The sequence below is a fragment of a genome, unplaced genomic scaffold (assembly GCF_019419815.1).
Source record: "Pyrus x bretschneideri cultivar Hongxiangsu unplaced genomic scaffold, Pyrus_bretschneideri_v1 Contig10, whole genome shotgun sequence".
In the NCBI taxonomy this organism is placed as follows: domain Eukaryota; kingdom Viridiplantae; phylum Streptophyta; class Magnoliopsida; order Rosales; family Rosaceae; genus Pyrus; species Pyrus x bretschneideri.
In genome coordinates this window covers 2,497,323-2,569,411 of record NW_025999391.1, presented here as the reverse complement: position 1 = coordinate 2,569,411, position 72,089 = coordinate 2,497,323, and the positions used below count along the sequence as shown (strand labels likewise).

Sequence of the window (72,089 nt, the reverse complement as noted above, 5' to 3'; positions counted from 1 at the left end):
GGATATGTGCGAGCTTTGAACAAGTGGCTTTTAAAATGTCTTCTGTATGAACCGGAAGAAACACCAGATGGAATAGTTCCCTTTTCACCCGGTAGAATAGGTGCACCCCCAATTTTTGTAATATGTAACCAGTGGTCACAGGCTTTGGAAAATATATCTGAAAGAGAGGTGGTTGAGTCGATGCGTATTTTCACCACAAGTGTGCTTCAGATTTGGGAACAAGATAAGATTGAAATGCGCCAGAGGATGGTGGCAAACAAGGATCAAGAGAAACAAGTTAAGAAATTGGATAGAAAGGACCAAAAAATACAGAAAGAAATTCAGGCATTAGACAAGAAAATTGTGCTAGCATCAGGGGATGGTGACGGACTCTCGGTTGCTGGGCAGATTGTATATCAGAGTGACACTAGAAATAGTACTTTACAGGGTTGTCTGCAACGCATTTTTGAGGCCATGGAAAGGTTCACCGATAGCTCTACAAAAGTTTATGAGGAGCTTTTGCAACGTAATGAAGAAGAAAGGCTTGCTAGAGCAGCCGAGAGGGTTTCATAGGGCTCTTCGGTTAGATGGAGTTATGACCATCCCTTTTCAGCCATCTAAGTGAAGAATTTGAAAGCTCAAGATCTTTGAGAAAATTGTATTCCTTGGTGAAACCTTCTTCACCACTCTTCGCCATTTGATGGACTGCTCTGGCTAGTGAATGTTGCTGGCATAAGACTTGGTTATGATCAGGATCATCTGTAATAGCTCAGCAAGAAGCCATTGCTTGCGGCTTTACATCGACGGTGCAAGATGTTTATCTAGGTCGACTCTACAGTTTTAATTTAATGAGACGACCAACACCGTTGATTCACTATTTACACAAGCAAAGACGAAGGGCAAGCACAAGATAAGTTATTACGGATTATATATCCGCTTTGTCCACTGACCGATAGCAGAAATGATTCCAAAGCCGGTTCAGGCCAAAGTGTGCTGAAGCGATGGTTGCTTGTGCAATCAATCGCAGTACGAGAGACTCCCTCTGCTCTATGAATCAGCCAAGTCTACTTTCTGTGGAGGTCCTTGACATAAAAGTTGCAATTTGCAGCGTACGAGCGACATGGAAACAAAAACAAGGGTCGGAGCTGCATTCGCCAATGAAAAGGGCAAAAGTTTGCACGACTGGGGCCAAAATAATTCAAGTAAGCGGATGTCCTTTTCGGTTTTGTGATGGCGATGAGTTTCAGTGCAGTAGTGGTCTGTGTATGGGCTGCTTTGAGTGACGCAAGTCCCGTATGTGCCCATAACATAATATTAGATGAATTTGTATAAATAAATTTAATATTCTTTCCTCTGTCGTTCGTTTTCAGCATTTCATTTATATCAAATTGTTCAGACGACCTTTGGCAAAATTCAGCAAAGTGACAGCAACATTTTATAAGAAAACGAACCGAATCAATTTTTTTCGCATCACGACCGGTGTTCGCCGAGCCATCGGCTGTCGAGACAATGTGTAAATCAGTGATTATGAAGTGAGAAATGTGATTAGGCCATTTTTGTTGTTGTTGACGTATGCTTCCCAGCAGCCACAGTTGCGTAATTTAGAATAAAAAAAAAAAAAAAAAAAAAAAGAGATTATTTGGAAAGTGATAAAATTTTTTTTTGAACAAACGATATTGGAAGGAGGTGGCGGGTTTAGTCTCACAATAAGCTAGTAATAATATGGTTCAAATTCGTCTTTGGCGACAATCGAAGCTAACATCTTTCATTTATATGTGAGAAGGAATACCACTAGACTTTAGTACTAAATGTCTTGAAAAGTGATTAAATTAATTAAAGATTAAAGATTAAGAGCGATGGGAAGTCCAAAGATGCAATGTAAAAGCACACCTTTAATTAGACAGGTTCGTGCTAATCTTTGAATGGGACTACATTAATAAAGCTTATGACCCATCCGGCTTCATCCAATACAGATTGACTTTCTGCCGAAAGTCGTACGGACTATTCTACGATCCCCATAACAGAGGCAGCCATCTTGGGTTTGGCTTTTGACATTTTTTGGTTTTTTTTTTTTTTTTGGTAAATTTGACATTTTATAGTTAGAAGGGCGACAAGGGATTAATTTTGGCCGTTGATGCATATGGAACGTTCCTATGCATGATGTGTGTAGATTATTATTGACGACATGTATTATTGTGAGAACAATTTTACACATGATATAATTGATTATGTTGTGTCAAATAATAATATCGGTCTACACGCGCATGATTGACTTTGACTTGACGTTTTGAATTTGTTTTGTGAGAGGAATTCTTACGTTCATCTGGACACATTAGTCGTCTGACAATCCTAACAACGGAGTGGGTCTCCTCATACTTGGTCATTGGTCTCACACGATTAAATTTACAGATCTATACGAGCATCCGCACACATGAACTCAGCAATCCGGATTAGCATATAAATAAAAATGAAAACTAATGAAATAGGCTTGAAAATTTTGAGTTTTAATGATAAAGGCAAAATAAATGGTAAAGTGAATAGTACCAGGATTGACTTTTTAGTGTAAAAATATGGTTTTTCGTTACAGTAAATAATACCATGAATTTTTCGTTAAAACTCTCTTGGGTTTTCTCAACAGTCTCTATGTAGTTTGTACAACTACAAAATGAGAATAAAAGCTTGTGATTAACATGGTAATTAGCAATTATTAATAGCTCTTCGATTGCCTAAACTTATTCTCTTTTTGTGAGTGGAATTAAATTTAAATGCAATGGAGGAACCAACAAAACTATGCCACACCCAAGCACTCCTTTTTCTCAATTTCACCACTGTGTGTTGAAATGTCTTTTTACTAGATCTATTGTTGTTTTCTCATTTGGCAACTGTGCAGAATCCGCAGATGGATATGATTCCGGGTACAGAACCTTGCTGGCAGTCTTGAGTTTTCACCCAATCATTTCAAATTATGTGCATTATAATTACCGTATTTATGATAACCCAGGATCCAATATTTCTGGGGGTAACATAAGCATATAGAAATGTTCTGAACTTTAAATCAAATATAAGACTAATGCTAAGAGACTCTCTTAGACTCTTTATTAGCATACATTTTAACGTTAATTTCCGTGCTAATATTATTAAAATGTTGGGCCAAAAACATAAGATGACAGTTTGTTCATAGAGAATCTTACTTTTGAGAGTCTGCTTAACATTTCTGGAAATACAAAATTGAAGGAATGCAAAACAAATAATAAAAGAGTATGAAATCGTAATGGTTTACATAAAATATTTCAAATTTTTTGTTTTTGTGGTAATATGAACGACTTCTTATCTATTTTGTATCTTTATTTTTAGTTATACCCTTTATAACTCTACTTTAATCTCACTTTACCTTGTAACTTAAAAGTCACTACTTTACTCCCTAAAACTCAAAATTTGTTCCACTTTAACTTGTGTACTGTAACGACCCATCCCCAAATATTATGATTTTTATAATTTTAAAAAGCGAATTTACGAAAATGCCGTTCGAGGAAAAACGTTGACCGTCTTGTCGTGTCATGTAAGATCCATTTCCTTGGCGTATCCTTGTTCGACTTGTCGATACAAACGCGTGGGCGCAAGTGGAATCGAATTTGGAGCTAAAACGAAGATTTTAAGGGATTCAGGACGATAAGGGTATTTTGGTAAATTTACAATTGGAGATATTTCTCCACCATGGACCATTAGGGTGGTGACATGTGGCGATTTTTTTCCTTCTCGTGATCTCTCTGTCTCTTTCTAGAACTCTCCATCTCTCTCTTTTTCCCTCTCTTCTTTCTATTCTTTCCCTGGGAAACTTTCCCCCTCACCATTTTCTCCCTCCCTCCGAGCACACCACCACCCACCCCCTCGCCTCTTTGGTGAGCCCTCAGACCACCTGAACCCTCTAGATCACCACCATCTTCTCTCCCTATTTCTTTCTCTCTCAGGTTTGTGATCACTATCCAAAAATAGTAGAGGTTCTCGACAACTTCGACGTAGGTAAGACTCAGGATACCTTTGATCCTTTCTCTTTTTGATACAGAAATGCCTCGGGGAATTGTTTTCTAGTTTTCGACGAGAAACCTAGAGGCTTGTGAGCCATTTTTCGGCCAACGCCGATGATAACTTGGCCCTGCTTTGGTATAGACTTGTTCTCCATGTTTCCAGCTTCAATATGGCTTTTGAATCATCAATTTTGGTTAAGTTTTGACCCCAAAATGGAGCCGGGGAAGTTTTCTGGCCAAAACCCCTAGAAACCGATGTTCTTCTTCGTTGGGTCTGGCAACCCATGAACCTAATCGGGTCGACCCGACCTGTAACCCAAAACCGGCTCAAATCTTTAGGCCATGTAAACCAGGCCCAAATCCATAAACCAATAACCTTAACCCAGGCCTAACCTAGAAAATGGCCAAACCCAGCAAATCCGACTCAGACCCAAACCCAGCTTTTTAGGCCAGCGTGTGGGTGCGTGTCATGGCCGACGCGTGGAGCACACGGGCCTTCGCTTGGGGTACTGTGCTTCGCCGACGTCCACCGCGGAGCACAGTACCTCTGGTGGAGTCACCGGTGCCACATGTCACCACCCTAATGGTCCATGATGGAGAAATATCTCTAATTGTAAAATTACCAAAATACCTTTATCATTTCAAGTCCCGTAAAATCTTCGATTTAGCTCCAAATTCAATTTCGCTTGCACCCTGCGTTTATAGCAATGAGTACTACAAGAATACGCTAAAAGAATTGACCTTATGTGACACGACAAAGTGGTCCACAAAAGTCAACTTTTTTTCCTCGAAGGACATTTTCGTAATATCACACTATAAAAATTATAAAAACCCAAAATATTAGGGATGGGTCGTTACAAATATTTGATTTTGAGTTATGTTTTCGGTGCTTATTTAGTGGGTTATCATACAACACATTCACACAACACAAGTATGTAGACGTCTATGGACATAGGACACAGCCATGGCTAGTGTCAGTGTGTGATATATGTATATGTTTATTCTCTAGTGTAAGCCAAATTCGTACAACTTCACCTTCAGGTGATGGACCCTCTGTTTCTTTTATGGCATAACCCAGAGTTGTACAGCTTCACCTTCGAGTGATGGACCCACTGCATATACATATATTATATATATATATATATATCTCTTCTCTGGCATAACCCGGAGTCGTACAGCTTCACCTTTGGGTGATGAACCCATTGCATATACATATATATATATATATATTATATGTATATTCTCTGGTGTAACCTGGAGTTGTACAGCTTCACCTTCAGGTGATGGACCATGATTTCTTCACTGGCGTAACCTAGTGTCGTACATCTTCACCTTTGGTGGTGGTTATGCCTTCAGGCCACTATGATACCTCTAATGGGTATAGCATTGATAAGATTTATGAATTTGCCTTCAAGCGGCAATAACACCATTATCGAGCATTGTTTTACACATACATGTTTTACAAACATTTTTCATGACATGCTAGAGTTTTCAAAAAACCTATTATGTAGTATTATATGTGTTTTTAAAATAGGGGGTTAGTATGTTCATAAAGAAAATGATTTCCTTATTATTAGTACTATTATTATAAACCTTGGTCCACTCACTTTTTTGGTTTTACGCCCCTTAAGGATCTAGATTTGAGGCACACGATCCCAACATCAGGGCATTTCTATGTAGGGATCTTCGAGTCTTCTCAGGGTAAGACTCATTCCTTTGTTTGTGCCTTTTTATAATAATCCTTTCACATTATTCTTGATTAGTTGTATGCTCTGAACACGTTTCCGCATTTGCGTATTTCATTATATTTACATATTTTGTTGCATGCATGTTAAAATGGCTTCGTCACCCTCGGGTGTCGGCTAGCACGTGCCTATCTTGTTATTTGGAGATATTGGGATCGGGGCGTGTCATGGACTCTCTCTTCTCCTTGAAACTTATAGATCTCCTCTTAAAACATATATGAGACCCAACACCTAATAAGACTATGCAACATGTGCAATGAATTTGATTATAAATCTCTAGCAGGCGTCAACATTCAACATTTAGAGAATATTAAGTTTAAAAGAAATTGAAGAGATGAAAAAAATAATAATAAATTAGCCCTGCTCACCCAAATCAAACCCACATAAGAAACTAATAGATCTAAGACAATGTGAAGTGAATTTTGAGTTTTATAAAGTTGACTTTCAAGTTTGTTGTTGGGGGGGGGTGGGGGGGGGATTGGGATCAAAATCGAGTTTCAAGGGGCAAAGTGAAGCAAATTGAGTTTCATGCAATAAGGTGGCAACTTTTGAGTTACAGGAAGCAAAATGAGATTAAAATCGAGTTATAGAGGGCATAGCCAAAAATAATTCTTTTTATTTTTTATTTTTTATTTTTTATTTTTTTAATTGTACAAACATCTATCTTCCAAATACTCTAGAATAGGCATTTACAGTATTTTGTTGGCTAAAAACTCTCCAATGACAAGCTGTAAAATACTTATTTTAGTCGGAAAATGTAAATTTATAGTTTTCTACATCTTTAGAAAGTGGATTCCACTAGTTAACAAAGTAATCCTGAAACTACATGCCACGTAAAGCTCTAATATTGTTTTTACATCTTAAATTTGCATACTTCTATTACATATACTCTAATATTGATTAAGAGTGTCAATATTACTATTTGTGTGTATTGAAATTTTTTAGTACTTTCTACCAACTTATGGAAAAGGTATTGGATGCACCTAGACCATGGAATCGTTGTCAAACACGCGTTTTACGTTTTTCTTTTTGGTTGGAAAACTCTTTAATGGACATAATGTAAATATCTCTATCTAGGTTGAAAAGTGTAAGTGAAGGTGTAAATTTAGAGGTGAGTCCCGTCTGTTAAAAAGCAAGAAATAAATAGATCTCAAAGTTACATTTTCACCATTGAACAAGAGGATTTACTGAAAACGTAAAATGAGATGTAAACATGACTTTTGCATCTCAAAATATTCTAATTTAGAAATAGAGAATCAACCATGAATGCAAAAAACGACTTTATTGTTTTGTCCAACAGAGTTAACCCAAATCTACAAGGAATGAATGATGCCCTAGATTGAATCAAACTGTTAAACACATTAAGTGGCATATCATGATTTGTCTCCACAAAGAAACATTCGAGCTTTATGTGAAAGAATATATATATGCTTCCAATTGGATATTATTGCACATAATACACATTAAGATACACATACATACACACACACACAGAGTAATGATGAAAAATCAAATCCAACAAGCGAACAAGTTCTGATACATATCCATCAACGGTGAAGCAGTACTATAGGAAAAGCCAAACAAGAAAAAGCAATAGAGGACAACTTAAAGTACTGCAAAAGAAAACAGTTGAATTTTGTTTAGGAAATTATTATTGGTATTCTAAATTTCTCATTCTACATTATAAATTTTTTATATTTAAAAATAATAATATAGTTGTGAGGAGTGTATAATAAGATTTTTGGAATGCCAATAACACTTCTTTTTTTTTTTAGATTTGGGAAAATGAAGCTTTTTTAGTCATAATAGTCATTGAGATTAATTATCATTGGATGGTTCAGCGATTAGGGATGACTTTGGCCTATATTTTATACGGCATGTCCTGAGTTTGATTCCTAACACTGATGAATCACACGATGTGGTCGAGGAAGCTGAAATGCCTATGTGAATCTTCTTGGCTTCGAAAGGGTGGACTGTCATGGCGAGCCACTAACTAATCCCTTTAAAAAAAAAAAGAAAAAAAAGAAAAAAAGGAAACATGAGATTTGAAATCAATAAAAGTGTTCTTTGAGTTTGTCTATTATCAATTATTTTGGTTACTCCATAAAAAAAATTATGTGAAATAAGAATCTAAATAACAAAAATACTCTCAATTTAATAAACATCATGCCAAAATAATATGACAAAAATTGAAGGTATTTTTGTTATTCTATGCTTATTTAATAAAGATTTTTTCACAGAATGATCAAAATGATTGATGATGAACAAAAAGAATAAAGTTACGCAATCCAATTTGGCAATTTTGGCTAAAAATGCCGAAAACGAAATAAGAGGGGTGTATGCTTGATTCTGCAATTTGCCTTTTAGTGTGTCTGTTTTATTTATTTATTTTGTGGTCAACTATTCCAGGAAAATTGGTATTTGTTTAAACATGTTTTCTCCAGTTTTTCCTTTGTAATAATATGATAATAAACTACCCCAGTTCAGGATAGTTTAAATGACAGCATAAAATTATAAATCTAATTTAAAAAGGGAAAATCTTGTGGGGTTTTAAGGAAAATTATAAATAAGTAAATAAAAAAAGATGAAAGTAGATAAAAACCTTGTACAATCTTGCGAACCTAATACAATTTCTCATTTTGAATCATATTGATCATGGATGTGGTAAAAATGATAAGTAAGATTATAAGAAAATTGCATTATATTTTAATAAAACTTCATAATTGAGCCATGTTTATACAAAATTAGCATTAAAATGGTGAAGGTTCACGTATGAATACACTCATGTTGCATTCCTATGTTTTTTCGCACGAAAAATATAGTGAAGCTTTTTTTTTTTGGCAATTTGAAAGAAACAAATCGTTAAAAATGATAAGTAAAAATTTGCAACAGATCTCATAAAAAATTCATTATTAAGTCTTTCAATACCCTCCTCCTCTTTTTCCTTCTAATTCCCATACACATCAACATTCCTCTTTTGAGCTGCAGTAGCAAATCCATAGGAACCTAGTGGACCAAGTTTCTTTGGTGTGGTTCAACCACGTGGCCTCAAACCTAAAAGGTTTGTTTAAGGGGGAAGCAAATCACTCTTCAGAATAAAATTTCAGTTGGCATAGGTCGAGGTAGAAATTTGCTTGCGTTCAAAAGAGGAAATCTTAAAAAGTTTATTATTATTATTTTTTATTTCTGAAAATTTGAAAAAAAAAAATCATTATAGGAGATTAATGCTGATTGTGGAGCCTAAAATAATCTCAAAAATTCTAAAGGCGACACATGAACTTTTATTCAAGAAAGACAAGATTGCCCTCAATAAATGGGCAGACTTCTCAGATACTTCCACGCGTAGCTCACACCCCTGAAGGTCCCCACAGTTGAATACGACCGCCTACAGCTCACTTGCCCTTGGTAATAAATTAAAGATAAGTATTAATTATCCAAATCATATCTTTAATACATTCCCAATTGAAGATTGACTTCAATCAAGTAAGTAATCCCAATTTAAATAAATTAAGGATAATCACACCATTATCTCAAGTTATTATTTCCTATTTAATAACTTAAGAATATTTTGAGAATATTTCTCCAAAACACCTTGGCCAATAGGATATTGCCCCGTGTAGGGTAAAACCCTAATATTGTGGCCGACCCTATCCCTATAAATACCCCATATTCTACCAAATTTTTAGAGCTTTTAATACCCTTAAAAAAGCCCTAAACACTTTACTCTCTCAGAAAAACTGACTTAGGCATCAAAGATCCATTGATTGTTTTGCACATGCATTTTCGTCAAAACTAAAGACGACGGAAATTTACATCAACAAATTGGTGCTTTCATTGAGAGCTGATTCAAATACTCGAAGAAGCCTCTTGCATTGGTTTCTTGAATTTTGTATTACGTTGAATTTCCCACACGTCGTATCAATTAATTTTTCCTAGAAAAATTTATTGATCAATCCCTAGGGAAATGATACAATGGTAGGAAATTCGAAAACCATGATGAACAGAACCTTGTACGTACAAGGATTTAGACCGGAGAGTGGAGACCAGGACATAGCCCCACGACGACAATCCTCAAGTCTTAACGCGACGGCAGGAAGAGCCCCACCGCCTCGAAGTTGCGCCACCACCATTGTAGTGACCCAGCAGTTGCGGTAAAGCCACCAGGCCACGACATTAATCCCATCACCACTGCACTTGCAGCGCCGCATCTAACCAAACCCTGGGCAGGAAGCCCAAAACTTGGCAGCTGCCACAGAAGGTCCGGGGCAGGAGGTACAACCCACTACAGTAACAGGCCCAAACTTTAACCTAAAATACGGTAGCCGCTGCTAGCCAGGCAGTTCAACGAGGCCCAACGCAAGCCACCCAGTTAGCAGGCCACGATGTGATAGCCCTACGGCCATACAGGCCCAAGGCGAGCATGAGTCAGTTCAACGCGCCTCGCGACCTGCTCCGACGATCTAGATTCCGACCACCGATCATGCGATCGACCTAGGGTTATTTTCACCCCACTTACTTACAAGAATGCCCACTTTGGGCTCAAGTTTTGTACCTGCAGTCCTCTATACTTCCACCACACTTGGAGACGCCCATTATCCAAACTTTCCAATCCAAATGGCGAGCACCACATGCCCCTGCAGGTCGCTAATTTGACAAATGCCCTCACGCAAGAAACCACCTTAGTGAATCAGCTCCTCAAGCGCATTGAGATGCAGTGCACCCCAAATGAGGTGTCCCGACGCAGGACAAGAGCGGAAGAACGTAACTCATTTCAGCGACGTCCCGACAAAAAGCAGCTTAGCCCACCACTAATTGTGCGTTCGGGTAGTGTGCACTCTCATTTGGGCCCTCAGGGAAACGTCTTCTCCTACCTAGATAAGCAGAGAAGCTTTCATTCTCATTTAGGCTCACGAGTTAGTATGCATTCGAGGTTGGGTCCACATTCCGAAGAGCACTCAGGACATAACAGAAAAAGCGTCCATACGAGGGTAGGCCCATAAGGAGATCTTCTTACGTGGTAACGGAGTAGGCAGCCGTATGACGCCCAGGGAAGAGCACGAGAGCAATCCAGCTTAAATTCCACTGGCTGCCCCTGCCAAGAACGATGACGAGCATTACAGAATGGACCACGTGCACCGCAATTGTGGCACAGACAAGCAGGACATACCGAATAACAACTTGGACTAGTAGGTTAGCACCGGGGCAGCTGGAGGCTTCGCTAACCTACCAGGCGCAAATCTAAGAAGAAGTACAAAGACTCGTAGTCGAGCTGTGTGGATTCCAACGCATTGGTACCACCAACGATGCCTTCAGTAGAGATGTGGCCAACCTAAGTGGGTCACCGTTCACAGAGAAGATCGAGTAGACGGAGCCCCGACGGAAGTTTAGCCCGCTACACTTTACTTTGTTCAAAGGAGACGAAGATTCGGACAAGCACTTGATGCACTACCGAAATGCCATGACCCTCTACGCTAATGATAACGCTCTTATATACAAGATCTTTGCCACGACACTCCAAGGTGAAGCGCAAGACTGGTTCCACACCTTGCCGCCACGTTCAATCTGGAACTTCAATGAACTTTCCTTAGTTTTCACTATGGAATATTCGTCTTACCGCTCAATAAAAAAGAAGTTCAACTGCCTTTTCAACATGAAGAATGACCCGAATGAAACACTCCGCACATACGTCAAGAGGTTTAAGGCGGAGAAGGTGAAGGAAGGCTGGTGTAACGAATACCTCGATAAGCTAGCTGCATGACTTATGTAATTAGCAGAAGTTAACACTAAACGCCCATTAAAGACAATGCAGATTAATGGCATCTTTGCCAGGTCAGAGCACTCTCGGTCCACATTTAGCAATGTGAAGGAATGCTTGAGGAAATCTCCCATCATCTCCTGAACTCTGTTTAGGCTTATCCAAATAAGTTCGAGGTCTCAAGCAGTTCGTCGAACAAGACCTCACAGGTCGATGATTATCCCAGTTGTTATGTAGTTTCTACCTTTGCCAGGTAAACTAATTCACCGACAACTGTTTAGGTAAGCTCTCCAGCGCAAGAGGGTAAACTAATTCCTCAACCACCCATGTGACAAGCAAAGGACGTCTTCTACCCTGCAGACATGGAGTGTGCTTTCCAATAAGAAGAAGGTAAACTAATCTGAAATATCCAGACTTCGATGAATGGTACGACTGCTCAGTATCCCCTGAATACAGCGACTACCTGAGCCGAACAACTCCCAGAATTGGCCAAGATAGTCCTTCCCTTGGAATAAACTTAGCCAACTGAAGGATTTAATTTCGCGGGATCCCGGGTCTTTAACCGGAAGATACGCTAAGTGCAGGACACCTACCTATGAAAAAGTTCGTGTGACAAGATGGTCCATCCTCGACATGTAAGTCTTTATGAACATAGCTTGGTTTTAAAGTGTTGCAATACTAGTTAAGTGACTTGCGGAATCAAGTTGCAACTCGGAAGGATGTGGCTTCTGAGGCGCGATTCTGCATACACCTCACGCCTAAAATGCCTCTAAAAGCCAGGGACGACGCCTGAAGTGGTCACGCGGGTCATCTGCTTCTATAAGTAAGAAGTCCGGCCGACGACTCAACGATTGGCAGTCCAAGATAATTCGTAAGCCGAGACTTACACCTGCTATGATTATGCGGACCCGTCTTCTTAATTAAAAATAGCACTTCTGGCCGATGGTTTATGGTTTAAGTTTTGCTGGGACAAGGTTGAGTGTCACAACTATAACAGCTACGCAAACCTCATCTACTTCATACGAGAAGCATGAGTCTAGTCGACGACTCTATAAGTTAAAAATCTCACAACATGCCCCAGCAAGGCTAAGGCTTAAAAAGCCACTAAAGTCGAGTGTCATGACTATAGCAGCTACGTGGACCTCCTCTGCTTCCTACGAGAAGCATGAGTCCGGCCGACGGCTCTATAAGTTAAAAATCTCGAACATGCCCCGTGAAGGCCAAAGCTCAAGAAGCCACTAAAGTCGAGTGTCACGACTATAACAACTACGCGGCCTCCTCTGCTTTCTACGAGAAGCATGAGTTTTGTTGACGACTTTATAAGTTAAAAATCTCGCATTTTTCCTCTTACAGGTAAAGCTCTAGAAGCCCCGAAGACAAAACTAAAACCTAAGTGGCGATGTGAGATCGGCTGTTTCCTTAAGGCAGCTAACCCAGCCGACCGTCCTAGACGGCAAAATAGAAAGATGAAGCAAAATAAGGAAAACTGTTTATTAAATTTCTAGCAAATTGATAAATCAGCTCAAAGGCCAACAAAGTTCAAATAAAGCATAACCAAAAGGAAGTGAAGAAAATTCCTAAGTCTAAGCAAAAAGACAATTCCTTGGTAGCCTACGGAACCACTGGTTCTTTGACTACCAAGCCTTCAGCAGCCGCACCGTTCCTAGTAGCCAAAGCTTCCATCAGCCCATTCTCAGCCACCCCTGCCTAGACTGTCTGACCTTCAGCTATTCCACCAAAGGTAACCTTAAACGAGAAATCAAGCATGTTAATTGGAGAAATGAAGAAAGTCTCGAAGTTCTTCTCGGAAAATTCACAATCTGATGCCTTGCCCTGAAGATAGTCTACATAGCCAAGCTTGTAGAAATTGGCCTAACAAGAAGCAAACGCCGCTTCGTGACCATCTTTCTCATTCTTCAGTTGCACATTCTCCTCAACAAGCCTAGTGTGAGTACCCTACAGCTCATCCAGTTCCTTTCTTAAGTTCTCGCTAGCAGATAGCGCACCTTGTAAATCCATTTCATTGGACTCAAGCTTACTAGCAAACCCTTGAGACGAGACACTTTAGCATGCATAAAGATAAGCTCATCGTCCTTGGAAAAACAAGCAGACTATAGCTCTAAATTAACATGCTCAAGGTCCTCAACCACTGAAGAAACACGACTGACTTCCTTCTTTACAACCTCCAACATCGTTTAAGTTGCACTAAGCATAGTCTTCAAGTTGACAACCTTTTGATGAGTGATTTCTAGCTGCACAGAAGTGGGGGCAAAGACATCATACCCCTTTAAAAAGACGAGTTCAGATTTGAGCTTTTCGATTTTTTCAGCAGCCGAGCAAAGCTGAGCCATCAATGCCATTTCAACCTCTTTAGCACACTCAACAACATCCTAAGCAACGTGCATAGACTCATCTGCTAAGATTAAAGTCTTATGCATTGTAGCAATTAGGGATGGCCTTCTTCAACAGACAAGACGTTTCGCAAAAGAGTTTGAGCGGACTACAACTTTCCTAACACTATCAACAAACTTGGTGCATGCGTTGACATCCTCAAACAGGTTAGCCTTTAGCAGCGTGCAAATCGCAGGAAACTCATCAGCCCAGACTCGGTGGATCTCTCACAACTGCTTGTGCAAGCAGATTTCCCGTTCTTAGCAGATGAGTCAGTCACGGTAGAAGGAGAAACAGGCCCAGGCGCCACCTTAGCAGCAGAAATCCACCTTCCTGCTCTTCATAATGGCGAGCCTTTCAGAAGCCGAACCAAGCTTAGATCCCGACAGGCACTTTGATACAAACCCGGACATCGGGGGCACCATCGAACCCTTATGCCGGGCAAGCCTCTCAGTAATGAATGTGGTCACCTTCAGAGCAGCAAATTTTATAGGCTCAGGCTCAACGGTTTTCTTCGCCCCCTTGGGGGAAGTTAGATCAATGACAAGCTTCTCGGTAGCAGACGAGCTCCCACGAGCAGCAAAAGAAGTCATTGGCTTCTTCTCGACCGAATGCTCGCAAGCAGGTGAGGAAGATATTTTCTTTCCACCCTCATTGGTAGCAGGCTCTACCACAGCGATCAGACGAGCCATCGCCTCATCCTTTATCCGCTTTATCTGTTCCTTCGGAGGCAGACCACCTTTCTCCCGACGAAGAGGGCTGAGCAACTAGCACTACTCACGGTACTCAGCAAGAATGCCTAAGGCGATGTGAACTTTCTTCATATTCGCCGAAGTCCTTGTAGTTGAGCTAAACTCCGAATCTACGCAAAGTTAGAAGGACGATCAATAAATTGAAGTCATGGAGCAGCTCAACAAAAATTCAAGCAGGACAAGAATTAAGCAATTCACTTACCACTAATAAATGTAGTCGGGACACACAACTCAGGAAAAGAGTTAGACTCTCACTCCCCGCTCACTTCTAAGGTGTTTCTTGCCCACTCATGATCACCTTTGCAAGAAGCATCGATCAGTTTATAGCGAGGCCTCAATTGCCTTACACTTTCCTCGTGGCCAATCTCGAAAAAGTACCATAACTCATTTATGATCAAGCCAAGATCAAAGAACTTGCTCAAGTTTGAGAATCCCACCATTGCAAGATTGCATTTAGGGAACACTGAGCAGGTACGCATTTCATGAAGCAGATCACCTCCTAGAAAAGACACAACATAGGAAAAGTAAATCCTAACACAAAGTAATATTGATGGAATTTGATAGCCTTCTTCCTAGCAGTGGCGCCTTCGCCGCATGGCTTATGGCAGCTGTCATCTTTCACCCACTTCACGCGAACCCCTGACGGAATCGCATGCTTGTACACCTCAAGAAAATCTTGAAACAGCTCATCGGAATTGATCTTCACATGCGCAGCCTTGAAATAGCCCACCTTGACGGTACAAGGGTGGAGGATATTCGTCACTCTTGCGATCGGAGGAAGACATCTCAAAATCTCTGCAAAAAGTATGAGAAAAAAATATTTAGAAGGCAACTCGTGAGAATAGAATTCAAAGTGAGAGCTGCCAGCACCTCGGCCCAAGTCGAGCCAACCCGTGCTGCTCCACCAAGCAGCCTCTAGGTTCCCTTGCTGTGTGTCATCCACATTCATGGCCCCTGCCGATCCAATTTTTCCAGTCCCAAGACTTCCAAAAAATTCAAAGAAAATTCAATTTTTTATTACCTTGGTACGGCTTGGAAAAGAAGAACAACAACGAGAGACAACTCTTTACAAGGGCAAGAAAAGAAGAAAGCTAGGGGAGGGGGAAGAAAAATTTCCTCTGGTTTCTCTTCCTTGTTGGAATAATGATTGCTCTTCATATTTATTTAATCCTCTGCTTAAGGCAGAATTAAATAGGTATTGGGGGCAATTAGTTTCCTTTTCCTAGAAGAAGTCTATCTTCAAAACAAGAAAGGAGATCAAGTTCAAATTGGAAAATAACTCTACAAGTCCAAACAGCTTGGGATTTCTACACCTACTATCCTTTCCTACATGCAGCACAGTAGGTGTGGGCATTTGTGGAGCCTAAAATAATCCCAAAAATTCTAGAGGCGACAAATGGACTTTGATTCTAGAAAGACAAGATTGACCTCAATAAATGGGCAGACTTCTCAGATATACTCCCACACATAACTCACACCCCTGAAGGTCCCAAAAGCTGAATACAACTGCCCACAGCTTATCTGCCCTTGACAAGGAATTAAAGATAAGGATTAATTACCCAAATCCTATCTTTAATACATTCTCAATTGAATATTGACTTCAATCAAGTAAGTAATCCCAATTAAATAAATTAGGGATAATTACACCATTATCTCAAGATATTATTTCCTATTTAATATCTTGAGAATATTTTGAGAATATTTTGAGAATATTTCTCCATAAACACCTTGGCCAATAAGATGCCGCCACGTGTAGGTTAAAACCCTAATATTGTGGCAGACCCTATCCCTATAAATACCCTATATTCTAGCAAATTTTCAGAGCTTTTGCTACCCCAAAAAAAAGCTATAAACACTTTACTCTCTCAAAGAAACTGACTTAAGCATCGGAGATCTATTGGCCTAATCCTCTTCCCCACTTCGTGGGCACGTGAGGCTTAGATCTTTGATCAAAAGTGTTGATTGTTTTGCAGGTGCATTTTCATTAAGACTGAAAACGGCGGAAATTTGTATTGACACTGATTATGAATAAAAAACATAAAACTATTACTAAAAATTTGCATAATATCTCACCAAAACTTTGTAAAACATGATTAATTAATATAATTAGAGTGTTGAACCTTGAATCAAAAGGTGGTTGTCCTGCGTCCATTTTATTTTGCACAAGGAAATATAATAAAAGCTTTATCTTTTTAGGGAAAATTAAAATAAAAAAAAAATCAAATTACCAAAGTGATTAGTGGAAATAATAGAAGGGTAGTAACTAATTAAACTGTAGCAACTAGAAAATGCTTTAAATACCATAACCTCTAACATTAAACTGCCAGGAACCCCTCTCTCTCTCTCTCTCTCTCTCTCTCTCCTTCTAACCCACTAGGCACTCAAAGCAGAGGCAGCAAGGAACCAGCTCATGGTTGTCTTCTAAAAAGCTTCCATCTTTCCGATTCCAAGAAGCTCAAATACTCACTGAATTTTCAAACCCCCACAAAAAACCAAGTCATGGGTTGCTGTGAATCCAAAGTTTCAGAGAACCAACAACCAGAGAAAATCCAAACCCAGCATCTAGCTCACAACAGCCAGACCCCGACCCACCACACGAATCCCACCTCCGGATCCGACCCGGAAACCGGCGGAACCCCACCCTTCTCCGAATTCTCCTTCGCCGACCTCAAAGCCGCCACCAACAACTTCAGCTCTGACTACATAGTTTCGGAGAGCGGCGAGAAGGCCCCTAATCTTGTTTACAAGGGCCGGCTGCAGAACCGCCGTTGGATCGCCGTCAAGAAGTTTACCAAGATGGCGTGGCCTGATCCCAAGCAGTTTGCAGTGAGCTTGGCTTTTGTGCTTTTGCTTCATTTGGGTTTTTGAGTTTTTGGTATTTTTTGGTGGGTTTTCAATCGTTTTGTGAATTGGGTCTATGAATGATTTGTGGGTTTTGGTTTTGCAGGAGGAAGCTTGGGGTGTGGGGAAGCTGCGGCATCGGCGGCTTGCAAATTTGATTGGGTATTGCTGTGATGGGGATGAGAGGCTGCTTGTTGCTGAGTACATGCCTACTGATACTTTGGCTAAGCATTTGTTCCACTGTATGCCAAACAAAATCTATCTTTATTTACTATTCGTCTTTCGACTTCACCTGGTTTATTTAGAATGCTATTTTTAGCTCAGCTTCTAAGATTTCTCAGTGACCCTTTTGTGAAGTACCTCTAAATATATAGCTTTTTAACAACAAACATTGAAATGCAAGATGGTATTGACATTAGTTTTCTACAACACGAAACGTTCCATTAATCATTTTTTTTTTGTTTTTTTTTGTTTTTTTTTGTTTTTTTTTGTTTTTTTTTTTGGTTAATGGTTCGGTCATTGATCTTAGTTGGCCATGTTAATCCCAGATGATGTTAAACATTCTTTTCATTTGGAGAAGTCGTGGGGAGGTGGTTTTTAGTGTGCCAGTACCGTGCTTGTCTTTGTACTGCTAATTTACTAAGTTTGCATAAGCAATCAATTCAATGTTTTGAGTTTTGTTCCTCCAAATTTAGAATTAGTTGCTGTGTTTGTCAAAAATTAATTTTTGGGCTCCGCTTGTTCATACAGGGGAGAATCAAACCATTGAGTGGGCCATGCGTTTAAGAGTGGCTCTTTATATTGCTGAAGCTTTAGATTATTGCAGTACCGAGGGCCGCCCGTTATACCACGATTTGAATGCTTATAGGGTTCTCTTTGACGAGGTATTCAATTCTCAAATTCAATCATCTTTGTTTAAAATGTGTTTTCAGTCACTTTAGTGTTCATTAGATTTTAGGGTGATAATGTAGTATTTGATGGACTTGTAGGATGGTGATCCTCGTCTTTCGTGTTTTGGCTTGATGAGAAATAGTAGGGATGGGAAGAGTTACAGTACAAATCTTGCTTACACGCCACCTGAATATTTAAGAAATGGTAATAACTTCTCTAGCCTAGATATCACCTATCTGTTTGATCATATTTCTTGTCACTATTCTAGTTTTCCTATCTAAACAACTTCTCCTGCTTGAGATATGCCGACTTTACCTGGTTGTTTATTTACTTTGTAGGAAGGGTCACTCCAGAAAGTGTTGTTTATAGCTTTGGCACCGTCCTTCTAGATCTGCTTAGTGGGAAGCACATCCCTCCAAGTCATGTAAGTGGACTGCTATAAATGTGGCATGCACATTTTACAGCTAGTGTGTCCTATTCCTTTTCTTACTTATTCTAACTAGAGTCTTTAGTGCTATACTATAGTCATGTTGGAGTGCGTCAACTTATAATTGTTCGCTCAAAGTGATTACAAATAATCTGTATTGGATCTGTTTATACTAAGCTTGATTGTTGGAGTAAGATATGCAGAAAAATCTTTGAGTATTCAATCTCTCCTGAATGTTGGATTTGAGCATCAGTTGTCTTCAAACCACTGGATGTTATAGGAAACAAATAATCAACGAACAAAATCCCTGTTTTATATAACTTGATTCCCTCTCCATATCATTCGCCCATCTCTTGATACTTGATGAACACTCCTTTTTACCTAATTGCAAAACTGGTATCATAGTTTTTATTAATTTGCATAATTATAAATTTTTATTTTTTTTCCGTTTCGTCACATTAGAATTTTTTTCATCATCATCATCATGGTATCTGGATTATGAATTTCAACAATAATTCATTATGCTGGGTGTGTCCATCATGCTCTTTGAGTTGTTTACCAGTTTCTGTTATTATCTAGAGTTAACCCTCTTGTAAGATGATCATACTTCACAATGTTTACATTGTTGAAAAAATATCATGTAAACAGGCACTTGACATGATACGAGGGAAAAATATCATTCTGTTAATGGATTCACATTTGGAGGGGAAATTTTCTACAGAGGAAGCAACTGTAGTTGTTAATCTTGCCTCTCAATGTCTCCAATATGAACCTAGAGAGCGGCCTAATACAAAGGACCTTGTTGCAACACTCGCTCCACTGCAGACCAAACCTGATGTAAGAGACTTTCCCTTATAGGATTATTAAATTGTCTGGTTTATGGACGAAGCTGTTATTCTTTTATGGACGAAGCTGTTATGCTTTGTACTAGTGACTTTGTATGTCCGTGGCATAAGCTGTTTTATGATGGCTTAATATGGCTGGGTGCAAAAGGAATTACTTCACACTATATTTGAAATAGTGGAGCCTCATGGACTGGAAAATGATGCATGCACAGTGCATATATGGGTTGTGGTTGGCATCCTCGCTGTAGCCGATGCCTTTAACCTCTTTTCGGGCATTCCTCTGTGGTGCATCCATATATTCTTATATGGCCAAAACTATGTTTATCTGATGACCTAATATTGGATCATATGTGTTCTATACTCGGCTGTGCTCGTAAGTTGATAAAGGAGGGCTACTTCACAATAAAAATCTAATTACCAAGGTTCTGGATTGTAGGTTCCATCTTATGTCATGCTTGGAATTCCAAAGCATGAAGAAGCGCCTTCAACCCCACAACGTCCCCTTTCTGCTATGGGTGACGCCTGCTCTCGGATGGACCTCACAGCAATCCATCAGATCTTGGTTATGACGCACTACAGAGATGATGAAGGAACCAATGAGGTACGTTTGGTGGTACTAGAGCGTCTTGCATATCCTTGCTCATTCAATTTATACTGAGATATCTTTTTTGAATTTATATGGATTCAGTTATCTTTCCAAGAGTGGACTCAACAGATGAGAGACATGTTGGAGGCAAGGAAACGAGGGGATTATGCATTTCGGGACAAAGATTTTAAAGCAGCCATTGAGTGTTACTCCCAGGTATAACTTTGTTGTTTGTTCATGTGTATATGTTTTATTTATATATTTTTGATCTTGTGGGCTGGAATTACGCCAATAAATTGACTGAACTTTTGATTAGGAACCTTTCGTTGATTGGCATAGCTCTTTGAGACATTTTGTTTCATATCTGTGTTAGTTATGGGCTCATCGAGTTATAATCTTGAACTAAGGCCTTGAGAAGTGAGTCATTCCTTTTGTTCTTTTTGGGCGCAGTTCATAGATGTTGGAACTATGGTTTCGCCAACTGTTTTTGCCCGACGCAGTTTATGCTACCTGTTAATGGAGCAACCAGATGCTGCCCTTCGAGATGCAATGCAAGCGCAATGTGTCTATCCGGAATGGCCCACAGCCTTCTACATGCAGTCAGTTGCTCTAGCCAAGCTGGACATGCACAAGGATGCTGCTGACATGTTAAATGAAGCGACTGCGCTAGAAGAAAAGAAGCAGCGAGGAGGCCGGGGATCATGAGGATCAACTCTGTAATAACTAATGAGTGATAGTCCATTATTTACCATTACCGGTTGACAATTGTTGTTGAGGCTACACGTAATTTGTATAAAATCTGAGCTGGGAATCCAAATTGTCTTTACCGTTGAGAATGTATGTACACAGAAACGCCTTTTGTTGCACTAGTGAATCAGTGAATGTCTGCCTCTCTCTCTCTCTCTCTGTCTCTCTCTCTGTCTCTGTCTCTGGTCTTCTGCAAGTACCCATGGAAAAATCTTTCCCAGGCAATTTGTTCAAGTTAGTTATTTGTCGCTCGACGAATGAAATCTGAATGAAATCTAAAAATTCACAAACTATTTGTGTTTTTTTCTTCCTCTAGAGCTTCACAAATGATGTGCTAGTGACAGTTAAAACACGAACGTGCCCTTGAGTATATTTGTTAATGCCATTACTTAACGCTGTCACGTAATACTAGTATTCTTATGGTGCGTTTGTTGCACCAGACTATCTCGGATTGCACTAGATTTAGGGACTAACCTGGACTGGTTTAGACTAGACTAAGTTGGACTAACTTAGAGAAGCGTTTGATGTAGTGTTGGACTAAAAAGGTGGACTAACACACCTTAAGAATGTTTAGTGAGCCCGTTAGTCTAGGAAGCAAGGGAACAGTCTTAGCAATCCCATGTTTCTTGGGCGGTCTCACTAAGACTGTTTAGTGAGCCCGTTAGTCTAGGCGAGTGAGACTTTATCCTATTAAAGTTAGTCCTGGTGAGAAACAAACACTGGACTACCGTACCCTTCAATCCAGTCTAATCTAGTGAGAGCTAAAGAAGCCAAACAAACACACCCTTAGAGTAATGCTAGGTAGACTAAATTTGCAAACTAAATAATGTGTGACCAATAAGAAATAAGTACGTTAATCAACATTTAAGTAATAATCTAATCATCAACTTCCATGTCATTTAGTTTACAAAATTTAGTTTACCAAATTTGGTATCCGCATTACCCAGTATCCTAATGGATATTCCTATTTTCAAACTTATATATGGAATTTCAGATTCCATAACCACTTCAAAGGTCTCATTTGTATATAACGTATGAAAAATCATAGGTATACTCTAAGGTAACACCTTGGGGGTGTAGTTCGACTGGTAGACCAAAGTATCGTCAAAACAACACTTAAACTTTAGGTCAAGGCATAAATGAGTTTTCCTAAGATCTTTCATCTTGAATTTCATCTTCAAGTATGAGACAGTTTTCTCAAACTCTTCCAGAGTTTTAGTGAGATGCATGTCATTAACATAAACTGTAACTCTAGCAATTCAGATTAAGACTTCATAGTTTAACACACAAAGACATACTTTATATCCTTAACTGATCAAATAATCTCTTGGATGGGTATACCACATCCATCGGATTAGTTTAATCCATAAGTGAACGCCTCAAACAAGTTGAGAGGGTGTTCCGTGGTTTGGAACTATTTGAACCAGTCCATGTAATTCTTCAGGAACTTACATGCAAATCTCTATATCTCTATTCCCATGGGGAAAACACTAACCACATTTCATAATGCTGCTATCAGTCACATGACGTTTGAGAGAAACCTTATGCCGTAAGATGTGCATCATATCGCACTATTTCATTCATCTCATTATGCTTCCTTTCCCATTTGTAACACAACGGGGTTATTTTAGGAAGTGTAGGAACAATAGATCCAAAACACACTTTGGTAAGAAATTCGACCTGGATTGTAATTTAGGTTGTCCAATCAGTTCTACATTGTCACTTAATCAACGGAACACGATTTGATATCGTCGCTTTTCATTTATGTCGATAGCTACCATATAAGTGAAAAATCCTCGGTGGTAATCTCATTTCAATTCCCTTTTCGCATCCAAACTAGTATACTGGACCAAGAACTTCAAGTCTCGGGAATAATCCAGATTAATCTCATGAGATGGAAATGATTTGAGACAGTGATCAAGTATAGATTCATTGTTGTGCCGTGATCTTCCTCTTTTAGGGAAGTGAATCCTATGAACTGAGTGATATGTTGTGCTCCAAGTCAAGACAGATTGATTGGCTATCCGTCGGTATACCGGACCTTCCAACCAAGGCGGCACACCCTTCAGGAATGTTGACTTGACGTCTGTTAAGTACGTCTATCCTTGTAGGCATGTTTGCAGCTGGTATATGATCTCGCCACTTTAGCTAGATCAGAGAACGCATCTAGAGCAACATTCTGAAAGCTAGAATTCATTGTACTTACTTATCACACTTGTATGGTATGAGGATCGAGATGATACATAGTGGGCAACATCCACGCAAATTCGCACCGTTCTACAGGAACATTGACGTTCAAATCTCCCCCTAACAACGGGAAGACTATCTTATTAAAGTAAGAATGCATAAATGAGCGGTAAGCGATCGATAGCAAGGGCTCTAAGAGAGCTAAGGTGAAGAAGAATCATAATCGACAAAGATTCACATCCTTGAGGACCCATTTTGGTATGTTACGGCGGTGCAACTTGGCATATGGAATGTACACCCAAATACGTAAATACGAAGCGTCAAATTCATACCCAGTAACCACTGTAACGTCGAATAGATTGGGTGGCAATGGGCCTCAAGGTGGACCAACATAACTGCGTACAAGATTACATAGCCCTAGGCAGAAACCAAAAACTTGGTACATTCACTAAGGTCCGAGCGATAATTTAAATTGCGCTTTATGATCATTATGTGAGGCTATTTGGGGTGAACATGGGAATTCAATGTTCAATTATAAACCCAAAAAATGTGTAATACTTTATCAAAAACCATCGATATAAACTCTCCGGCATTATCTAGTCTCCCAGACTTTAAGGGATAAGTAGGGTAGTGAACCCTTAATTGGCCATGAGGTTTAGCAGCAATGTGTGTGGACAAACATGTGACCAGTTTGTCGATTCATCAACCAAAACTATAAGTATTTATATGGTCCGCATTTTGGTTAGATTAGTCCACATATATTCCCTTGAATTCACTGTGAAAAGAAGGTCATTTCGTATTTTGTTAGGAATGATTTTGAAAATCAATTTCCCACAACGAGCAGGCTTGGGAAAGTGTGCTTATAGGCACAAAATCCTTACTTCGGGTAAGGAGCTATGTTGTAGCAACATTGTTTGACCTAAATGTCCCAAATGATCATGCCAAAGCAAGTAAACTGCTCGAATCACCTGGCTCTAGGCCAAGCACATGTGGTGTGTCCCCAGTTGGGAGATAACCTATTGACCCCAAATCAAAGCTTCAGGCTACTTTTTGGAGGTGGTGCAAAGATATTTCACTTTATTTTCTTCATTGGTTTCATTTATGATCATTGTCATCTCGAATATCCTTAAAAATCCAGAACAGTGAGAATATAAGGTCTCTTAAATGGTAATGTAGTACCATTTATACAACGAGGAGTGTGCCGATGCTTTTAATCAAGTTGGATAGACCTAAAGTCATTGCTAGATAAGTGATTTAGGTGTAAAGTTAGTGTGCGTAGTATAGCATTCATCCAAACAACTAACCGTCCTACATTCATACCTAATCACGTGTTTAATTAAATTCGGTCACATGTATACAAGAAACATGATTCAATTAACTCGTATTCGAGGACAATATCAATAAGATTATCCATAACGAAAAACAAACACCAAACTTGAATCCAAGAACATGGAAAAATGTTCACAAAGTAAATGGTTTACTGAGGGGATTCGGCCAACAAGGCCACTCATGTCAAAATTTTACTATTCCAACGGTGTTTAGTGGAGCAAAATTTGTCTCACATATTGACTATGAGAATGGTACTCCTCAACAACATTGGTAGGGGCACGAACAAGTGCATAACCAACGATCTATTCCATCAAGAAGTAAGTAGATTATGCAGGGTTAAGGTTTGAAAATATTATCCCTTATTCTTGAAGTTTTAGGTTTTAGGTACCAAGGATCATGCTTCGGGCATAATTCCACACCTTGGCAAGCCTTGATTCTACCATATGTTTTAAAACACAAACTTGTAATTGGATTGTGAGAGAGAGACCTAGAACCTAGAATTGGGTTCGGTAGGCTCTAGCCGAAGCTGGAGTGGTTTGTTCGGTAAGCCTTTGTTGAAGCAAAGCAATACCGTTTAGTGCACCTCTGCTGAAGCAAAACATGCCCTTCAGTGCATCCCTGCTGAAGCAGGGCACCACCATTCTGTAGGCTCTGATCGAACTAGGTTAAGCCATTTTGTAGACTTTAGCCGAACTGGGTCTATACCGTTCAGTAGACTCTAACCGAACTGAGTCCATACCTTTCGGTAAACTCCAGCCAAAGTTGGGTCTATACTTTTCTCTCACATTTGTGGTAGTAATCAGATTTGAGAATTTGGTAAACTTCCACTTTCTACATTGCTGCTTTAGGAGCGAATTAGAAACATGGAAGGACGAGAAAAGTATTCTCCAGTCAAAATTCGATCGAATTTATAAACTTTAGAATCGTACTTGTTCATGGACGTAATCATGGTATATTTCAGGCAATGTCTGTCATGATTAAACGGTCCATAGAAGCGAGCCAAAGAGCCATGGAATCCTTATTTGGGAGGTACTTCCATGTGTAATGTTTCGGGCATAAGTCTTCGAATGAAGATTATGGCGGAGGCTTATTCAGCTCTTCCATGCCATTGTTGGATTCAATGGTTCCTTAGCTTCTTGATAGTCAAGTAGAGATTCACGTCTTATACCCCACATAAAGTGGTTTATATTAGAAACGTTTAAATCAGTAAAATCGAACTTGTTACAATTTGAAAATCCATGGAATTGGAGCGAACAAGATTGTCATTGGTGCTATGGGAATGAATCATCCATAAGCATCAAAGTTTGAACATTCGAGTTCTAAGACATGGTTTTCATGAAAAACGTCGGGTTTTCATGGGTGTATTTGTTTTATGAAAACTTCGGGTTTCAAAGGCACTAAATTTGAAACTACAGGTTCAATTTAGTTTATGAACGTTTAGTTCATAAAAGAGACATTCATGCAAGAACACATAATACAATATGTTGATTTAAGTGTATTGGATTTTAGATGCTTCAGGAACTCAAGTGTGAGTGCTTTGGGACTACGAAAGGATGTCAACGGTTCAAAGAAGAGAAATAAATTATTGAATTGTTAATGTCCAAAAGTGGGCTTGAGGCCAATAATTTTAGATTAATTGTCAGATTATTGGATTGTAGGTCACTTTTAATTAATTCAATAGATCGAGACCAAACCGGGTCGATCGTAGAAGCAAAAAATAATAATAACATTCGGGTTAAAATTATTTTAAAATGCCAATTCGAAAAAACATAGCCCAAAAGAGTTTGGGCTTGGGTGTCGTGAGTAAGGCAAAGCCCTAGAGGCTATTGGGCCTTGAGTTTGGCTGCAAAAGCAGCCCACATGTGGCTATAGGCCATGGGCCGAGGTTAGGGAGCCTAGCAGTAGCAGCTGCTGGCGTTTAGGTTAAATGGGTGGACATAGGGCAGGCTCAGCAAAAGCTGGCCTTAGGTTGAGTCTAGGAAGCCCAGCCAAAGATGGGTTTCACTGTTATTGGGTCGGGGCGAGCTAAGCCCAGCAGACAGGGTTGTAGGTAAGCAAGCCAGGGCATATGACAAGGCCCAACAACCAATTGCTGCTGGTATTTTAGGCCAAGGACACTTGGACAAATCTAAGGAAGGTTGTGGGCTTCCTTAAGCGGTAGGTTGGGCTTCAAGCTCGAGGTAGCTAACTATGACAAAGACCTGGTGTGTCCGTGTGGTTGCAGCAAGGCCTAAAAGGGCTGCTGCCATGGTTTAGAAGTCGAAACGACGTCGTCCTGGTGGTGTGCTCGACATGGATAGGCTGCAGGCTAACGCGGAGGACTACGGTGGTGCCATGGTGATGGTGTGGTGGCTGTGCTGCATCGTGCCCAATAATTTTTTTTTTTTCGATTGAATTAGGGTTTGAAAACCCTAGAATTGCTTCTAATTTATTTATATGCTCTGACTCACAAATTCCACATAGCCAAAATTGTGATATCCCGTCCCCAAAATTATTATTTTATTTTATTCTTGACGTATTTCGAAGATTTGATTGGAACTAGTTCTTTATTTCTCCAAATTTAAGAAAACGATGTGAGGGGTACTTTAGTCATTTCTAATTTTCTCGACCTTTTCGGTCAACTCTTGAATTGGTTAGGTAGAGTTCGATTCCCTGAGCGCCTAGGCGCAAACAGATCTTATTTCCGAGTCCGAACGGGGAAGTTAGAGTCGTTTGAAGTTGATGGCATTTTGGTAATATTACCAAAATGCTATAAATTGGGGGGAAACCTTCAGAAAGGGAGGGGGATTTCAGAAAATGGGAAATGGAAACCGCCCAAAACCGTTTTAGGGGGAAATTTGACCCATAAACCCACCAAACTTGACCCGCTTGTATCTTTTTCATCCGAGCTCCGTTTTGGATGATCTTGGTGTCCCTAGAAAGCTCTTGACGAGCTCTACATCTCTGTGATTTTATATTTTCCCATTTCTTTTTCCATCCGTGCAGTTCAAGGTCGCAAAGTCCACAACCTTGCCGGCGGATTTATCATCTTTCCGGCGATTCCGGCAACGATTTCCTTCGAGTGAGGTATGAAACTTCATCTACTCTTCATAATCTTCAAGTGGGTATGCTTAGTTTGTGCTTTCGTATTCATTTTAGAGTTGGGTGTTTAGAACACCTAGAAATTCGGTTTTCTCCGGTGAAATTGGACTGTTTCCGGTTAGAATTTATCGTCGGCCTAGTTGTGAAAAGTGTTTCCCTTGTTGAGCTCTAGCTACCACGTAAAATTGAGCTCATCTAGTTAATGTTGAAATTCGGGGTTTGTAAACCCTCCATCTTGACTTCCACCGCGTGTGGTGGTGCGTGGGATCGTTCACGAGTGTTATCTAGGTTTCAAATACCTTCTAGTGATCATGTGAACCTATGTCTAGCTTGGTTGCCAAAGATTCAATTGTTGGGTGTGGTGATCAATTTGGACCGCCACTTGTTTGTGTGATTGACGACAATTCGACCTTTGGATCATAATGAAACTTTAGTATGTTATCCTCGAAGCATAATGTGGACTTTGGGAAGTTATGGATCATAAATCTGAATTGCGGATTGTTGTGGACCCCATCGTTGACCGAGAGTTGAATTATGGTCAACATGTCTCGGAACGTTCTAAATAATAAAATTAGTACCATGGGAGACTTAAGTGAAGTCTAGTGGGCCTACATTGGTTAGAGAGTGACTGGAACAGGTGTGATACGGTTATTACCTTGATTTCTTATCTTGGCATCATATGTGAATTTGACTTGGTCTGATATTGTAATTCTATTGAAATGTGATTATATATATATACATTTAGCAATAGACCTAAGTTTATTAAACATGATTTGGCTTGTGTACTAATGATGATCGTGATATGTGAATTGACGTGCATATTCGAAAGGTGTTTGAATTACATAAATGGTATGTTATGATGAAATGTGAGTGACTTTAAGATATGTGAATATGAAATGGTTTTATAATCATTTTTTCTTATAAATTGTTAATTTTCATATTTAGCCAATGATATAGTTATATGAAGTGGGATTTGACGTGCATATTGGAAATATGGTCTGTTTTGTATGATTGGCTTGATATGATGTGGTGAGGGCTAGTGGTGGACCGTTAACCCATTGTCATGAGGTTTGTTGTTTTGAAACATGTGTCAATGCTCGTTTCATTATTTCATATCTTGTTTCGTTGAGCCTTTATAATTGGAGTAACTTGAGTCATGTGTTGTTTCATTGGTTGGTGGTTACGCAATGTACTCCGCGATTCCGTTGAGTGATGGTCCGGAATCGTATCCTGGTTTTGGTTCCGTTGAGTGATGGTCCGGAATCCTTCCTACTCCACTCCGCGATTCCGTTGAGTGATGGTCAGGAATCGTATCTTGGTTTGGGTTCCGTTGAGTGATGGTCCGGAATCCCTCTTACTCCGTGATCCCGTTGAGTGATGGTCCGGGATTGTATCCACCTTAGTTCATTGAGTTTAGTTTGAGATGGTTGCAAAGGTGTAGGCTTTGGATGAACAGTGTTGCCCTAATTCTACTTTCATTGTGTGTATGTGAATATGGGTGTGAGATGTTATGGTTGTTTGGGATGAATTTTTGGATGTCTAGGTGACTCCCTCGGAGTTTTCAAAGGTTTGGTATTGATTTCTTATGAAGGATTTATAGTCAATGTTTATAAATTTTGATTGATGGCTGGGTTTATTATTGTATCGTATGCTTATTTTATTGTCCCTCACCCGAGCCTCTCAGCTTATCTGAGTGCCTGAATTGCCAGTGCATCAATTCCATAGTATTGACATTGACTTTACATATGACAGGTTTGGGTAGATTATGAGAAACCGCTTGATATTTTGGTTCCGTTGAGTGGTCCGGAACCCAATGTTGTTGGATTCCGTGGAGTGGTCCAGAATCCTTGCTCTTGTTCATTCCGTAAGGTAATTTAGAATCCTAAATTCGAGTAGATGGGAATTACTCACAATAGATATTGTGAAAATAAATTAGAATTACCATGTTATTATTCTTAACCCAAATTGGGAATTATGTAGAGTTCTTTAATTAAATTCGTGAAATGATATGTTATCTCATTGATTGATTAACGTAATTAAATGTTAATATTGTACTTCGTGATTCCTTGATATGTTACCAGCTATGTATTGAAATATAATGTTGGAAGTATAGTGATTAGTATGATGAAGTGAAATGTGATGTAACTTGGGTATTGGAAATGGTTATGACACATGATTGTAATGCATATTGAATTTCTTGGGAGATGTGAGGTCTAGTAAATGACCGATGACCCATTGTGATGTGGATTTTACTCAAATATTGCTTCGTTTCGTTGAGTTTCATGAATTGGGTAACTTGAATCATGTCTTGTTCCTTCGAGCCGTTGTTATGTTTCTTGGACTTCCGTTCAATTCGGTTGGGTGGATTGGAACTGAGTTCTGTTTGGATTCCGTTGAGTGATGGTCCGGAATCCCCTTTGGAGCCTCGGTCCGTTGTGCGGTCCAAAAATCCCCTTTTTCAAAGATGTAGTCTTCAACTGAATTGTGTTGCTCTAGCCTTGCGTTTCGACTTGTTGTATGTGTTATTGATGATGTGATGGTTGACATTATTGATTGATGTGATTGTGGAATGACGTTGGATATGAGTGGAGTTATCATGAGTATTTTAGTTGCTTAATGTTTCTAGAGATTAATATGTTCTTTGTTAATTCTTAAATATGTTACTCGCTAAGAAATGCGAATTTATGTGGGAAACGTGAGGAATTTATGGGAGGGATGAAGTGGATATGTTAATCGTCATGTGGGATTGTTATGTTGGATACCATGGTTATTGTTATGACTAGACTTGTTGATAAATGTGGCTAGAGAATGGTATTATACATCGTTGGTGCTTTGAAATAAGATATGTTGTGAATTGCGGTATCATGTTGCGACATAATGGCCTATATATTGATGGAGGGGAAATCATGATTTCAGATGGGTTGTTATGTAACCTTGAGTCTAGTATTTTCATGCTTGTCAAGTTCTATTGATTGATTGAGAAATGTTACACCTTTCGACTTAATCGGACTGTGTTATATGTCAATTTTTGTGCATGACGAACTACGAATGGCTTGATCCCTGTCTAGGGTACGTAGGCAGTCTAACAGGGAGGTTAGATGCAGCCATAAAGCATACGAAAATAACTATATGATTCGATTATTGAGTTGTGCTTGGCCATATCCCGGAGGTGGGATATGATAGATACGGATTTCTTATGACGCCACGTGTCAATTCTGGACGTATGTCGGGATTGGGGCGTGACAAAAATAATTGCGTAATGCATGAAACGTGTATATATATATGGACAAATATATGAAACATATACAATATATAGATATATATTGGAAGGTAAATATAAATGTAGGGGGTTCATGCATCATGGGGAATGTTTTCATGCTTCATGGTCGTTTCAAATATCATCCTTTATTTTAAGCGTACCTGATTGTCAGAAAACAATAAAAGCCTTTGAATTTTGTAGAAGATTCTTCTCGGAAAGCCGGAATTGCATCTTCAATGCGTTGTACCACGTTCATCAAAGAAAAATTAAATTGAATCAATAGCATGTAGATCAATTCAATAAAATAATAAATTAATCATAAGAAGAATGATTAAAGCGTAATACTTCCCTGATTGAAGATCAAACTCTCTTTAGCGCAACGTCAAGAGCATGCTGATAATTCCTAACCCTTTTAGGATTACAACTCTAATAGAATAATATCTAGTTTAAGAGATATGGTAGAATCCCATAAGGATATCCTAGATATGTTAGGATTTACACAATCACATTCCTATTCCAATAGGACTGCAACACTTCAGAAATTATAGAAAAAAAAATAGAATTTTTAATTTTTTTTTCAAATTTTGTTAAAAAAAAAAATTCATATATAACGGCTAGCTAACGTTAACATGATGTCAGCAGCTAGTTGTTGCATTCAAATCTGGCCCCACTTAGGGCTGACTGAGTTATGCCAGCCGGTTGGCCCTTTTCCCTTTTTTGGCCCGATGGGGCCCACGAGCCCTTTGGCCTAACCCTTGGTTGGAGACGGTTTTCATGTCATTTCTGGCTATTTTCGGCCTTCTAGCCCTCTGGCCAGATTCGGCTCCCTTTAGCCCTTTAGCCCTCTAAGAAATTATATTTTAATGAACAATGCCATACCATATTTTATGCCAAGGGGCCATAGGCCAAACATAGTCTTGTGACAAAAAATCATCTCCAACTGAAGGGGCCAAAGGGCCATATGCTAAACATAATTTATTATTTTAATTGAATTAATATGGTTACTTAAATTAAACTACCATATTAAAATAAGGTTTTCGGACATATTTTGAGTGCCACTTGTTGCCAAATGAATAAGCTTCCGAATTTCTTATTGTTCTATAATCTCAATAATTTAAAGATTCAACAACTTCAATTTAAAGATTCAACTACTTCATTTTAAAAGCTCCAACTTAAATTTAAAGACTACAACTTCAATTTAAAGACTACAACAACTTAAATTTAAAAACTACAACAACTTCAATTTAAAGACTATAATTATCATCTTCGTCCGCCATTGTAGGAGTATAGTTGGGTGTAAACAATTCTCGTCGAGCCATAATTTCCTTTTTTTTTCCAATCAAAATATGCCTTACTCATTGGAGTGTAATCCGAAGTGTTCCTTTGCATGTTCTTGTTGAAAGGCTAAATCATCCTTTACCTTGCCATTTTCCTTCAATTTTTGGGCCTTATTTCGCCCTATAGCCCTAGGTATGAAAGATTCACCCAGAGACAGATTTTCTACCCTTGTTTTTTGAATGGTAGGAGATCCTTGTTCATCCCCAACTGCATTTGTCAAAACATTTCTGAACACCGGCGTATGACCAAATCTTTCTTGAGGTGGATCTTGAAATAACACCCATCCCTTACAAATTTCCCAACAACTATGATGACTAAAGGGTTTCGAGTTGTCCTCCATATACGATTCCTCTACTTTACGTACCTAGAAAATATAATTACAAAAATTAAGGGAAATTAATTTATGAAATTAAATGTAATATAATTAAATATTTAAAATAACTTGTGAAAACACTTACTTTATCATAGTAATTGGCTCCGCTTTCATGTCTGCTTTTGGCCTTTACCACTACTTGATGTCATTTATACAAACTTGGATGAAGATGTTTTTTTCCATCTTGAAAAACAACTGACGTGGTTTCAGAATTTGGTGGAGTGGTGGCTTTGTAGAACTCATTGTACTTTTTGGATGTACGAGTCCAAACGCCTTCACTTGTTTGAGAACTCCCTTTCACACTAACTTCCGAGACCCATCTATATGCCCTCCAAAGAGCTTCATCTTTTTTTCGGGTCCAAGCCCTACCTTTCATTGCAGATGTGGCCATTTGAAAATTATTGAAAAAATTGAAGGAAAGATTATTGGAAGAGGTAAGAGAATAGAATGTGAAGAATTGAAATAAAATGAGGTAAGATAGTATGGAATGGTGAAATTTATGTGAGAAATGGTGTAGGAATGGCTTAGGTATTTATAAGAAACAAAAATTAGATTTTATTTTAAAAAACTTTGTCCGAAAAAAAAAAAATTCAAATGCAACGGGAACTTGGCGTCATGCTAACGTCAGGTAGCCGTTGCATTCAAACATTTGGGCTGGCCCGGATCTGGCTAGCTGGCTGCTCTTGGCCAACCAGTTGGCCTGTTTCCCATTTTTGGCCCGGTGGGGCCCACGAGCTCTTTGGCCTAGGCCTCGGTTGGAGACGGTTTTTGTGTCATTTCGAGCTATTTTTAACCCTATAACCTTTTGGCCGGGTCGGTTGAAGATGGCCTAACAATTCACAAAACCACTTCCATTCCAAACCCTAATCACAACTTCTGCAATTCACATTCTCTTTCGAGGACATATCCTTGTTGCTTCCACACATTCTACAAGTTAGGAGTGCTTTCAATTCAAAAAACCAAATACCAGCTGCTTGGCCATTGTTGTGCTTTTTGACGCTGATGAAAAAGAAACGAGGATTTAAACACTTTGAAAGTTTGAGGATGTGAAGTCCCACATCAAAAACTTAAAAAACCTTGCAAGGCCCTATGAAAAAGTAGTTTTGGAGTGGAATCTCAACATTTTCAAGGTGACTCCTTTGACCGGTCTTAATATGCAGACATGACCATGTATCATCGTCACTTCCTATGATGAACGTAGGGGAGAAGGCGCATTACTCAGGCTCATTGACCGGTGGACAACACAAGTGGATTGACGTCTTTCCCTGACCAGCTACAAGGAAAGGATATTCATATTCTTGAATTCGTGTCTTTCCCATGTGCATTCTTAGGAGTTCTCTGGGTTTCTGAATGATCTTGTTGCAAGAAGCTAGGAACGCCATATCATAGACTTGAACACCTTCTCTTAGTCTCTATCTGTCCCTCTAACAGCAAGACAGTCAACATATTTTACTGCCTAAAACGTGCGAATCCTCCCTTAAATGCCATTGGTTTGTTGATTAATTATTCTCTCTCTTGAAGACGGTTGGAATCTTGACAGCCTTGACATTTCATATAATCGATCTGTTGAAACAAATCCCATGTGATCTGCTGACTTCAATTATAATTTCAAATGCTGCTGTTAAATTTACCTTCTTAGATTTGACTTTAGAAAATTACAGTTCATTCATTTGTCACCTTGTAAATACACAATAAGGATAAGTTACCGTTCTTTTGAATTTTGGATTCGAGTCCACGAACAAGTTGATAATTGGCATATATAGAGAACAAAAATGGTTGAATTTTAGTATTTAAGTACTAGCAAGAGTTTATGATCAGTTCCAAAAATGGAAGCTTTTGATCAAAGAACAAGAGTTGTTGAAATTGAGTATATCATTAATGTTGTATAATTGATTTGATGTCGTAAGATTTATACAAGTAAGTTTTTGATGTACAAAATTGAAAAACATAAACATCTAGTGATTTAGGATGTTAAGCAGGGAGACTCTTGTTTTGATCAATTGCCTAAATAGGCTCTCAAGTCCTTCTTCCTGATCTTGAATGCATGACTTCAGCTTCTCAAGCTGATTCTGCACGTTCTCAGATTTGCTTGTCTTATGTAGTGCAGCATCGACTTGTGCAAATTCATTTGCCTCGGTTTCTTCCTCACATATGACCTTTTTGGTGGGAACCATCTTGGATACTAATGACCAGCTGCCTGGCTTTGACTTTGGCCCAGAGATGAAGGACAGAAGTGATTCAAACACTGCAAGAGTGTTTGCTTCAACCTCTCTCAACCTGCTAAAAATGGTGGCACTCTCGACATTATTGCTAAGAGAAAAGAACGTGGATTTGCTTTCGATTCCCTTAAGATTCTTCATGGCCTTTTGGATTGCCTTTTTAACTATCTTTCTTGAGCTCAAGTATTTGTTAACCTCTCTTGTGAGAGCTCCAGATTCACCTCCTCGAGTTTGTCTTATGATCGATTGAAGATCCTGTATGTATGCCTTTGTTTGCAAGACGGCATCCTTAGCAGTGCTGCAAACGTCCAATAGTCTCAGAGAGCCATCTAATAGCTCATTGGTCCATTTCTCATTCTCCTCCTGGGCCAAGGCTTGTTGTGTGATGGGTAACAGAAGCAACCTATCAACACAACCATAAAAATCTCTGAGGCTACTTAGGTTGTGGTTGATGGATAAGGAAGATTTTGAGGGGGCTTCAGAAGACCCCAATCTAGACAAGTGTTCATCAACTTCTTGAACGATTGGGTGTGGCCTTGAGGGGAAGCTGTTAGAACGAGTGTGGAAAGCCATTGCTTCTTAATGATTTGAGAGAAAATAGAAGAGAAGACTGAGTAGTTAATGTACGATTAAGATTGATGAGTTTCTTTCATATGCATCTGCTTAATATATAGTGTTGGTTGAGGAAGGAGACATGGAATCTTATCCACTTCAATCACCAGCCAAAGGTAACATGATTTCGATTTCGATCTATATGTTCCCTAGGCAATGTTTACGCTATGTCTCTTCCTACACCAGCATACCACTTCATGATTTCCATTTCGATTTACTTAAATTGTTAAATCAAATATATCAAGGCTGTCAAGATTCCAATTGTCTTAAGGAAGAAAGTCAACATTAATGATCTCATTCAAAAGGAGGGTTTGGTTCCCTTGTTTAGAATTATTTTTATATGCAAATTAATAAACATGTACAAATAATGAATAACAAACTAATTAATGACTCCTAGGATGTCCAAGTAATTTAGTTCTCTAACCAGCAAACTTATATTTTTCTACATTATGGAAACACATTGTATGGTAAAAAATTAATGTATTATGCAGATCATGCCTCCTCCTTGGCAAACAATCATGTGAAGGACCTGCAATAAAATGAATAATGAAGTAATCACAAGTTCATCAGCATCGTTCAGTTCATTTTTGTTTGCCTCTCAGTGCCACTCGTGTTATCGCGTTTTTAGCATATGGATCGTTGTTACATTATGGTAGAGCCCTCCGAGATTTTATATGCAATATGAATTAGCTGATGAGTTGGTATTGATAGTCTGAGAAGAGACATTGGATAGACCTTTGATAGGGAACATATAGATCCAAATCGAAATCATGTTACCGCTGGTGATTGGGGTACCTCAACTTTCATTTGTCACATTGTGCTATCTACCTGGGATACTAAAAATTCAGAGTGCATGGTAGCAGCAGTTTTCAATCCGCATAATTTGGTTATGTGCAGAACTGGAGCGTCATGAGGAATTATTGTTTTGTAGTACTGGTAAAGTTATACTCGTTGGTAATTAATAAAATTAGGAATGGACTCATCCAACCTTGCACCATAAAAATTGGAGACAAGGAAGTGGAATTGTTCTTGGTCTATCCTAACTTCGAACAGACTGAGAACCCTTGCGTATCACAATAACTACTCAATAGATTCCCTGGGGATTGCAGCTTATTCTTGTTGGAATCGACCAACAACGAAGTCTTGGTAATCCATCAACTAAATGATGTTTTTTTTCGAATTAGAAGAAGCGCGGATGATGAGAACGATCAAGAAGTGGAAGGAATTCTTGTTGATGGCGATGAGGAAGAGGCCCAGAACATGCAAGCAAGTGATCATGAGGATGAAAGCGAAGGTGGTGAGGGCTACGTTGATGATTACAACAATGACAATGATGATGACGAGGAAGCCCAGAACATGCAAGAAACAAGTGATCATGATGAAGGAGAGGTTAACCAGGCTTATGATCATTAAGGGGAGGAGGAAGCCCAAAACATGCCAGAAGCAATTGTTGATGATGAGGAATTGGATGATGATGAATGATGATAAATTGATAATGACGATTTAAGTACAAATGATTTTAGAGTATGCAAGATTGATGTTGAGGCTGGTAACTTTCTCAAGCTACAAAGTTTGGGGGACAAAATTGAGGCGGTATATCCATATTTCAAACATTAATTCACTTGCATACAATGCAGTTCGACACAATAATATGTGGCTGATTATGTTTTGTTTTGTTGTGTCAATGTCAAATTGTTTAGGGTCATTAGCTTAGTTTCATCTATTTTTTGGTACAGTAGGTTTGCATTCACTTTTAGTTTTCCACATGATGCAGATCTTGTGAATGGGACATCATGTTACCTTACAAGCAACAAATGACAAGGTCTTGTACATTTGTCACAATGGATCTGAATTTTACACTTCTACAAACATTTATATTTTGTTCCTTATTAAACAAAAGGATGTAAATGGATTTTGGTATGGATGTAAATATATTTTAATATATTTCACACGTTTAACAAAGTTTTAAAACATGCGATATAGCACGGGCTCAATTACTAATCTTTCCCATTTTTGAGGAGTTTTTTTTATGTTCAGATGATAATGATCTATATCGTGGGAAGCAATGGGCATCTTTTACCGCCACAGAGAACCCTGGTAAATAGCCAAAACCCCCAATTGGCGAAGGCTCTCTCTATCTCTACAATGAGTTCCTTGGAAACCATACACCAACACTCTCTTTAACCTTCAAATTAGAGAAACCCAAAGCTCGGAAAGAGCAAAGTTCAAAAACTCAACAAAAAAAGGGTTACGTATCCCAAAGCGCCAACAGGCTGATTCTTGCTATCAAGGAATCTCGGATTTCCGGTCTGGAATCCATCTCTTCTTTATGAATAATGCTAGAAAGATTAAATTTGTAGATAAAATTTACAAATCAAATTATATGGCACAAATAGAAAATGACCACGTTTATCAACGGTTAAATTTCAATCATTAAGAGAAAGGAACTCCTTCTTTATAGTCTAGTAGCTTGACTAATGGGGCCGTTCAATAAGGCAGCTATAAGAAGGAAGAGCAACCTTGGAGCAGAGAAGGAATTGGGCTGTTGAGAAAAGGTGCTAAAATTTCCGGAGGGAGAAATAATTTCAGATTATGTTGGTTCGGAAGATGTGTTGAAGAAATTTTGAAGTCAACAAAACAGTCCTCCAGAAACCTGATTCTACCAAAACTGGACTCATCATGTATATATTGTTTATACTGAATATCTCCACTCGGCATTTGCTAGTTGCTACTCAAATTAATAAAGTTGGTCTTAGTACGTAATTAGTGCATCTAATTAGCAAGGGGAAGGGAAAGAATGAATTTCGATCTGCTATGCGAATGAACGAACTAACAAATGAATGAACGAAAATACGGTCTAACATGGCAGGCTAATTAGAACTGTACAGCCAGAACCAGATCAGGTACAAAACTAGAGTTCTCTTCTCTTCAATACCAGGCATGCCGTTTAAGAAATTTGCAGTGGCAAAGAGCATTCCAACCCGAACCGTCCTTGAATTCCGGTGAGTACTTTGGCTCTGTCATCTTCATCATAAGCTCTCACCGGGACAATCAAACAAGACCCATTTGAAAAAATACACAAAGACGAAGAAAATGACTAAACCCGGAAAAACCCAGAGCAATCAAAACCAAAAAACCCCTTTACAGGATGAAGAAAATCACAAAAACCCCTAGCAAAATTTTAATTTGGTAGAAAATCCATTTGAGAAAAAGCCACAAAGATTAAAAAAAGAAAGAATATTGGGTCGGGATACCTATATGGATAAGAGGCGCAGTAGCCCGAGCAGAGACATTGTCTACTGAAAGTAACTCTCAAACGCAATGAGTCCCCAACCCCCAAATCACCGTCGCCGCCCAACCCCAAACCACTGTGGCCGCCACAGCACCCACCATCCGAAATTTCAATAACCAAGAAATAAAAATAAAAGAAAAAGAAGAGAAAAAACAAGAAAGCCTCAACCTTCTGGTGTGAGAAGGTAATAGTCAATGGCGGACGCGACAACAACTCTTATCACTTTCGACATAAAGTAGCCACTCTTCACCTTTTGCGATCCTCCTCTTCTCTCTCGAGTCTGCAACTGCCGTCATTTCTTGTTGTCTTTCAGAACTTTTCTTTGTGAGAGACGTCATTGCTTCGGTGGTAGAGATTCAATAATTTTTGTAATGTATGACACCAGGAGCAATTAAGCCTTTCTCACCAGAAAAAAAAAGTCTTGAAAGACAACAAGAAAAAGAGGGAAAAGTGACAGTTTTGAAGGCAAGCATACCCGAGAGAAGAGGAGGATCGCAAACGGGTGACGAGGAGTTGCTTTCTATCGAAAGTGATAGAAGTGGTAGTCGCATCATAACTGCCCATTACCTTCTCAAAGGTTGAGGCTTTCTTGTATTTTCTCTTCTTTGTTTATTTTTTATTTTTTATTTTTTTTAATTTTTTTCTTAGTTTTCGTCATTATTTCTTGGTTGTTGAGTTTTCGGATAATGGGTGACGTGGCGGCAGCGGCGGTTTGGTGTTGGGGTCCTGATCATTATATTTTAGTTATTGAGTTAATTAGCTTTAAATAACTAGAGCTATGCAATGTTAAGGGATGCTGAGTCATGCTATGTATGCCTTGGCCAAAAGTCTTGCAATTCCAGCAGTCCTCGCTTATTTATTCAGGATTGTCATACTTTTCTCGTACCTTCTTGTGATGTGTGGTCACGATTAAACCACGTCAACATTTTATATTAGCTTTTTATAAAAATAATAAAACAAAAAGTAATATGAAGATAAAATGTTAACGTGGCTTAACCGTGACCACACAAACAGAAGAGCATACGGAAAGTATGGAAATGAGAGGGCAAACAATCCACCTCCATTTATTAATTGGATGATTAGGCTCATGTGATAGAGACATAGACAAGTAGCACATTTTGCATTCACACTGTCGCAAAGCTCGTGTCACCATTGTTAGGGGTAGGCACTGTACAGTTCCGTGCGGTTCCATTCCTAAACCGGAACTGGAACCTTAAAATATTAATGGTTCGGTGTGGTGTGGTTCCACTTAAATTTATCACTAGAACCATATGGTTCGGTCTACAATGGTTCCGATTTGGTTCTTGTCGGTTTACGGTTCCAAATACTAAATTATTTGAACACCAAATCATCATGCATTCAAATACATGCAACATCTTCTAAAACTGTTTATATAAAGTTGCATACAACACGTATTTTTTTTAATGCAAATGTCTTTGGTCAGTGGCACCAAGTCAACAAGTAGCAAAAACAAAAATCAAACAAGAAGCAAGAAGCTCCTGATATTGGCCGCAATAAGCAACAAAAAAAAAAATATCCAAATAGTGGCAAATTCTTTTTCAAACAGCAGCTCTTGTACACAATCAAACAATATATAATCAAATCAAACTTATTTCAGACAACATATAATTACTTACAAACCTGTGCTAAGAGCAATTAGTAGACAAAGTTTTGAATACCATGTAATTTGTATTCATTACACTAGTATACAAAACATGATCTCAAACAATTTAACTATCCCATATGATCTTCTTCATCTTGAACTCAAAATTATATATCTTACAACTCAAATCGGATCGTCATCCCTAAACTAGACAAAAAAAAAAAAAAAAAAAAAAACAAAAGCTAAATTCAAGACAAAGTTTGCCATTCACATGCATATTGAAATCGATCCACAAACTGAACCACAAGCAGCATCAATTTTGAAATCCACATAAGCAAAGCCGTATAAAACCCAAATACAAAACTTAAAGCAGATTCTAACAATAAAACAAAAGAATAACACTCATATAGCAAATGAAGAAAGTTCAGTTGAGAAGTCACACGACTCGGTACAGGAAAGCCTCCAAATGATCTGACTACATCAAGTAACCCACATAAAAAATATCTCAGATACCTGGGTCGAACAATTGCGTAACAAGTTACAAATCACTAAACAAAATACCAACAAATCCAATTCACAATTTTTCTCTTGAAGTTTCAGTTTTTCTCCTTCTACTCGTGTGACTGATAATATCTGTTTGTGATTAACAGGCTGGATGTGTATATCCATGATTATCTAGTGAAACGGGATTTAAAAGCCTCTGCACAAGTTTTCCAAGCAGAAGGAAGAGTATCCTCAGGTCCCGTTTGTAAGCACAGAAATGTTGACCTAAGGGGTACAAAAATCTTTGAGCAATGGAAATTATCTTTCTTATTACTTTTTAAATGAGTTTTTTTTTTCTTTTTTTCAGTTTGCTGAACAGCCTGAACTTGCATTTTGATTTTTCTTTTGGCTATAAGTTTCATTCTCATTTATTATTAATGGTTTTGTGAAATGGGTTTTACAGCTATTGATGTGTTAGGGGGTTTCCAATTTGAATGGTGGTCGGTTTTATGGGATATATTCATTGCTAGGACTGATGAGAAGCATTCAAGGGTTGTGGCATCTTACATTGAGAATGGAAAACCAGTGGATCTCAACCATATTCCTAATCTCAAATATGAGAAAAGTTAGAGAAAATACCAAGGAGGGAGGGCGGAGGATGAAGAGACGAAGAGTCGTGAGTTGTCCTAGAGGAGGGATGAGGAGGGCCGTTGCAGAGAGTGGAGGTTGTGGCTGCCTGAGGATCACTGATATTTTGGATGAGAGGTTGTGAGGAATGACTCAGTGAGGGTCGGCTGTGTGAAATGGGGAACGAGGTGTGATGGTGAGGCCGTGTGAGTGAGGTAAAGGTGAGGTAAGTGAGAGTGGAACCTAATTGGGATGGGATCCTATGCTTTGTAACTTGGTGAAACTATTTTTCAACCTATTATACCATGACATGTGTGTGTGTGTGTGTGTGTATATATAATTTATTTATTTATTATTAATAAAACGGTTCGGTTCGGTTCCGGCCGGTTCTTGTTTATTCAAAATCGGAACTGAAATCGTTTTGAATGGTCCAGTACGGTTTTTGACTCAAAGTTGACTTTTCTGGTCAACACGGTTCTTTTCGGCTTTTTTTTCATTCATTTTTTTTTTTTTTTTTCATACGGTTCGGTTTTGCAGTTTGGTGGTTTTTATGCCCACCCCCACATTTTGTTATGATCATAATTACTATTACAAAATAGGCTTATTAATTGAATGTCATCTGAAACTGTCACTTAATATTAGTTTTACCTTTTGAAACTGGTTTTGTCTCACTCTATCTCTTGAAAATGACATTTTCAACTCTTTTGGTTTCATTTTGTTAGAGTATATGTTCAAAGGTAGACTTGGCATTCATGTCGTGTTTTTTGAGTTCGTGTCATTTTCATGACATACTCAATATCATAACGGATCGTGTCGTGTAACACCCATTAAAGTACACGGGTAATATGACCCGATTCGAAATCGGCTCATTAATATTATCAGGTAATATGACCCGACCCTTTACCCCTTAAGGAAAATATATTTTAAATCAATAAATAATGAAAATAAAAATAAAACATAATTTGACCCCAAAAAAATTGAAAACATAATACTAAATTTGTATATGTATATCACATGGTCACGTAAATATTACTTTAAAATATAAAAACAACATTTGTCTTTTAAGTATTACATACCCTAAAATAAGAGTCTAATGAAAAACATTAGTACAGTACTACAGAATACCAAATGTTCAAGGATATGCAAAATAAAAGTAGTTGCGTTTCAAGGTTTCCGAAACCTTGCTCGTATTTTTACAGTAAAACCCTTCAATTTTCATCAATCACCAAGGGAAATGATATTGGTTTATTTTGAACTCTCTTAAAAATACTATTCATGAGGGTTTGTATGGTTTTAAAAATTTAAACGATGATGTACCCATCCTTAAAGCATACATGATGTGATCACGAGCATTTGCATATTTTTCCGCACTTGTAAATTAAGTATTATATTCTTTTTAATGTGTTTGGTATTTTTTAATTACTTGATATTTTTATTTTTAATGTGTTTTATAATTTTGTTTTAATCTCAATCATTGCCTATAGTATACTATAAAAATAAATAAAACTTAAAAATTTTAAATTTATATAAAATAATGATACATATTTTAATACACAATATATACATATACACTAACTATTGTATTTTATAGCAAGTTTTTTTAAAGTAGTTTAACAATTAAAATCAATAAAATAACTTTTTCCTTAATGTGTTGAAATGGGTTACCTGCATGTTATTCTCGTGTAAACCTGTTAAGGACCTGTCATTAACGGGTTCTTATTGTGTGACCCAATAATGATCTGTTTAGTTGTTGTGTCGATCTAAAACCTGTTATTTTCGTGTCGTGTTAATAGGTCGTGTAAGAAATTGCCAGGTCTATTCAAAGGTTTATGATTGTGACACTTGTCCCAATCTTACAGCCTTGTAATTGTCTATATAATACAAATTGTTGTATTACTTACATGTTAAGAAATCAATATATTTAGAAATCCTTTCCCTTTCCTTCTTCTCTATAACAACCCGTCTTGGATTTTATGTTTTAGTTAGTTATATTTACGAAAATACCCTTAGCGGTGAAAACGTTGACTCTCATATCGTGACATGTAATAATTATTCTTTTAATTTATTCACATTGCACTCGTTGATACGAACGCTTAGGCATGAACGAATTGGAATTTGAAGCTAAAACGAAGTTTCTACGAATTTTTTAATGTTAAGGGCATTTAGGTAATTTCACAATTGGAGATATTTCTCTATCATGGGCCACTCATGGGGTGACACATGGCAGGATTACCCCCATTTTCTAGGGTGTTCCTTTCTGTCCTGAGACTCTCTCCCTCTCTTATTTCTTAATTTTTTTTCCTTCTTCTTTATCTCTTACTCCATTCCCCTCACTTTTCTCCCTCCTTCCCATGCCCTACTCCCTTCACCTTCTCCTCTTCGTGTAACCATAAATCACCACCATGACCACCTTATTTCTCCCGTGTGAACCACCACCGCGAAGCCTAGACGAAGTTGAGACCACCTTTGGATTCCTTCTTCCTTACTGTGCACATCAACCCCTTCACTGTGCAACCATTTTCTCCGACGAATTCTCGCCATTTCTGCCAAAGGTTAGCCTCGAAATTGGTCCATATCATTGTAGATCGTGTCTAGGTTCACAATTAGTAAGTTTTTGGGTGGTTTTGGTGGTGTAGGAACTCGGAAAACACTAAGGAAAACACTTTGCAAATTCTGGAAATTTCCAAATTGTGGTCATTTTTTCACTTTCCAACCATTTTTTTGGCCAGCTTTGATCTCCGTTGGACCTCCAAAGAGTATGAACCTTTTTTCTCCACATTCCTAATTACATTTTGGCTTTTGAATCATTCGATTTGGACTTGTATCGAGCTTGGAATAAGCTCTTGAAGTTTGAGGAAAAATCTGGAAGAATTCCATAAATCATGGGGTGGTGCGTACACATGTACTCGCAGCGCGTGGAGTGCACGCGCCTCCGCTAGAGGCACTGTGCTCCATTGTCGTCCACAACGATGCCCGTGACTTTTCCGACCAACTTTCCGACGACTCAACTCGGCGCGTGAGGGGAACCCAAGGTTCCTTCGTAGGTTTTTCGATGTGCTGAATCCGAATCCGCCGTCCGTTTTCCCAAATTCGGTTGTTTTAGTAGAGTTTTATTAAATGGTCTCTATTTGTGTTTAGGTGTGTTTGTTAATGGCGATCCCGTCCTCCCTAGTTCGAACTGCTCTTAGGCGACTAAGTAGCTGTGAGTAGACCTCTTCTCAAGTTGCATGTTTTTATAAACCATTAGGCTTGCATGCATTTCATATTTCATGAATTGAGCATATTTTATATTATGTTTTACAAATTTCTATATTTATGGTTTACGATTTATTTAAATTGTTTTTACGAAATATTTATGGTTTATCTATTTATAGTTTATAAAATGGCATGTTTATAGAAATCACGTTTATGGATTTATTATGGTTTTAGATGATGAGGTTTTGGTATTCTACACTTGGTAAGAGATTTTGGCTACGTTTTTTTATGCTTATCTAGTGGGTAATCATACAACACATACACACAACCTGAGTATGTATATGTCTATGCCCATAAGACACAGATAAAAAGCAGTGAGATATTTATGACATACTCCCAACTTTACTGGCAAAACCAGTGTTGGACAGCTTCACTAGCCACTGCTAGTGTCGGTGTGTGATGTACCTTTTTCTTCTTTGGCATAACCCAGAGTCGTACAGCTTCACCTTCCAGTGATGGGACCTACCATATTTCTTCACTGGCGTAACACAGTGTTGTATAGCTTCACCCTCGGGTGATGGTTATGCCTTCGGGCGACTATGATACCCCTAGTTAAGTACACTATTTTATGATTTGATTTACGAATGATTTCATGGCATGCTAGGGTTTTTGGAAGACCTATTACATACTATGATATATGGTGTTTTCAAAACAGGGGGTTAGTATGTTCAGAAAGAAAAATGATTTTACTTATTATTATTTTTATAAACTTTGGTCCACTCGCATTTTGTTTTGGACCTCCTTCAGGACTTAGAATTGAGGCGTACGATCCCGACGTCAGGGCACTCCCGCATAGGTATCTTCGAGTCTTCTCAGTGTAGGACCCATTCCTTTGTTTGCACCTTTTTATAATAATTCTTTCACAGTATTCTTGATTAATTGTATGATCTGAACACGTTTCCTCACTTGCGTATTTCTTTATATTTACATATTTTATTATTTTTTGTATACCATTATCACTTGCATGCATGTTAAAATGGCTTCATCACCCTTGGGCGTCGGCTAGCACGTGCCCAATCCTGGTATTTGGGGATATCAGGGTTTGGGTGTGTCATCTTTCTACTTTCTCTCTCTAGTTCTTGTTTTCAATACAAAGATTACATAATATATCTCCTTCGATTCATGAAGATTAACATGGTATCACTCACCTTTCTTGTTGACGGGTGATCTTCGATCCTTCTTGCTTCCACGTATGTCAAATTCGACTTCTTCGTCTTCAGATTCTTTGTTCGAGCTCAGACTTTTACCTCTATAAGTTTTTCTAGGATTTGTTAGTCAATCTTTTATCACGATCAATTCTTCTTCAACTATGTGTGATTCTTGCACATGAAGTGTTTGTATGAAGTCTGAGCTCGGACAGAGAATATATGTGCATTTTGTTCGGGAAAAGGTAGCCAAGAAATAGTTATCAATGTAGTGTGGCTCTTCAAAAGAACAATTTGCTGAAATATTGACCAAAAGCTTAAGTGGTCCTCTATTTCGAACATATTGTATCAACATGATGCTTGGTTGCTCAAAGCTGAAGTGGTCTCATGCGCCTGGGGACACGATGACGTCATTGCCACCGTCGCCGGCGAGTGTAGCTGCAGTCGCCGTTGGCCACGCTCTGGTCGTCAGATTCCAATTAAAGGTTAACGGAATATACCTGATGTTATCGGAGATTCCATCAAGTTTGACGAATGCTGCCGTTGTCGCTGTTAACGACGATGCTGTTGACATACGCCGAGTTCCGTTATTTTCTGCAGATTTTTTAGAATTTGTCCCGGGCTCGAATCAGTTCGATTCTTATCTAAACCAAATTCGCATAAAAAAAAGTCTAAGAATTTTACCCAGACATAAATTTGAAAGCCAAAAACTCGAATTATTTCTCAGACCCGCAGAGAAATGACTGCGAAAGGTCATCGGATTTTCTGGGCATAAACACAGAGTAGGGACATGGGTCACTTCCCTCAAATTTCCTTTGAAATCAACATTATTAAGCTCAGAAGGTTACCTGAACTAAAAAACAACACGGTTTGAGATAAGTTTCGATTCAAACTCAGCGATGTTAAGCCGGAATTCGTCTTCGGTTTCTTGACGCCTAGCAATATAGGTTAGACTTTCGAATTCTCACCAAATTCCAACATGCAGAGCATGGAAATTATACTTGAGATTAGGAGAAGTCGAACCCAAACTCGATTAAAAGAAATCCTGCCGAATTTTGCCCTGATTTTCGTCGACGAACTCGCTGCGCACAGAAACTCAGGTGCGTCATTTCTAGACCGCAATTCACGCATGCAGATGTATCATCATGATCCCGAAGTCACGGTGATGTTGTTTGTGGTTTTAAGGCTCAGATTTGGTTGGGTTCGAGAATGAAAGTCATGGCAGATCCAGGAAATATCATTAGGGGGTAATGCGTGCGCGGAATTTTTTTTTTTATAATAGAAATAGCATACAAATCGCCATTTTAACGAGTCTTTGTGGTCATAAAGTCATTTGCAAAAGCATATTGCCTACCAGTTAAGGCCTCATTTGCATGAGTAATTAACATGTTCCACAACTGTTCTCATATGGATGCTTAATAAAGGAACGCACTTATTTTGAACACACTAACAAATTGATTGATAACATTGCATCCCATTAATTTGTTTATCCAAAAATGATGATGCTTTGTTCATTCTTTAAGATTACCATTTCATTTACTTTGCAACTTTGGATAATCTTTTACTTTGTTCTTTTTTTCTTCTTCCTACAATTGTAATCACAACCAACAAACAAGATAGAGGTAAATAATATTAGGACTAGACTGTAAATGGGCAGCACCTCTCTAATGCTTTTTATCAAGCAGTTGGAGGGCATATATGAAGGGCAACTTCAACCTTCAAAGGGGTAGCCCTTAAGTCATCCATGAAAATTCACCGGAGTTCGAAACGTCAGCTAATCCCCCACGCCCTTAAGTTGGTCTGTCCCTAATGAAGGTGGTGAGGTTTCTCGGTGAAGGGAAGAGAGTGCAAGGAGAGAGTTCAACGGTTAATGTACAGGTTGTAACAGTTCAACATCAAAATGCCTTATAGCACATTACCTTATTACAACCCAATTGAAAAGGTTAAGTTCACCATACTAAAACTAAAATTGAAATAAAGTTCAACGTAAAAATGCCTTATGACATTAGTACAACCCGAAAAAATAAATTGTTCATGCAATTCAACAAAAAAAATTTGGTGTTCCAACTTTCAAGTCACTTCTTTGCATCGTTCAACTTGTTCCCTTTTCTTAGGGACACTTACTCTTCGAAGGTTTAGGAGGCTTTTAAGCTTATGAACAGGCTCGAGAAGGTGATGCTTAGGAACATCTTGGACCTTGTGAAGTGAAATCGATGGATGAGAAGCCTCAGTCCTTGTGAACTAGAAGCTTGAGATTACTTTGGAGCTTGTTGTTGTGGTTGTGGATTAAGATTAAGAGAATTGATACTTGAATTCGAATTGGCCAACTCTACACAATACAAAAACATAAACAATATAAATTACATAAGTATTTATAAATTTAAAAAAACCTACGAAGGTAACAAACAGATTGAAGAAAGAAAACAAAGAATTAAGACAGTTATTTTCCTTGAAAATTGAAATGATTTATTTGCCCAATTCAATACTTTCGTAGAACTCAATGTGGTCACGGTGCATCATCCTCCAAAGTAATAATGCTATCGTCCTTCAGCCAATTTTGCATGCATATAAAGGCCTCCACTAATTTAAGAGTTAAAGAGCTCCTAAAATCCGAAGTCACTCGACACGCAGTACTAAAAGCACTCTTCAATGCCGATCGAGACTTGAATTGCAAGAATGTCTTTTGCAATGGTGTCCAAGATAGGATATTGGGTATCATTCATCTTCCACCATAAGAGAATGTTAATATACTTTGTCCACTCCTATTTTGTATTTTGTACCAAACGATCCAACAAATAAGAGTCCACCTCATCTTCCATCACTTTTTTGTTTTGGCTAACCATCTTCCATCACTTTCTTGTCGCTATCTTCAACAAAATGAATATCGTTGATCACTTTCTCATCACTATCTTTAACAAAATGAATCCATTCATCAACAAGATCATCTTCTGCCGACATCACATGGGATGAGGTAGAAGCAGGTTGTGCTTGTGAAGGACCCGGTTTATTCATGTGTTTTTCACCTTCAATATTTGGGTATATGCATCATCAAGGGCATGCAGTAGATCTTTACATGCTGCTACATCTTTCCCCGATCAGCTACAAGGAAAGAAGGTCCATATTCTTTAACTTGTGTCCATCCCATGTACATTAATGAATTTTCTGGGTTCCTGAATGATCTTATTGCAAGAAGCTAGGAACGCCATATCATAGACTTGAATACCTTTTTTTAGTCTTTATTTGTCCCTCTAACAGCAAGACAGTCAGCATATTTTACTGCCTAAACCGTGTGAGAATTGAATCCTCCTTGAATGGCATTGATTTGTTGATTAATCATTCCCTCTCGTGAAGACAACTGGAATCTTGACAGCCTTGAAATTCATACAATTGATCTGTTTAAACCAATCCCATGTGATCCACTGACCACAATTATAATTTCAAATGCTGCTGTGAAATTTACCTCGTAGGTTTGACTTTGGAAACTAACAGTTAATTCAAATTTTCTCCGCTGTTGTGAAATTTACCTCGTAGGTTTGACTTTGGAAAATTACAGTTCATTCAATTTCACCTTGTAATTACGGAAGAAGGATACGTTGCTGTTCTTTTGAATTTTAGATTGGCGCCCACGAACATGATGATAATAGGCATATATATAGAGAAGAAAAATTGTTGAATATATTTTAGTGTTTAAGTACTAGCAAGAGTTTATGATCGTTCTAAAAATGAAATCTTTAAATCAAAGAACAAGAGTTGTTGAAATTGAGTATATCATTAATTTTGTGTAATTGATTTGAGGCCTTAAGATTTATACAAGTATATGTTTTTGATGTACAAAACCTAAAAACATAAACATCTAGTGATTTAGGATGTTGAGGAGGGAGACTCTTGTTTTGATCAATTGCCTAAATAGGCTCTCAAGTCCTTTTTCCTGATCTTGAATGCATAACTCCAACTTCTCAAGCTGGTTCTGCGCGTTCTCGGATTTGCTTGTCTTATGTAGTGTAGCATCGACTTGTGCAAATTCATTTGCCTCGGTTTCTTCCTCACATATAACCTTTTTGGTGGGAACCATCTTGGATACCAATGACCAGCTGCCTGGCTTTGACTTTGGCCCAGAGATGAAGGACAGAAGTGATTCAAACACAGCGAGAGTGATTGCTTCAACCTCTCTCAACCTGCTAATAATGGCGGCAGTCTCAGCATTGTTGCTAAGAGAAAAGAATGTGGATTTGCTTTCGATTCCCTTGAAATTCTTCATGGCCTTTTGGATTGCCTTTTTAACCATCTTTCTTGAGCTCAAGTATTTGTTAACCTCTCTTGTGAGAGCTCCAGATTCACCTCCTCGAGTTCGTCTTAAGATCGATTGAAGATCAAAGTCAACCGGTCAAAGTCAACGCTGACCGTAGACCCGGTCAACGGGTCCGGGTCCGGGTCTGGGTCAGGGTCAACGGGTCACGGGTTTGGGCTTTAGGGTTTTGGGTTTGGGTTAGGGTAAATGGGTTTAGGTTTTAGGTGAATTGGGTTTGGGCTTTAACCTCACGGCCCAATGGCCCAATTAAAAAGGGTTTTGGGCTTGGTTCACACGGCCCTAAGGCCTAATTAAAAAGGGGATATGGGTTTGGGCTGCAACCAAGGCCCTAAGGCCTTTGGGTTTGGTGGTCGCCGGATTCCAAGGAGGGGGAAGGCCGGATTTCGGCCGGAGAATTCCCAAGCTCCGTTGGAGCTCAAAACTCAACCAAAACATGTCATTCAATATACCAAAATGAAGCCCCGAAGGTAAGGAATCGAAATATACCCTTGGTTCCCGTCATCGTGGTCGGAGTTGGCCGGAAAACAGCCTGGAAGCCACGGGTGTCCGCCGGAAACTGGGTAAGATTCAAATGAGTATAACTTCTTCAATACGCAATGAAATTAGGTGAAACAAAAAGGAAAGTTGTAGTACTCAGCGAGACGAAGAGATTGATACCTCGCATGCCGGCCAACTCGCCGTGGTTTGGCCGGAAATCGCCTCGAAAGGGGCGGTGCTCGCCGGAAAACTGGGAAATGTCTCCCGAGGTGGTTTCTTCGTGGTTTGACGTCCCAAAACACATCCACGGGGTTAGAAAAGAGTTATAGGCGTGGGCATGGGTGTGTGTGTGTGTGTGTGTGTGGGTGTGTTCTTGTCGGACCGAGAGGGGGGGGAAAGGAGAGAGCATGGAGGAAGAAAGAGAGAAGAGAGAAGAGACTTTTCAAAAAAAAAAAAAAAAAAAAAAGAAAAGGGAAAGGGAAAGGAACCGGGGGACAAAAACAGGGGGTGGGCCCCTTGGGCTCACCAATTAAGGATCAAAAACAATTTTAAAAAGGAAGGTATCCCTCAAACTTAGTGAAAATACAAAAATACCCATTTTCTTACGAAAATCACGGGACGGGTCGTTACAGAAGGCAGCCTTCGGAAGGCCTCAATCTGCACAACTGCTCACAAAATATATTAAGAGACGAGAAGATGTTTTGTTGAGCGAAAGATGTTAGAGCGAGCATGGCAATTGGATTTTTTCTCAACCATATTTTTATCAAGAGAAAAAAAGGTTTTGCCGTTGAATGTACTAGTCCAGTGATTGACCTTCCTACGCGACACCTGCTTAATATATGTAAGAGGATGATGATTGACTATTCAAATATCATGTGGATAGTAGGAGACAAGAAGTATCTCTTCCTTATTATTTATCAAATGAAAGGTATTTGATCAAGAGGACTGGAACATGCATGGTACCTCAATAATGTACATGCCGTGTTCCCCCTACCTCCCAACTCTCCTACTCACCACCCAATTTTTGTATTGTAAAAAATCCATAAAATACACAGTGCACGAGTTGCATCGACTTTGTGTGTGATACAACAAATTGCAGTCATCATAGTTTCTCACCTTCTGTTTTCTTTGTATAATGAAATTTGGATGACGGATCTGAATGCCAACCTTATCTTCCATATCTTCTTCCTCATTGTCGTTAAAATGGATGACAAAGCACCTACCAGACCTTCAAATCAAGTTGTCCGGATGACAGCTCTTAATTCATGCAAGCTTGTTCTCTGGAATGCGTTGTAAGATATGTAGAAAATGAAAATAATTTCATTAAGAGTAAAAAGAAACAAAAAACCATGAAAATATGTATGCATGCATATCATATAAAACGACATAAAATCCCTGTTGGTAGGAAACGGAAGGTGGTGATTGATTTTGAAGGAGACAACTTACATAATTAATTAATTAATGCAGAATAGTTTCTGCGAAGAGTGATACACAGAACTCGTCGTCGGGCAGGCAGACAGGCAGAGCTGCAATGCTGGATAGAACTATTGACTTCATTTTATACATAGATGATGATACAGTACCACTCCTGAGCTACATATTTTAGGGATAGTTGTGTGACGCATCACATGATATTGCTGCCAAACTGAAGATACTCATCCGATATTAGAAGTAAAATTTATAGTTGATGGATCCAGATCGAATCATGTTTCTGCTCATTCAGCTGTGAGAGGATGAGTTGTTCTTGTCACCCTAACCATGTAAATATATAAACAGATGCCAAAGGGAAGGAAGCTGCAAACTGAAAGCACCAGTTAAGCATAAAATTTCAAAGTAAAATTCCTCTTTTTCATTAAAAGAAAATGGCAGTCTTCCATGCTTGCTCCACAGAATGCCTTCAACATCACAACCTTTTGTTACAGAATTTGATAAGCAGATATGCATGCGGATTAAAAGCTTCAGCACCATGCATCGTCCATATGCCACAAACTCAGTGGACTTCAAGATTTATACGATAGTGTTGAAAGTTTTCTTCTTTTGCCACTAACTAAACAAGCCTTGGCCGAAAAGTGCGGAGACAAATGGATCAATGAATTACTAGATGGATTCTTCAGGGTCCTGGATGTGTGTGGAATCATTAAGGATGCCGTCTTGCAAACAAAAGAATGCACACAGAAACTTCAATCAATTATGCGCAGAAGATGGGGAGATGGCAGGAGCTTCATGAGTGAGGTTAGAAAATACCTTAGCTCTAGGAAGGATGTCAAAGGCAATTAACAGCGCCTTAAAGGTCAAGGAAAGTCAAGACAAGAACTATGAGACTCCAGCTGCTGTCAGCTTGTTGAAAGGGCTAAACGCAGTCACCTTCACCGTGTTTGAATCCTTCTTGTCCTTTGTAGCTGGTTCAAAATGAAATTCAACTGGCCATTAGTTTCCAAGCTGCTGCAGCCCAAAAAGAGTAGCTTGTGAGGATGAGGTAGATACGAATGAACTTGAGAAGGTGGATGCTGCTTTGCATTCCCTTAGTAGTTCGAAGTCAAGCAAATCTGGTTACACCGTGCAAGTCGACAATGTTCAAAATTTGCTCCAAGAACTGGAGGCAAATATTCAAGATACTGAAAAAGGAATTGAGGGACTATTTAGGCGCTTAATCAAAACTTGAGTCTTGTTGAATTGTAATCTTGTCTTGGCCCAAAGATAATTGATCCGGCCCATACACAAAGAAAGATCCATGCACATGCTAGAGAATTCTAGCAAAGTTCAAGTTGGTGGAAGAGTCTAGAAGAATGGTGAGGATTCCACCAACATACAAGATTAGTGTAGATAATTCTAGCTTAGGAAGGTAGTAGAATTATCTAGATATCTCTAGCATAATGTTTTCATGCTTCTCCAAGGTTCCATCCATGCCTATAAAAGGAGAAGGCATCCACACCATTTGTAACAACCAAGAGAGAGCAAGTAGCAAGAAGTGAGAGTGTCAAGTAAGAAGTAAGAAGAAGCAACAAAGCTTCTAAGAGTGTTTGAGTGTTTCCTTTTGTACTAAGTTTGTGAGTGAATAAAAACCTTGTGTAATACTTTGAGAATTCTTTCTTTCTCTTGCCTATCAATTCCGCTGCGTTACATTTTTCTTTGTGAGATAAACCTCTCCAAGTAGTGAAGCATTTTTAAACCCCCAACAAAGTGGTATCAGAGCTATGGCTAGCAATGCTATGGCAGCCTTCCAAGTTCCAGTGCTCGACAGCAACAACTTCGATAATTGGAGTATCAAAATGAAGGCCCTTTTGGGTGCACACGATGTCTGGGAAGTCGTGGAGAAAGGCTACACTAAGCCAGAAGATGAAGCTACTCTGTCTCAACCCCAGAAGGAGAGTTTGAAAGATTCAAGAAAGAGAGACAAGAAGGCTTTCTACCTCATCTACCAAGCATTAGATGACAATGGCTTTGAGAAGGTCTCGAGTGCAACATCTGCCAAGCAAGCATGGGAGAAGCTTCAAACCTCTTACAAAGGAGCCGAACAAGTGAAAAAGGTTCATCTTCAAGTATTAAGAGGTGAGTTCGAATCTCTACAAATGAAAGGGTCTGAATCAATCTCTGATTATTTCTCAAGAGTCTTAGCCGTTTCCAATCAATTAAAAAGAAACGGAGAAAAGTTACAAGATGTTAGAATTATGGAGAAGATACTACGCTCGTTGGACCCCAAGTTCGAGCACATTGTCGTGATGATTGAAGAAACTAAAAACTTGGAAGAAATTAGTATAGAGCAATTAATGGGTTCGCTACAAGCATATGAAGAGAAACATAAGAAGAGGCAAGGGAATGATGAGCAGCTCCTTAAGACGCATGTTCAGTCAAAGAAGAAAGAAGAAAGCTTCGACAACGAGAGAAGCCGATACGGAAGAAGTCGTTGTCGAGGTCGCGGACATGGACATGGGCGTGGATGTGGTTGGAACTTAAACAACCATAGCAACTACGAAAGAGGAGAAAGCTCAACAAAAGGTCACGGAAGAGGACGCTCAAACTCAAGATATGAAAAATCTCAAGTTCAATGCTATAATTGTCAAAAGTTTGGGCATTATGCTTCGGAATGTAGAGCTCCAAACAGCAGACTTGATGAGAAGGTCAATTATGTGAAAGAAGAGAAAGAAGAGAATGGTGTTGTGCTACTAGCATGCAAGAACAATGATGGAGACCAAGACTATACATGGTACCTTGACACCGGCGCTAGGAACCACATGTGCGGAAGAAGAAGCATCTTCGTAGAGCTCAATGAATCAATGAGTGGCAACGTTTCTTTTGGAGATGAATCCAAAATACCCGTAAAAGGAAAAGGTAACATCCTTATTCCCCTGGAAAATGGGGGTCACCAATTAATTTCGAATGTCTACTACGTGCCCAATATGAAAAGCAACATTTTGAGTTTGGGTCAACTCTTAGAAAAAGGTTATGATTTTCATACGAAAAATTATATCCTTTTTCTTAGAGATGACAAAGGAAGATTAATTGCCAAGGCGAAAATGTCAAAGAATAGGATGTTTCCCATGAACATTCAAAACGATGTTGCAAAGTGTCTCAAGATATGTTACAAAGACATATCTTGGCTTTGGCATCTTCGTTTTGGGCATCTTAACTTTGGGGGACTGGAGTTATTATCCAAGAAGGAGATGGTGAGAGGCTTACCGTGTATCAGCCACCCTGATCAAGTTTGCGAAGGATGTTTACTTGGGAAACAGTTCAGGAAAAGCTTTCCAAAGGAGTCGACCACAAGAGCCCAAAAGCCACTCGAGCTCATTCACACCGATGTGTGCGGTCCAATAAAACCAAGCTCTTTGGGTAAAAATAATTATTTCCTTCTCTTCATTGATGATTTTTCAAGAAAAACCTGGGTGTATTTCTTGAAGCAGAAATCAGAAGTCTTTGGAGCATTCAAGAAGTTCAAAGCCGCTGTAGAAAAGGAGAATGGTTGCAAGATCAAAGCCATGAGATCTGATCGAGGAGGAGAATTCACTTCGAAGGAATTTCAAGAGTTTTGTGAAGCAAATGGAATTCGTCGACCTTTGACAGTTCCAAGATCCCCTCAACAAAATGGCGTGGCAGAAAGAAAAAATCGAACCATCCTCGACATGGCTCGAAGCATGCTCAAAAGCAAGAAATTACCTAAGGAATTGTGGGCAGAAGCTGTAGCATGTGCTGTCTACCTATCCAATCGGTCTCCAACAAGGAGTGTGTGGGGAAAAACTCCGCAAGAAGCATGGAGTGGAAGAAAACCAGGTATTTCTCATCTAAGAGTTTTTGGAAGCATAGCCCATGTACATGTATCAGACGAGAGGAGAACCAAACTCGACGACAAAAGTGAGAAGTTCATCTTTATCGGCTATGACACCAATTCAAAAGGCTATAAGCTGTATAATCCAAACAATGGGAAGACGGTGATCAGTCGAGACGTGATGTTCGATGAAGAAGGAGAATGGGATTTTAGCCCGCATGCAGGTGATCTTCACTTCTTTCCTCAATTTGAAGAAGAGAATGAACAAGGGATGATGGAGCAAGCAAGAGAGGTTCAACAAGAATCCACTACTCCACTTGCTTCACCAACATCAACCAATCATGGTAATTCATCAGCATCAGCATTGTCAAGTGTGAGTCTAAATGAAAGAGAAGTACCACGCACAAGAAGTATACGAGATCTTTATGAGGTAGCTGAAAGACTTGATAATCCTACACTTTTCTGTCTCTTTACTGATTGTGAACCAGTCGACTTCCAAGAAGCAGTGCAAGATACTAAGTGGAGGAAAGCAATGGATGAAGAAATTGAAGCAATCCAGAAGAATGATACATGGGAACTCGCTATTCTTCCGAAAGGACACAAAGCCATCGGAGTCAAGTGGGTGTACAAGACAAAGAAAAATGCTAATAGAAAGGTCGAAAGATACAAGGCAAGACTAGTGGCGAAAGGCTATAGTCAAAGAGCCGGAATCGACTATGATGAGGTATTCGCACCCGTTGCTCGGTTGGAAACTATACGATTACTAATTTCTTTGGCAGCTCAAAACAGTTGGAAGATTCAACAAATGGATGTGAAGTCCGCCTTCCTAAATGGAGTTCTTGAAGAAGAAGTCTACATTCAGCAACCGTCAGGCTATGAGATCAAAGGGCATGAAGACAAAGTTCTGAAGCTGAAGAAAGCCCTCTATGGGTTAAAACAAGCGCCACGAGCATGGAATAGTCGCATCGACAAGTACTTTCAAGAAAACAACTTCATCAAGTGCCCTCATGAACATGCTCTCTACGTCAAAGTCAAAGATGGAGATATTTTGATTGTGTGCTTATATGTGGATGATCTAATCTTCACCGGGAGTAATCCAAGCATGTTTGAAGAGTTCAAGAGAGTGATGACCAAAGAATTTGAGATGACCGACATCGGGTTGATGGCATATTACCTAGGCATTGAAGTCAAGCAGAACGAAGAAGGAATTTTCATCTCCCAAGAAAGCTACACAAAGGAGATACTGAAAAAGTTTAAAATGGACAACTACAAGCCCGTGAGCACGCCAATGGAGTGCGGAGTCAAACTAACCAAGTATGATAAAGGAGAAAGCGTAGATCCAACATTTTTCAAAAGTCTAGTTGGAAGCTTACGCTACTTGACTTGCACAAGACCAGATATTCTTTATGCTGTTGGATTAATCAGTCGCCACATGGAGAATCCCACAACTACACATTTGAAAACGGCCAAAAGAATTCTTCGATACCTCAAAGGTACTGTTAACTTTGGCTTGTTTTATTCAAGTTCTGATAACTACAAACTTGCTGGATATAGCGACAGTGATTGGGCAGGAGATTCCGACGATAGAAAAAACACTACTAGATTTGTGTTCTTCATGGGAGACACTGCATTCACATGGATGTCGAAGAAGCAACCGATTGTCACTCTCTCTACCTGCGAAGCTGAATATGTAGCTGCTACTTCATGTGTCTGCCATGCAATCTGGCTGAGAAACTTGCTGAAAGAATTAAGAATGCGACAAGAAGAGCCAACAAAGATCTATGTCGACAACAAGTCTGCAATAGGTCTAGCAAAGAATCCAGTATTCCATGACAAGAGCAAGCACATAGATACCCGTTATCATTTCTTAAGAGAGTGCATTGCAAGAAAGGATGTGCAAGTGGAATACGTGAAGTCTCAAGACCAAGTTGCCGACATATTCACCAAGCCACTCAAACAAGAAGACTTTGTCAGACTAAGAAACTCAATTGGCGTCACAAGACAAGATTAAGGGGGGATGTTGAATTGTAATCTTGTCTTGGCCCAAAGATAATTGATCCGGCCCATACACAAAGAAAGATCCATGCACATGCTAGAGAATTCTAGCAAAGTTCAAGTTGGTGGAAGAGTCTAGAAGAATGGTGAGGATTCCACCAACGTACAAGATTAGTGTAGATAATTCTAGCTTAGGAAGCTAGTAGAATTATCTAGATATCTCTAGCATAATGTTTTCATGCCTCTCCAAGGTTCCATCCATGCCTATAAAAGGAGAAGGCATCCACACCATTTGTAACAACCAAGAGAGAGCAAGTAGCAAGAAGTGAGAGTGTCAAGTAAGAAGTAAGAAGAAGCGACAAAGCTTCTAAGAGTGTTTGAGTGTTTCCTTTTGTATTAAGTTTGTGACTGAATAAAAACCTTGTGTAATACTTTGAGAATTCTTTCTTTCTCTTGCCTATCAATTCCGCTGTATTACATTTTTCTTTGTGAGATAAACCTCTCCAAGTAGTGAAGCATTTTTAAACCCCCAACAAGTCTCTCTTCTGAACATATTCAACAATTAGGCATGAAAATCATCATGCAGTATGATAGAAATACAATTTTGTAGAGATTAATCATACTTGTATATGAAAGAGATAATTGTGTACATATTTTCTCATCAAATCGAAAAGTACTATATTCCTTTGGCACGAAATATATCTGTTCTACTCCATTGATTTGTCCATGCTTTTTCTTATGCTAAATTCTTTCCATCTTTCTTAATTGTGCAAGACGGATGATAAACAGTGCAGATGAAGTAACTTAATGGAATGATCTTTCAAACGTTAAAAGACTTGGGGATGAATAAACCGATCCAATATTTTTCCCCTCTAAGACCAAGTTTTTCAAGCTACGCAAATTTTAGATAAAACCGGATTGGAAGTTCAAAACTTTAATCTATAGATATATCTATACGTTCTAATTTCCATAAAACATTTTTGGAAATTTCAGATTTGGAACATAATTTTTTGCTTCACCATTGAAATTTCCACTGCATTGGACATCTAAATTTCCAATACAACTTGAGCTTTGCTGCCGGTTTTATGCTTATCTAATTGTTCTCCGATACTTTCAGCCATATGTTCTGCATAAGTTTCATACCATTTGTCTGTCCAAAGAAATATGTACTTTATCATCATTTTATATACAAAAAGGGTTCTGACCTAATGATGATGCATACTCTGCACTTTTTATAGTCTTCGTTTTTTCCTCTACCAGGACCAGCGTACGTATGTTTGATATGATTAACTTTTTTACTACGGATCATCTTCCTTGAGACAATTGGAATTTTGACAGCCTCGAAGTTATATGATTTTCAATTTTTCACAAATCCCATGTGACTGCACTCATACAATTTTTATAGTTCTTGTCAAATTTCCTCTAAGCCTTTGGAAAAGTCGGTTAATGTTGGAAATTTTGAGTAGAAATTTCATTGTCTTACATTGGCCATTCCCAAAATGTTTCCTCACTTTATAATGTTTTATCCCTTATAAAAAGCAATTGGAGTGATAGGCTTCAGAGAATAAAATTGGGCTCACTCTTGGGGTTGGACTTTTTAGGGTGTACTAATTAATTGATAATTAATATATAATTAATTATCAAAAGATGGGCTCTTGGGCGTTGAAAATTAAATTCTTTAATTAATTAATTAATTAATTTTTTATCAACAGACTCATCTTTGAAGATGAAGTTTGTTGAGATGAAAGAACACAAAGCAAAGCACCCCTCTGTGAAAGATGACTTCCAACAGACGCACCCCATTCTCATACCTGTTGCGAACATGTATAAACCTATTATATATACATTCATCTGCATGACATTTAGCACATAGAAAATATCAAATTCTTCTTCTACATTCGTAAACCTTCTTACTAAGAGAATCACACAGAAATTCGCTAGAAGTTAAGTTTCTTGGTGCTGGAATTGTAACTTGGTCATTGAATCCTGGTGAAGCAGACGTTCGTAGAACTACAAGTACTGAGTAGGGATGAAATTTCTGTTTCAAGGACATTGCGGTACGCAAGCCTTAATCTTCAAGCTGTCTGTTTTATATTTTTGTTATGTTCATACTCTATTAATTTTTCTATTCACATTTATTATTTATTAGCATATATAATTTATCACAGATTGTTAACATATATCCAACAGTTAATTCATTTTTTCATCTTGTCATTGAGCAATAGTAAAGTTATTTTTTGGATTGATTTCGATTTGGCCTCTTAATATGATGATATTGGAACATTTATAAGATTAATGGTAGAACATTGTGAGCTTTGGAAAAAATACTATTGAAGTATAAAATAAAGAGCAGTAGAAATTTACACGAAAGTATATCATTGTGTATATTCTGAGAGAAGTTGTATACAAGTATGTTTTTCATGTACAAAATCAAAAGAACTAAACATCTAATGATTTAGGATGTTGAGGAGGGAGACTCTTGTTTTGATGAGTTGCCTAAATAGGCACTCTAGTCCTTCTTCCTGCTCTTGAATACACGACTCTAGCTTCTCAAGTAGGTTCTGCGCTTTATCGGCACTTTTGTGCAGTGCAGCATCAACTAGTGAAAATTCATTGGCTTCTGTTTCTTCGTTACAAGCCACTCTTTTCGACTGCATCATCTTTGAGACCAATGAGAAGCTACTTGGCTGTAACCTTGGCCCAGAAATGAAGGACAAAAGTGATTCAAAGACTGCGAGAGTGACTGCTTCAACGTCTCTCAACTTGCTAATAATGGCAACTGTCTTATTGTCGTTGTTGAGGGAAGAGAAAGCTGATCTATTTTTCATTCCCTTCAGATTTACCCTAGCCTTGTGGATTGCCTTCTTCACCATCTTCCTAGAGGCCATGTATTTCCTGACCTCACTTGTGAGTGCAGATTCACCTCCCCGCCTTCTTATGATCGACTGAAGATCCTGTATGCATTCCTTGGTTTGCGACAGGGAATCCTTGGCAGTGCCACAAACCTCCAAGAGTCTGATAGAGCCATCTAATAGCTCATTAGCATATTTGTCATTCTGCTCTTGGGACAAGGCCTGTTGAGAGAGGGGCAACTGAAGCAAATTCTCCGCACAATAATGCAAGTCTTGGAGGCCACTTAGCTTGTCGCTGATAGATGATGATGATGTGGAGGTGGCCTCAGAAGACCTCAATCTGCACAAGTGTTGATCGACTTTTTGAATGATCGGGTGTGGCCTTGAGGGGAAGCTGTTAGAGCGAGTGTGGAAAGCCATTTCTTCTTTATGATTTGAGAGGAGATAGAACAGAAGACCTTGAAAGTTTTGGTTAATGTACAATTGAGATTGATGAGTTCCTTTCTGTCTGCATCTGCTTAATATGTAGTGTTCGTTAAGGGAAGGGGACGTGAAAGCTCATTAACTTCAATCAGCAGTGAGTCGTAACATAATTTCGATTTGGATCTGTATGTTCCCTAGGCAATGTCTAAGAAATATCTCTTCCCGGACTAGCATACCAACTCACGATCACCGATTCATCTTTCATATCAAATCATTAATTGAACAGAAAACTATAAATTAAATATGTGCCATTGCACGATTAGCTTCGTAATGGTGTCTACAGATACGTGGAGAGGCAAAAACCATGCATCGTAGCCATCTGTCTAGTCGCAACAAACTCTATTTTTCTGATCGATGTATGTGATTAATTAGTTTATTCGTTTTATTTTCATAGTTGTTGCAGAAGGAGCAGGCAAGATCTGCAATGTAGCTGACCATGCATTGTTTTGCACACTGTAGAGAAATGGCATGTAGCTGACTTGATGAATTGGACTGTTCCCTAAACAGAACGAATTACCAGCACAATTATCCGAGTCTTCCATGTGTGTGCCATTAATCAATTACGCCCACGGATTTGTTAATTTTAATTCGTTTTGGTTCTGAAAACTTGTCTAGTGGTTAGAGTTTTCTTACAACTCTTTGAGTCAGTGAAATAAAATGCAAGGCTTCAGTAAATTTTACGAGATTACAAAAGCAGGTCAATATTAAATTGATTTGTGAAAATTACTTCATTTCAAGTAAATTGCGGAAAAAGAAGTTTCAATTGAGTATCTGAGAAAATATATTATACATGTATATCTCATTAATATACAAGTATGAACCAATAGAAATTTGGATGAATCATCCCGTACTAATCAAATTTTCTAATCTTGTGGTTGAGGATGTTGAGAACGGAAACTCTAATTTTGATCAAACGCATTGAAATGTGTTCCAGTAAATCTTCTAGATCTTGTATGTGTTAGTATTAAGTGTTTTAGCTGAAATAAATTTATTCATTTTACTTGTTTTAATCAGAGCCCTTGGATTACATTCCAAATGGATGCTCTAGATTAAGTTAGAGTAAGTGATGCTGAGTGACACATGTAACTATCTCACATGATAGATGAAATAAATGGTTGTGATCATTCTTTCTGTTGTAAGAGAGAGAGTGAGGTTATTCCTTCAGATAGGAATGGTCATATCCTAATTGCTTTGTAGAGAGAATCAAGGAAGGGAATGAAATCAGCTTTACACTCATCACTATGAATGCTCTCTGCACCTTTCAATTTCCCTTTCTTCCAGAAATTCACACAAACTCCATTGAATCACAACATAAAACCTATAATCTAACATGGCCTCGAAGCCAGGTTTCATCATTTGCAACTGCGCGTGAATCTGTGAAACTTGCAATGAAGAACTCGAACTGACCATCGAGCTTCGTTGCTGAAGGAAACCCAGAGAAGACATCTCAGTGACCTTGGATTAAGTCTCATATGGTTGGATCAAGTGGTGCTGATCTTCGAGCACCAGTGTTCAATGGAGACAACTTCGATTTCTGGCAGATTCGGATGAAGACCATATTCAGGTCTCACGAACTCTGGGATATCGTCAAGAAAGGCTTCGCTACTCCTGCGAAGAAGGAGGAAGAACTCACAGAAGATGAAAGCAAGCTATTGAGGGAAAGCATTGTCAAAGATGCAAAGGCACTTGGAATCATCCAAAGGGCGGTTTCCGATCAGATCTTCCTGAGAATCGCCATCCAAGAGACTGCTAATGCTGCTTGGAATGTCTTGAAGCAAGAATTTGTGGGAGATAGATAGGTAAGAGCTGTGAAACTCTAAGGCTTACGCCAAGATTTTGAATATACTAGAGTGGGTGAAAATAAAGCTTTCTCTGCCTGTCTAGTTAGGCTATTTGATGTCAAATGAGAAGTTATGGAAAGGATATTGGTAACCAAAGAATTATCCAAAAGTTGCTAATAAGCTTACCTAGATCATATGATAGTATTGCTTTTGTGATTGAAAATACTAAGGATCTAGCGACTGTTGATGTTCAAGATGTAGTAGTTATCCTGAAGGGGTATGAACAAAGGATTGATAGGCATGCTGAAAATCGAACTGAAAAAACATCTGCTATCTGCTAGTTTTAGTATTACTCCAAAGCAAAATAAGTATAATGGGAATCAAGGGTTCAAGCCACATAAGAATTGGAAGTCAAAATGGAAGAAAGGGGATATTAGACCTGCAAATCAAGCTAGAAAGGTTGTAGGTACCTCTGAGGGAGCTAAGAATCCTTGTATACACTGTGATAAGTTACATTTTGGTGAATGTTGGTTCAAAGATAAGTTTAGGTGTCACGATTGCAATAAGTTGGGGCATCTGGCAAAGGATTGTCGTGGCAAAAAAGAGAGGGTTAACCAACATGTAAACTTTGTTAATCAAGTCAATGTTACACCTACAATGTTTTATGTTTGCAATAATGCCAAAGTGAAGAAATGTGAAGATACACTGTATGTAGACAGTGGGTGTAGCAACCACATGACTGGAATGGAGGATCTGTTGGTTGACATTGATTGCTAAGGTTGAAATGGGCATTGGCCAGCTTATTGAGGTCACAGGCAAGGGAAATTTGGTAGTTGAAACCAAAATGGGGAAAAGGTATATTAAGGAAGTGATGTTAGTTCCAAATTTAAAAGAAAACTTACTCAATGTAGGGCAGATGATGGAACATGGTTACTTTCTAGTGTTTGGTGGAACAACTGCTGAAATATATGATGATAGCTCTATGTCTAATTTGGTAGCCAAAATACCAATCAAAGGAAACAGGAGTTTCCCCTTGAAACTTTAACTTGAGATGCAGATTGCTCTAAAAGCTAATGTGTGTCAGTCTTCTGCAATTTGGCATAGAAGGCTAGGACATTTGAATATAGGCAGTCTAAGGCAACTCAAAAAACAGGATATGGTGTTGGGATTGCTTGAACTCAAAATGGCAGATGAGATATGTGAAGGATGTGATATTGGGAAGCATTGCAGAGATGCATTTCTAAAGGAAGCATCATGGATGGCTTCTCTCCCTCTAGAACTCATTCACTCAGATATCTGTGGGCCTATGCAAACTACTACTAAGGCTGGAAATAGGTATTTCCTTACCTTTATAGATGACTACACTCGAATGTGTTGGATCTATTTCTTGAGAAACAAGTATGAGGTGTTTGGTATTTTCAAGAAATTTAAGGCCACGGTTGAATTACAAAGTGGTTACTAGTTGAAGAAGTTGAGAAGTGATAGAGGAGAAGAGTATACATCTGTTAAATTCAGAGAGTTTTATGAAGAAATAGGGATGCAAAGACAGTTAACAGTGGCCTACACACCACAACAGAATGATGTGGCTGAGAGGAAGAATATAACCATAGCGGAAATGGAAAAATGTATGATGGTTGAGAAGGGTGTTCAATTTGATTTCTGGGCAAAAGATGTCAACACAGCCGTGTACATATTGAACATATGTCCCACTAAGGCTCTTGATAATAATACCCCCTTTGAGGCATATAGTGGGTGGAAGCCAAGAATCAAACACTTGAAGATCTTTGGTTCTATATGTTATGCATATATTCCAAATCATCTTAGGCAAAAGCTAGATGAAACCAGTACTAAATGCATTTTCTTGGGGTATGGCACATGTGAGAAAGGTTATAGACTTTATGACCTCGTTTCAAAGAAGATAATTGTGTCAAGGGATGTGCTAGTTGATGAAAATGCTAGCTGGAATTGGAAATCTCAATCTAAAAATATCATCAATATACCAATGCTTGAAATGGAAATATGTGAACAAAGGGAAGAAGGAAGTTCAAGTGATAGATGTAATGTAAATGATGAATCTCTGATACCAGCATCTGAAACCTGTGAGTCAATTGAAAATGGCTCAAGGTTGGTTCCAATGCAGAATAACACAGATCCCTAAGACTATGATCACACTCCATTGAAGTTCAAAAGCTTGACAGAAGTGTATGCCAAATGCAATTTGTGCATAGTTAAGCCTGAGAACTTTGAGGAGGCAGCAAAAGATGAGTCATGGCAGAAGGCAATGGAGGAAAAAAATGCTATGATAGAGAAGAACTGCACTTGGGAACTTGTGGACAGACCATTTGATAAACCAGTAGTTGGTGTCAAGTGGATCTACAAGACAAAATTGAACCTAAATGGGTCTATACAGAAGAATAAGGCAAGGTTGGTTGCTAAGAGATACTCTCAGAAGCCTAAAGTCAATTTCAATGAGACATTTACTCCTGTGGCAAGGCTTGACACTATTAGAACTCTAATTGGGCTTGCTGCACATAAAGGATGGAGGCTATTCCAACTTGATGTGAAATCTGCATTCTTGAATAAGGTTCTAAATGAAGAAGTATATGTAGACTAGCCACTTGGTTTTGTAATTGAAGGCAATGAGGATAAGGTTTACAAGCTAAAGAAGGCCTTGTATAGGTTGAGACAGGCACCAGGGGACTGGTACAAATAGATTGACTCTTATTTTTTCTATTCTGGTTTTCATAGAAGTCCAAGTGAGGCAACCCTCTACATCAAAGCAACTGAGGCAGGAATTCTCATTGTTTCCTTGTATGTTGATGACATTATATACACAGGGAGTTCTAGTGCATTAATGGATGAGTTTAAGGCAAAAATGATGGGAAAGTATGAAATGTCAGACTTGGGACTATTGCACCATTTCTTGGGGCTTGGAGTCATTCAAACAGAAGGCTGTATCTTTCTGCATCAAAAGAAATATGCAAGAACTTTATTAGAGAAGTTAAGATTGAAGGATTGCAAACCTGTTGCAACTCCACTTGCAGCAAATGAAAAACTAAGCAAGATTGATGGGAGTGAAATGGCTGATGAAAGTCTTTATAAACAGATGGTTGGTAGCTTCCTGTACTTAACAGCTACAAGACCTGACATTATGTTTGCTGCAAGTTTGCTAGCTCGATTCATGCACAATCTAACTAGAAAACACATGGGAACTGCAAAGAGGGTGCTGAGATATATCCAAGGATCACTGGACTATGAATTGCATATGAGAAAGGCAAAGATGTTGTGCTTATTGGCTATTGTGATAGTGATTGGGCAGGGAGTGAAGATGACATGAAAAACACTTCTGGATATGCTTTTAGTTTTGGTTTTGGAGCATTTTCTTGGGCTTCAATCTAACAAAGCAATGTAGCACTGTCCACTGCAGAGGCTGAGTATGTTAGTGCTGCAAAAGCAACTGCTTAAGTCATCTGGTTAAGGTTTGTTCTCTAAGATTTTGGAGAGGAACAAGTGGAGCCTACTCAAATCCTATGTGACTACACCTCTACCATTGCAATCTCAAAGAATCTAGTGGCACATTACAAGACAAAATAAACAGAAGGTTTCATTTCATCAGAGATGCACTGTAGAATGGTGAAGTTGCTGACATATTTAAAAAAGCCTTGGCAAGGGATCGATTTGAGTATTTAAGGAAAGCTTTGGGATTGATTTCAGGTAAAAACTTAAAAGGGAGTGTTCGTATTTAAGTGTTTGAGCTGAAATAAGTTTATTCATTTTACTTGTTTTAATCAGAGCCCTTGGATTACATTCCAAATGGATGCTCTAGATTAAGTTAGAGTAAGTGATGTTGAGTGACACATGTAACTATCTCACATGATAGATGAAATGAATGGATGTGATCATTCTTTTTGTTGTAAGAGAGAGAGTGAGATTATTCCTTCAGATAGGAATTGTCATATCCCGATTGCTTTGTAGAGAGAATCAAGAAAGGGAATGAAATCAGTTTTACACTCATCACTGTGAATGCTCTTTGCTACTTTCAATTTTCCTTTCTTCTAGAAATTCACACAAACTCCATTGAATCACAACATAAAACCTATAATCTAACAATGCGCAGGACTCCAAATTTTGCAGATGCTCTAGCGCATTCTCAATAATTTCATCAGACTTGTGACCAACAAATGAGTTCAATGGCATACACTTTTGCAAATTCATTTGCATCTTTTTCTTCTTCTTTGCATGCCGCTACGCTTTTCATAGTGCGTCAAGTTGGATACAATCATACAAGAGACCATCCACTTGGCTTTGATTGTGTCTTTGGACCCGAGATATAAGTGAACATGGATTTAAACATGGTCTGAGTAACTGCTTCTGTGTCTTTCAACATGCTAACCGTACGTAGCCTCAGCCTCATTCTTCTTATTCAAGGGAGAAACACCCTTCAAATATCCTAAGATATTCCAAATGACCTTTTTCATTACCTTCCTCGTTGTCAAGAATTTCTTAACCTCACTTGCAAGCTCATTTTTGGCAATGCTACATTTATCCAAAAACCTAAGAGATCCACCCATTGATACAATACTCTTCATTTTGCCAATGTGCTAGCGCTTATCGAGTGAGTGGAAACAAAAGCAGCTCATCTACACAATCATATATACAAATCCATTAACGCGAGTAAATTTTTGTGTCAAAATTGAGGATGAAGAGCTGGCTTCCGAAGACCTCAATCTGCACAGCTGCTCATCAAATTGGAGATAAGAGGATGTTTTGATGAGGGAAAGTTCTTGGAGCACGATGGCAATTGGGTTTTGTCGCGGCCATTTTTTCTATCGGAGAAGAAAGAAGTTTTGCAGCTGAATGTACAAGTCTAGGGATTTACCATCCTTCCCCAGCATCTTCTTAATATATACAAGATGATGATGACTTACTATTTGAATATCATGGGGATAGTAGGTGAAAAGAAGAATCTCGTGCTTACAATTTGCATGCCAACTCAACACCATCCGTGCCATGTTTCCCTGCCACCAACTCTCCAACTCACTACCCATTTCCTTTTATTTGTTCTGCCACAAGAAATGGCACTGCACGAGTGTTATTGACTATGTGCGACAAAGAATTGGCCTTCACCATAGTCTCTCACCTTCTGCCTGCTTTGTATAATAATGAAGTTTGGATGACAGACCAGAAAACTGTCCTACAACTCATTAGTTTCCAAGATTCCAATATTTTCTCAATGTTCAGAAGATGATTAAACACATACTTTAAGATAATAGAGAGTTCGAGACTCACATGGTAATTCCAGTAGAAGTAGGGTTTAGGTTTCACGCGTACAGATTTGAATCTTCACATGGTTCTTTTTCTATGCGAGGAATAGTCCCACATAATAAACCTAGCTATTTGCTTATAGCCTGGACTATTTTCTTGCATAATAGAAATATATACAGAGAAATGCACTTCCTCAAGAAAAACAAAGGGAATATATATAACTCAGTAGATAGATATTGAAACAATGAGTGATTATATTGTTTAGTTAGAAAAGTTAGTATGCGCTTGGAAAGAGATACAAGAAGATGTCGATCTATTCTGCTAATCCAGATTAGTACACTAGTGTGTTTTAATTATAATTTTATTTGTCGGATGTGTTTTGATTATATGAATAGCTTAGATTAACACATTAGTCGGTTCCATAAGTCTATTTACTTTAATCTCTATAAAAAGAAGAGTTTTTATCACAAATGGTCTTTGAAATTGACTCTCACCATCAAAATGGTCCCTGAAATTAAAAATCAATTAATGTAGTCCCTGAAAATAGGTGTTGCAAATCAATGTGGTCCTTTTGTCACAATCCGGTTTAAAATTTTGTTAAGTGCTAATGTAGCACATAAATGGGCCCCACAAGATTTAACGGTTTTTATCACAAATGGTCTTTAAAATTGACTCACACCATCAATATGGTCCCTGAAATTGAAAATCAATCAATGTAGTCCTTGAAAATAAGTGTCACAAATAAATATGATCCTTCCGCCACAATTTTGTAAAAAAAATTTGTTATGTGCTGATGTGGGTTTAATAATTAATTAAAAAAGTTGTCTGAATACCTTTTTGCACAATGGTAGGGCCTACTCCGAAGAGAGCTCCCTTCCATAAATTCTCAAAGGCACAAGGTAGCCTAAGAGGGGGTGTGGAAATAGTTTTCAACCAACAATGGACGCACCTCGGTTATAACCTCATTATCTCAAGGCAGATCTCGTTGTTCTTTGCATCACCAAACCACCAGAGAAGCGCCGAACAAGCTCTCCAAGATTGAGGATGTTGATCGCCTAAATGTTAACGGTGATGTCCCAAAAGTCGTTGCCAATGGGCCAAGCCGTCACCAAAGGTGATCTCGATCCAGGTTCAATTCAGTGAAGGGTGTCGAAGTGTGTAAAGATGGGTGTATTGAGATTTTTTTTAGATAATAAAGAGTGAAGGAGGTATAGAAATGTGAACTAGGATCGAAGGTGATTGCAGGACTGGGTTTTTAGGTTGACAATTTTTACGTTAACTATTAAATTATTAAGCCTACTTGTAATTAGACTTGTGTGACCTATTTATATGTCACATCAGCACGTAATAGAATTTTTGACATAATTGTGACGGAATGACTAAATTGATTTGAGGGTTTTTATCACCAATGGTCCCTGAGATTGACCAAACTCATCATTTTGGTCCCTCACTTTCAAAATCAATCAATGTCGTCCCTGACATTCACCACCGCACATCAATTTGGTCATTCCGTTTAGATTCCGTCAACTATTCGTTTAGTTTGCATGTGGGACTCACAAATCCAATAAAATGGTGACACGTGGATTACACAAAAGAAGAGTTTTTATCACCAATGGTCCCTGACATTGATCAAACTCCTCATTTTGGTCCCTGAGTTTCAAAAATCAAAAAAATTTGGTCCCTAACTTTCACCACTACACATCAATTTAGTCATTCTGTTAAAATTTCGTCAATATTTTTTGTTAGTGTGATAATATGGTCCCACTAGTCCAATCATATAACGCCACATAGATTAACTATAAAAAAAAAATATTTTTTTTAAGATTTAAAACTAAAAGTACTATAAGAAATTGAAAACAAAAACTAAAAGAAAGAAAGAAAGAAAGAATAAAAAAAAATAAATAAATACATCAGCGCCTTCATCTAGGTATGCTCAAAAAGAAAAGGGAGACACCATGACACCACTAAAGCTCTTATCCTCTGTGAACTCACTACTCATTCTCTCTAGTTGGTTGTAGTCCTATCAAATTTTGATTCGATTTTATCAAATTTAGATTGAATCTTATTTTTCAATCGGGATTATGGGATGTGAGAGAAATGTCAGCGTGGAATACTCGTCAGTTGGTTCACTCTAAAAAAAAAAAAAAAATTAGTTTCTTATAGTTAATCCACTTGGCAACATATGATTGGACTAGTGGGACCACATCAGCACACTAACAAAAAATATTGACGAAATTTTAATGGAAAGACTTTATTGATGTGCGATAGTGAAAGTCAATGACTAAATTTATCGATTTTTGAAACTTGGGGACCAGAATGAGGAGTTTGATCAATGTCAGGGATCATTTGTGATAAAAAAAAACCTTCTTTTGTATAATCCACGTGTCACCATTTTATTGGATTTGTGGATCCCACATACAAACTAACAAAATAATTGACGGAATCTAAACAGAATGACCAAATTGATGTGTGGTTGTGAATATTAGGGATGACATTGATTGATTTTGAAAGTGAGGGATGAAAATGATGAGTTTGGTCAATCTCAAGGACCATTTGTGATAAAAACTCTTGATTTGAGACACTTACTTGAGGGACTAAATTAATCAAATATCGATTTCAGGGACCATTTTGATGTCGTGGGTCAATTTTTGAGACCATTTTGATGTCATGGGTCAATTTCAAGGACCATTTGTGAGAAAAAAGGACTTATGTGGCCTATTCATATGCCACAACAGCACTTAACAAATTTCTTAACAGAATTATGACGGAATGACTACATTGATTTGCGACACCTATTTTCAAGGACTACATTGATTGATTTTCAATTTCATGGATCATTTTGATGGTGAGAGTCAATTTCAGAGACAATTTGTGATAAAAACCCTAAAAATATATACTCCTTCGACTCAAACATATCACTGCCTAGTCCGTCAGTTTATTTCTCCACTTCAGTAACTTCTTCATGGAATGATCCCTTTCGAAGGTTAAAAAACTTGAGGTTGAATAAACTGAACCGTTTGTTTTTCTTCTCAAAGATAGCTTTTCAACAGGTTTAAAAACTCATAATGGATTCGGTATTTCGTGCAACTTAATTGAAATTATAGTCGCCAAGATTCCAATTGTCTGAACATTTATAAGGTGATAAACACGGATGATTAATGATAATCGAGATATACATTGTAGATCAAGCGATAGCAAGAATAAAATTTAAACATGTACAGATTTGAATCTCCACATGGTTGAAATTCTTTGTGGGGAACCAGTCTATATAATGAGCCTATTTTCTTATTAGCTTGGATTATTTTCTTGCAAAGACAAGAGAAAAGGCATTTGCAGATCTTGCCTCCTCAAAACAATCACAATATCATTTATTAATCGGGTAAAATCATTATGAAATGGAAGTGCAGCAATAATATATAGAAAATAAAAATGCATTGCATGAAGAAAACAAAGGAAAATGAACATGCATGTATATGATATAAATGCCCAGTTGGTAGGAATTGAAATATGAGATATTCAGAAATAGATAATGTGACCCCATGATTTTAATTCATTAATTAATTAAAAATATGGCGTTACGCCGTTGAATTATATATTTTCTGTGCAGAGTTGAATTCGTCCCTATAGAGCAGGCAGGTAGAGCTGGAAAGCTGGATAGAAGATTTATTGTCTAACTTTTATGTACATAGAATATGATATAATACCACTCGTGAGCTACATATTTTATGATTTTATAGTATCAAATACACGTACGCTACCCGATTCATTTCAAATCAGAAGTTAATAATATAGTTGGGCGATGGGTTGTTGCGATCAGCCGGTGGAAACATTGCATAAACATCGGTGATACAGTTTTTGGATCCATATCAAAATCATG

General features: G+C 38.5%; 5 protein-coding genes and 1 long non-coding RNA gene across 7 annotated transcripts in view; 2 read left to right on the top strand and 4 right to left on the bottom strand.

Moving 5' to 3' along the window:
- Positions 1-1,333, top strand: part of LOC103942123 (protein ALTERED PHOSPHATE STARVATION RESPONSE 1) — a 5,262-nt gene extending 3,929 nt beyond the window's left edge. The window contains exon 4 of the mRNA XM_048565347.1: positions 1-1,333. This exon is cut by the window's left edge and continues 193 nt beyond it. Within this exon, the coding sequence (XP_048421304.1) occupies positions 1-552 (552 nt within the window). The 3' untranslated portion in view covers positions 553-1,333.
- A 15,805-nt stretch (positions 1,334-17,138) lies between these two features.
- On the top strand, positions 17,139-21,137 carry LOC103942122 (serine/threonine-protein kinase BSK1). The gene is made up of 9 exons (XM_048565338.1): positions 17,139-17,473; positions 17,595-17,730; positions 18,239-18,372; positions 18,478-18,583; positions 18,718-18,803; positions 19,455-19,643; positions 20,088-20,252; positions 20,340-20,453; positions 20,688-21,137. Exons 1-9 carry the CDS (start codon positions 17,147-17,149, stop codon positions 20,940-20,942), a joined length of 1,512 nt encoding a protein of 503 aa, XP_048421295.1. The 5' UTR covers positions 17,139-17,146; the 3' UTR covers positions 20,943-21,137.
- Positions 21,138-34,506: 13,369 nt separating this feature from the next.
- LOC125470299 lies at positions 34,507-35,343 on the bottom strand. Its single transcript, XM_048569145.1, has one exon. The coding sequence runs from the start codon at positions 35,341-35,343 to the stop codon at positions 34,507-34,509; it is 837 nt and encodes a 278-aa protein (XP_048425102.1).
- Positions 35,344-49,614: 14,271 nt separating this feature from the next.
- LOC125470298 lies at positions 49,615-50,171 on the bottom strand (the record flags this gene model as incomplete). Its single annotated transcript, XM_048569142.1, has 1 exon — positions 49,615-50,171. A coding segment is annotated over one exon (531 nt), but the record flags the coding sequence as incomplete, so codon positions are not given.
- A 1,033-nt stretch (positions 50,172-51,204) lies between these two features.
- Positions 51,205-53,223, bottom strand: LOC125480739. Of its 2 annotated transcripts, XR_007261013.1 has the most exons (5): positions 53,058-53,223; positions 52,818-52,972; positions 52,020-52,723; positions 51,690-51,853; positions 51,205-51,238 (listed from the first exon to the last, which is right to left on the bottom strand). It is a non-coding gene; the product is annotated as an uncharacterized LOC125480739 (long non-coding RNA). The 2 variants fall into 2 exon arrangements; XR_007261012.1 differs by having other exon boundaries at positions 51,211-51,853; positions 53,058-53,222.
- A 7,055-nt stretch (positions 53,224-60,278) lies between these two features.
- LOC103933596 lies at positions 60,279-61,103 on the bottom strand. The gene has a single exon (XM_009343286.2). The coding sequence runs from the start codon at positions 61,101-61,103 to the stop codon at positions 60,279-60,281; it is 825 nt and encodes a 274-aa protein (XP_009341561.2).
- Positions 61,104-72,089: the final 10,986 nt, after the last annotated feature.

Bases quoted from the DNA above. Each gene is read 5' to 3' on its own strand.
- LOC103942122 (XM_048565338.1), top strand. From the start codon at position 17,147: ATGGGTTGCTGTGAATCCAAAGTTTCAGAGAACCAACAACCAGAGAAA. The intron at 17,474-17,594 runs GTGAGCTTGGCT...TTGGTTTTGCAG, and splicing joins CTGATCCCAAGCAGTTTGCA to GAGGAAGCTTGGGGTGTGGG. The intron at 20,454-20,687 runs GTATAACTTTGT...TTTTGGGCGCAG, and splicing joins CCATTGAGTGTTACTCCCAG to TTCATAGATGTTGGAACTAT.
- LOC125470299 (XM_048569145.1), bottom strand. From the start codon at position 35,343: ATGGCTTTCCACACTCGTTCTAACAGCTTCCCCTCAAGGCCACACCCA.
- LOC103933596 (XM_009343286.2), bottom strand. From the start codon at position 61,103: ATGGCTTTCCACACTCGCTCTAACAGCTTCCCCTCAAGGCCACACCCG.